Source organism: Brassica napus, chromosome A9, assembly GCF_020379485.1.
Source record: "Brassica napus cultivar Da-Ae chromosome A9, Da-Ae, whole genome shotgun sequence".
Taxonomy (NCBI): Eukaryota; Viridiplantae; Streptophyta; class Magnoliopsida; order Brassicales; family Brassicaceae; genus Brassica; species Brassica napus.
The window spans coordinates 19,736,867-19,808,955 of record NC_063442.1 but is presented as its reverse complement, the minus strand read 5'-3'; the positions used below and the strand labels follow the sequence as shown (position 1 = coordinate 19,808,955).

At 39.2% G+C, this 72,089-nt stretch overlaps 5 protein-coding genes and 1 non-coding gene across 6 annotated transcripts in view; 5 read left to right on the top strand and 1 right to left on the bottom strand.

Annotated features, from left to right (window-relative positions):
- The first annotated feature begins 17,366 nt into the window (after window positions 1-17,366).
- On the top strand, window positions 17,367-20,028 carry LOC125578371 (glutathione S-transferase T3-like). Its single transcript, XM_048740893.1, has 3 exons — window positions 17,367-17,689; window positions 17,802-17,879; window positions 18,911-20,028. Exon 3 carries the CDS (start codon window positions 18,916-18,918, stop codon window positions 19,813-19,815), a length of 900 nt encoding a protein of 299 aa, XP_048596850.1. The 5' UTR covers window positions 17,367-17,689; window positions 17,802-17,879; window positions 18,911-18,915; the 3' UTR covers window positions 19,816-20,028.
- Window positions 20,029-23,259: 3,231 nt separating this feature from the next.
- LOC125578124 lies at window positions 23,260-30,445 on the bottom strand. The gene is made up of 6 exons (XM_048740420.1): window positions 30,392-30,445; window positions 30,078-30,193; window positions 28,788-28,903; window positions 23,869-24,878; window positions 23,397-23,778; window positions 23,260-23,270 (listed from the first exon to the last, which is right to left on the bottom strand). Exons 1-6 carry the CDS (start codon window positions 30,443-30,445, stop codon window positions 23,260-23,262), a joined length of 1,689 nt encoding a protein of 562 aa, XP_048596377.1.
- A 388-nt stretch (window positions 30,446-30,833) lies between these two features.
- LOC125578729 lies at window positions 30,834-30,940 on the top strand. The gene has a single exon (XR_007316812.1). It is a non-coding gene; the product is annotated as a small nucleolar RNA R71 (small nucleolar RNA).
- A 2,777-nt stretch (window positions 30,941-33,717) lies between these two features.
- LOC125578123 (uncharacterized mitochondrial protein AtMg00810-like) lies at window positions 33,718-34,512 on the top strand. Its single transcript, XM_048740419.1, has one exon. It carries the CDS (start codon window positions 33,718-33,720, stop codon window positions 34,510-34,512), a length of 795 nt encoding a protein of 264 aa, XP_048596376.1.
- A 4,747-nt stretch (window positions 34,513-39,259) lies between these two features.
- On the top strand, window positions 39,260-40,939 carry LOC125578122. Its single transcript, XM_048740418.1, has 2 exons — window positions 39,260-39,446; window positions 39,528-40,939. Exons 1-2 carry the CDS (start codon window positions 39,260-39,262, stop codon window positions 40,937-40,939), a joined length of 1,599 nt encoding a protein of 532 aa, XP_048596375.1.
- A 29,398-nt stretch (window positions 40,940-70,337) lies between these two features.
- LOC125578370 overlaps window positions 70,338-72,089 on the top strand; it is a 2,408-nt gene continuing 656 nt past the window's right edge. Inside the window, exons 1-3 of the mRNA XM_048740892.1 lie at window positions 70,338-70,536; window positions 70,617-71,476; window positions 71,548-72,089. The exon at window positions 71,548-72,089 is cut by the window's right edge and continues 656 nt beyond it. Of these exons, the coding sequence (XP_048596849.1) occupies window positions 70,371-70,536; window positions 70,617-71,476; window positions 71,548-72,089 (1,568 nt within the window). The 5' untranslated portion in view covers window positions 70,338-70,370. The remainder of the gene's footprint in view (window positions 70,537-70,616; window positions 71,477-71,547) is intronic.

Sequence of the window (72,089 nt, the reverse complement as noted above, 5' to 3'; positions counted from 1 at the left end):
TTTTTATCGAAAGAAGCCGTAATAAACGCTTCGAGCCAAAAGATGGCCCAAAGGGACCAAGGACGTGACTCGAAGCCATTTATGATTTCTTAACCAAAAGCCCGTAAACCGTAGGACGGTTTATGCTTGGTTCGCAAGGAAAGATAAATGTCAAGTTTCTGCGGATAAATACGAAGTTTTGGAAGATAATTACGAAGATCGGGAAAAATGGAATATCTCCATTTTTAGGCTATGACGGCTTAACGGCAGAAGGGGAAAAGTGTAAACCGACTGTGGGAACCGAAATTCGCACTGTCGATTTCCGTTTAAATAAGGAAACTAGGAAAACCCTAATTTCCCAGAGGACCCGGATATCTGTTAATTACCACACGTCAAGCAATCAGAACACGAGAACAACAACGATAAAAATAAGAAAACGAAAAGAGAGCAAAGAAGATCTTATTCCGAATCTGCGTATGAGCGTTTACAACAAGGTATAAGCCTGGGCTCGAGAGCTGTAGGCGAGATTCCTAGTTCTAGCAACCCTAAGACGGCTAAACCTAATTGAGTCGTAGCTCGAAATAACAAAAACGGAAAATTGCCTAAATTGCTCTAAGTGCTAAGTTTGCTCTGAAAAAGTTCTCCCCTCTGCTCCTCGCCTAGGACTCCTTATATACTAGCTCCAAGGTCGATTTACGCTTTTACTCTTCTGCCCTTAAGCCGTCATAGCATAAAAATGGAGATATTCCATTTTTCCCGATCTTCACAATTATCTTCAAAACTTCCGTATTTATCCGCGGAAACTTGACATTCATCCTTCCTCGTGGGCCAAGCGTGAACCATGCTGTGGTTCACGGGCTTTTGGTTAAGAAAAATCGTAGGATGGGCCTCGAGTCGTGTTTTAGGTCCCTTTGGGCCGTCTTCCGACTCGACACGTTTACTACTAGTTTTCCGCGGTTTCTAATCCGCGAAGTTTGATCGATGAATTAGAATAGCGGGAAACATGGACTGAGCTTGCTACGGTCTTCGGGAGATATCATTCGAAGGTTTGACGAGAATGCAAGGACTGGTGTCGTATCGATGTTCGGAAAGGTTCAATCGCTACACAGCGACCGAACTTTGGCTCGAGCCCGGTTGCTACGTAGCGACCGAGCGAGACGAGTGCTCGGTCGCTACGTAGCGACCGAGCTTTGGCTCGAGCTCGGTCGCTACGTAGCGACCGAGCTTTGGCTCGAGCTCGGTCGCTACGTAGCGACTGAGCGGGACGATCGCTCGGTCGCTACTTAGCGACCGAGCTTTGGCTCGAGCTCGGTCGCTACGTAGCGACCGAGCTTTGGCTCGAGCTCGGTCGCTACGTAGCGACCGAGCGGGACGAGCGCCCGGTCGCTACGTAGCGACCGAGCTTGGCTCCGGTTTGGTTGCTGCATAGCGATCGGACGGAGTGTATGCGCGGTGACCGAGTTTGGTTTGTTCGGTTTGAATCCCAAAGGATACTTCTTCGTAAAAACTTCGTATTGGTTATTTTTACGAAAATTACATCTCTCCTTTTACTATCTCTTTCGGAAATACGATCTCCGAGGATTTCCGGGTGATAATTCCGTCGTAACCGTTTTTGACCCCAACACCGACCTAGGAGCGAGTATATAAGGAGTCCTAGGCGAGAGGCATGGAGAGAACTTTTTTGAGAGAAAACTTAGCACTTAGAGCAATTAGGCAACTTTCCGTATTTGTTATTTCGAGCTGCGACTCAACTAGGTTTTGCAGTCTTAGGTTGTTAGAACTAGGAATCTTGCCGACAGCTATCATAGCCGAGGCTTCTACCTTGTTGTAACGCTCATACGCGAATTCGGAATAAGACACCTTTTGCTCTTTTTACGACTTCTTATATTTTTTCATCGTTGTTATCTCGTGTTCTGATTGCTTGGCGTGTGGTACTAGCAGATATCCGGGACCTTTGGGAAACTAGGGTTCTCCTACTTTCCTAATTTAAATGGAAATCGACAGTGCGAGTTTCGGTTCCCACATAAATCCATCACTAGCCTTGCAAGACTAGTCCGTGTAGCGGTTGAGTACTTTCTCCCTTCAATGAATCCAATGAAGATGGCAAGGTATCCAAGCCGCATGCGATCATCCCGAAACCACTCCTCGCATCTCCCAAATGCTGCTTTTATCTGTTCAGTAGTTGGCCCAGCATCAGCATCAACATCAACACCCATAATCTCCCAGAAAGCAGCCATCTCCTTCGTAACCTCAACCCTTGGATTTTCCAGGTCCTCGATGTAATCGCAGTTCAGACCAGTGAGGTGTTCAAACTCTAACAGTGAAAAGCTCACCGGTTGTGGACCAACGTGACTCCGGAGCTCATACTTCTTCTTGATGTTAAGATGGAAATCGAGCACATAATGAAGCAGCCTTGAAGCCCAACCAAAATTCAGCTCCTTGAACTTGATGAACACTCCCAAGTTCGACTCCTTCAGCTCCTCATATTCGTCAGCGTTTAGAGCTCGCCTTAGAGCATTAAATAAAGTCGAGTCATCAGTGTGATACGAAATGCTTTTATGTGCAGGGGGCTCTTCCCCTAATGTATATATCCTTTGTGGGAGTGCTGGTAAATCCATTTTCTGGCCTGCAAAACAATCAAAAACAAGTATCTCAAACACATAAGACTACTAAGAAGACTTGCATGTAAGTTTTAGTGAGAAGACTACTGAGACGGCTTCCATGAAGTCTTCTACAAAATCTTACACTCTGGAAGACTTCCAACGAAAACTTAGGTCGTCTGAAAGACTTCCAAGAAGTCTTCTACAAAGTCTTACACTCTGGAAGACTTCCAGGAAGTCTTCTACGAAGTCTTAGACTATGGAAGACTTCCAGGAAGTCGCCTGAGTAGTCTTTCTGAATAAATACAAAAACTGTTTCTTTAAAAGATGGATAACTTACAGTCGGAGAAGATATGGTCTCCAACGGTTACAGGTCTGCAAAAATCGACGGGAAAAGAAGAGTCAAGACTACAAATTTTAGGGTTTTACGGCGGCTAAACGCCTTAAGACAAGAGAAATAACTTACCGGCGGCGGAGTTCAACGAGATTCGGTTTTAGATATGAAACAAAGGAAGTGGATGGTCAGTTTAAACTACTAAATACTATATGCCATGAAGGAGAAACAAGATTCGTTGTAAGAGGAGAGATTACCGGCGGTGAAAACGACGGAATACGAGAGATTACCAGTGGTGAGAAATCCGAGCGTATCGCCTTCGTAATCGCCTCTGGAGAGAAACAGCGCTAGGGTTTTGGCAAGTTGTGAAAAAGTGGAAAAAAATGTATTTATATGTCTGGTAAATGATAGCCTAGTCCTTTTTATAGGGAGGCGCTGGTGATAAGAAGATAAGAGAGAGAGAGAGAGTCGAAACTAGGGCAAACTTCCAGAATAGGAAGTTTCCTTAATGATCGGGAGCAGTCAAATGTTTGATCTCTTCGGGAGCAACCCTTGGGTTGTTCTAAATGACTGTTCCACGTTGAATCCTTCAAAATGGTATCCGACTTCCTGAATCTCTCTTCTTTACTCTTTCACCTGCTCCCCACCTGGAATGATGTAAATTAAGCACGAATTAGGACTGAGAATTAGCTCAAAGTACACATATATTGGTATTAAAAACACCACATATCAGTAACAAGTAAAGTAACCCTCCGGAGGACTACTAGCACACTCTCCTTGACGAAGAACCCAGAATTCCACCGTATCCGGAATTCGGTAGAACGACCACACGGTCTGAAGAAAGTCGCTAGTGCTCCTACTCGGTGCACCTTCTTCGACCAAACGACGGTTCATGACAGGGAACGACTTCTCGTTGGGAGGTGTGATCGAACCATACCTCGCAACCCACCATGCCTCGTTCTCAGCCGGATCTACCGAATGAGGCACAAACTCGATCTTCGGCACGAGGAGCTCTTCGTGGACATCTGCGGACGAGGTACCTTTCTGCGAAGTCTTTTTCTTACTCGACATTTCGTAATTTCAAGTGAAAACAAGAAGAAGAAGATGGAGAGGAGGGAGAAATTCTTTCAAAGAACTCCTTACGTAAACAAGCAAGTGAAAACTTATGAAGAAGTTACCCCCTTCTTATAGGCATGGGAAATTACTATTTACCTGCAGAATTTTGAATATGAACTTCGCCCAAATACGCCAATCTCGTCCAAACTCGCCATACCGCACGCTCGAATCTCATCGGAAATCCACGATTCTAACGGGCTGGGGGGCTAACTGTTGGGATCGAAAACGGTTACGACGAAGTTAACGTCCAAACCTCCGCAAAAATAAACCAGCCACGGATAAGTTCGAGTATGGCGATCGGAACACGGACAAGCCAAGCATGGTTGCTACACAGCGACCAAGCATGCACACTGCTCGGTCGCTACGTAGCGACCGAGTTCGAGCCAAGCTCGGTCGCTACGTAGCACGGGTCCCGCTCGGTCGCTACGTAGAGATCGAGCTCGAGCCAAGCTCGGTCGCTACGTAGCGACCGAGTACGTGCACGTTTTGATCGTTACGAAGCGACTGAGCTTTCCAGAAACGTCGATACGACACGAATCCATGCATTCCTGAGATTTCCCGAAACGTCGATACGACACGAATCCATGCATTCTCGTCTACTCTTTGATGCTATCTCCCGAAGACTGTATCAAACCCATTTCATGTTTCTCGACATTTGAAATTGTCGATCAAACTTAACGATAAAAACCGCGGAAAGATCGTTTTTATCGAAAGAAGCCGTAATAAACGCTTCGAGCCAAAAGACGGCCCAAAGGGACCTAGGACGTGACTCGAAGCCATTTATGATTTCTTAACCAAAAGCCCGTAAACCGTAGGACGGTTTATGCTTGGTTCGCAAGGAAAGATAAATGTCAAGTTTCTGCGGATAAATACGAAGTTTTGGAAGATAATTACGAAGATCGGAAAAAATGGAATATCTCCATTTTTAGGCTATGACGGCTTAACGGCAGAAGGGAAAAAGTGTAAACCGACCTAGGAGCGAGTATATATGGAGTCCTAGGCGAGAGGCATGGAGAGAACTTTTTTGAGAGAAAACTTAGCACTTAGAGCAATTAGGCAACTTTCCGTATTTGTTATTTCGAGCTGCGACTCAACTAGGTTTTGCAGTCTTAGGTTGTTAGAACTAGGAATCTCGCCGACAGCTATCATAGCCGCGGCTTCTACCTTGTTGTAACGCTCATACGCGAATTCGGAATAAGACACCTTTTGCTCTTTTTACGACTTCTTATATTTTTTCATCGTTGTTATCTCGTGTTCTGATTGCTTGGCGTGTGGTACTAGCAGATATCCGGGACCTTTGGGAAACTAGGTTTCTCCTACTTTCCTAATTTAAACGGAAATCGACAGTGCGAGTTTTGGTTCCCACATAAATCCATCACTAGCCTTGCAAGACTAGTCCGTGTAGCGGTTGAGTACTTTCTCCCTTCAATAAATCCAGTGAAGATGGCAAGGTATCCGAGCCGTATGCGATCATCCCAAGACCACTCCTCGCATCTTCCAAATGCTGCTTTTATCTGTTCACTAGTTGGCCCAGCATCAACATCAACACCCATCATCTCCCACAAATCAGCCATCTCCTTCGTAACCTCAACCCTTGGATTTTCCAGGTCCTCGATGTAATCGCAGTTCAGACCAGTGAGGTGTTCAAACTCTAACAGTGAAAAGCTCACCGGTTTTGGACCAACGAGACTCCAGAGCTCATACTTCTTCTTGATGTTAAGATGGAAACCAAGCATATAATGAAGCAGCCTGGACGCCCAACCAAAATTCAGTTCCTTGAACTTGATGAACACTCCCAAGTTCGACTCCTTCAGCTCCTCATATTCGTCAGCGTTTAGAGCTCGCCTTAGAGCATTAAATAAAGTCGAGTCATCAGTGTGATAGGAAATGCTTTTATGTGCAGGGGACTCTTCCCCTAATGTATATATCCTCTACGGGAGTGCTGGTAAATCCATTTTCTGGCCTGCAAAACAATCAAAAACAAGTATCTCAAACACATAAGACTACTGAGAAGACTTGCATGTAAATTTTAGTGAGAAGACTACTGAGACGGCTTCCAGGAAGTCTTCTACAAAATCTTACACCCTGGAAGACTTCCAACGAAAACTTAGGTCGTCTGAAAGACTTCCAAGAAGTGTTCTACGAAGTCTTACACTCTGGAATACTTCCAGGAAATCTTCTACGAAGTCTTAGACTATGGAAGACTTCCAGGAAGTCGCCTGAGTAGTCTTTCTGAATAAATACAAAAATTGTTTCTTTAAAAGATGGATAACTTACAGTCGGAGAAGATATGGTCTCCAACGGTTACAGGTCTGCAAAAATCGACGGGAAAAGAAGAGTCAAGACTACAAATTTTAGGGTTTTACGGCGGCTAAACGCCTTAAGACAAGAGAAATAACTTACCGGCGGTGGAGTTCAACGAGACGCGGTTTTAGATATGAACAAAGGAAGTGGATGGTCAGTTTAAACTACTAAATACTATACGCCATGAAGGAGAAACAAGATTCGTTGTAAGAGGAGAGATTACCGGCGGTGAAAACGGCGGAATACGAGAGATTACCCACTACAAGAAAACAGAGGGATTCTGATGGCCAAAATCGTCGGAAATTCGTCGGAAAAGGCCTATTCCGACGAATTTCTGACGAAGGAGTTCGTCGGTATCATTTCGTCGGAAAAAAATAATTCGTCGGAATTTCGTCAGAACTTCCGACGACTTTCTGACGAATACCGAGAAATGACATTCTGACGAACTTCCGACAATATTCCGATGCGGACACACGAGACCAGAGTTCATCGGAAAAACTATATACCGACGGAGACGGATCCTCCGAAGATTCCGACGAACTAAGTCCTCGGTAAATACCGACGGACTAAGATTCGTCGGTAAATACCGACGGACTATTATTCGTCGGTAAATACCGACGGACTATGTACCGACGGACTCTTATTCGTCGGAAAATACCGAGGACTTTGTTCGTCGGAAAATGTCAATTTTAATACGAATTAATTTTGCATTTTTATATATATTTTTTATATGAAAAATTAATTAATAAATAAAAAAATCTGAAATTTAAAACTAATAATATTATAGAATTTAAATTCATACAAACCGAAATAGAAAAAAAACATTCAGAAAATTTAAAATTCATGCAAAACGAAAAAAAAAAAACATTCAGACAGTTTTAAAAAGCTGAAAAAAACTAAGAACTCGAAGACATCAAACGATCTAGCTTCTGCATTATCTCGGCGTTGAACTTCTTCTGGGATGCCAGCTCAGCAAGGATAGTGGCATTCTCTGAACGGATAGTGGCATTCTCCGAAAGGATAGTGGTGTTCTGCTCCTCCAATGCCCCAATCCGTTCATCTTTGTCATGTAGCTCCTCGAGAATCATGGGATCGGCATACGGAGCTTGCGAAGAAGACGCCGGATACGAAGAAGCACGGCGGGCCAACCCAACTAAACGGCCTCCTTTCCTTTTAGGAACCGCCTACAAAAATATTTAAAGTTAGTAAATATAGACAAATTAGTAATCGACATTATAAAAAAAATATATTAATAAAAAAAATTACCTTTTCAACCATCTCATTTATTTGCAATAGGGACAAGTTGGTTGAAGCTCCCGTAGAATCGCCATCATCAGAGAGAGGCTGAGATTGAGTTGCTATTTCAGCTTCCACCAAATCAACGACACCTTTGATCACGGGATCCTGAATTTGACCCGTCTTCTTGTTAGTGTGAGCCACCTTAATGAGTTGGAGACGATCAACGGGATTACCGTCATTTTTTTCGATCTAAAAGACCGCCATTATTAGCCAAGGAATATATAAAATATTTATTTAAAAAATATAAAGATAAATAATTAAAAAAAACTTACAAGTTCATCTTCCTTAGTAGACATAGAGCAAGCGCCGAGGTTGTGCACATACATACCTTTCCCGCCACGATCGCTCTTCCGGTTCTTGGAGTTCCTAGAAGACGTCTCTGCAGTTTCTTCCTTCTCCCAATGAGCTATCAACTGCTCCCACACCGTCCCGTTGATGAACCGTGGCCTCTTGTTCTTCTGCCAAACTGTCTTCCACGCGTTTATCTGCTTCGTATAAGAGTCCATGGCTTTTTCGTTGAATTTCTTACGGACTGTTTCCGTGAGATCGGAGTGCCAGTTGAACTCTTGCTACAAAACAAACATAATTTAATAAGTAAATATATTTTAAAAAATGTAAATACTTTAAAAAAATGAAGAGTTTACCGCAAACTGACGAAACCACAACTCTCGTTCTTCGAAAGGAATCACACTCCACTTTGAATATCCAAAACGAAGCATGGAGTACATCATCTGGTTGATGCTCCTGCTAATGCCATTTTTCGACTTGGTGAACCTTTAAAAAAAATACAAGTTAGTTAACAAGTTAATTAATGGAAAAAAAAATAATACTACAAATTAAAAAAAATACTAACCAAGTGCTATGTCCTCGTCGTGGGTTGGGATGGAGAACCGGGAGATGCTCTCGACCTGGTTGTTGAACCAGTAGATCAACTGGCATGACCCCCGGATCCTGTTGAGCAGCAGCGGGAGGGGCAGCGGGAGCTGGAGCGGGAATATATGCGGGAACCGAGTTTTGTTCGTGAGACGATCCCGATGCACGGGAACTGCTCACCGAACTACGTCGAAGACGGGCTGCGGGGCGGGGTACATCCTCGGACCTAAAAAAAAAATTAATACATCAAAAATCTTTTCAAATCATTTCTATTTTTAATGTTTTCATTTATATATTTACAAAAGGTTTTATAAACGTTTAAAAAAAACAATTAAACCTTTTATTATACATAGTTTATTACTGGAAACTTATAAAAAATTATAAAATTTTTATAATTATAGAAAAATGTTGTTAAATATTTTTAAAATTTTTAAAAAACGTTTTATTATACATAGTTTATTACTGGAAATTTGTAAAAAATTATAAAAATTTTAAAATTTTTTATTATACATGATTTATATATATATATATATGTATACAAAATTATAAAAATTTTATAATTATAGAAAAATGTTGTTAAATATTTTTAAAATTTTTAAAAAACGTTTTATTATACATATTTTATTATTGGAAACTTGAAAAACGTTTTTAAAAATCAAAAAACGTTTTAAAAACAGTAAAACGTTTTGAATTTTAACAAAAACACAAAATAATTCCAAAAAAAACATAAACAACAATCCAAACAACAATCCTAACTTATATATCCTAAACTATCCATTCAATCCTAAAATTTTCAATCAAACAACCTAAAATCCGAGATCTAACTTCCAAAACCCTAAAAAATTGGGATAAAACAAGGTTGGGATGATTCTTACATGATTTGGGGTTTGGGGAAGAGATATGAGGGAGAGAAGATGATTCGCCGGTGATGGGGGCTCGAGAACGGCCGGAATCGCCGTGAAAGGGAGAGAAATCGCGGAGAGAATTGAGAGAGAGCCGGAGGCGGAAATAACGAAGAAGGAAGAAGAAGGGTAATTATATTTAACAATTCCGACGGACACGGGTTCGTCAGTATTCCGTCGGTATCATTAAATATATACCAATTGGCGGTTCGCGAAAATTTCACGCGGTTTGGTTTTCCCGGGTAAATTACAATTCCGACGGAATTAAGTTCGTCAGTACATTCCGACGGAATACTGACGACCCTTTCCGACGGAATACCGACGACTTAGTGTTTAAGGGTTGGTTACAAGTTTCTAAAAGCAAAATCCAAATCTTTGATAATATATATAGTATTTGCATAAAGATTTAACAGTAGAAATGTTTTTATAACACGAATTGATACAACAACATTTTTTGTAGTGTAAGATTAGATGAATATGATTGTATAAGTATATGAGTGTTAAGATGAGATGTTATGAAAACATGTGATATGCATACATAAATATTTTAATGAATTGTTATATTTGAACGGTTGCGATCTAATACTATACTAAACACTTATTATGTATTATTTTCATAGTTTTGGCATATAGATTTATAGATTTTTATGTTGGAAATTTTTTAAAAACACATGTCCTCGGTAATTCGTCGCATTATACCGACGACATTCCGACGAACTAACCGAGGTCGTCGGAATGTCGTCGGTATAGTGCGACGAATTACCGAGGACATTTTTAAAAACACATGTCCTCGGTAATTCGTCGCACTATACCGACGACATTCCGACGAATCGGTTAGTTCGTCGGAATGTCGTCGGTATAATGCGACGAATTACCGAGGACATTTCCAGACTTTAATGAAACTCTTTGTCGTCGCTATCTCGTCGGTATTTTGCGATGGATTTCCGACGGACCAATAGAAAAAAAAAAAAAAACTAATCTGAATCTTCTGAATCTTCATCAAACTCCCCAACCTCAGCTTCTGGCTCCGAATGTACAACAGCATCAAGTCCAAACTCAGTCAAATCCTCAACGAGTTCAACATTTGCCAAATCTTCAACTGCCTGGGTGTTGCTGGTAGACTCTGGTTGCAATGGTTCATCATCATCAGAAGTTCCATCCACTCGTCCTCTTGGGTTGATTTGCGTTACAGTGACCCATGGATCATCTCTGTACGTCACCCGAGGGTAACTGATGTAACATACCTATACATATCAATTATACAAATATTAGTAAAATATATAACATTAATTAATTGTATTGGTAAAAAAATATGAATAGATTGACATACCTGATCAGCTTGCGAACCAAGAATGAAGGGATCATAGTATTGAAGTTTCCGCCGCGAATGAACTGATGTAACACCAAACGCATCAATCTTCACTCCTCTATCTGGGGTGGTGTCATACCAATCACAATAGAATACTACACAACGCAATCCAACCATTCCAGGAAATTGGATTTCCAATATTTCTTTTATGTTGCCGTAGTAGACATCGTCACCGGAAGAAGATGAAACACCAGCATCATATGTTGTCTTAGAATGACCTTTCCTTGTGAATGCATATCCTCGCGTACAAAATTTTGGATATGATTTGACCACATAGTTTGGTCCCTGCACAAATTCGCGTATCCAATCATCGAACACAAAACCTCTGGCCAAACCATCATTCACCTACAAATTAAAAACATATATGAGTGAAAAGTTAATTAGTTTATATTAAATTTAAACTACTCATTTGCATAGGGTAATATGATATATGACTCACATAACTACGAAGCCACACAGCAAATCCGTTATCTCTAAGTTGTTGAAGCTCATCTTCTGTTGCATGCCTGTGAGTCATACGCAACTCCGCCATATATACACTATATACAAAAATATTATCAATATGAAATAAATTTATTGAATATTAATCTAACAATGTAAATGAAAAAATATTTTTACCTCTCATATTGTAGAACATCTTCACAGTTGGTGAGCAAATATGTTTGCAAATGAGCGTGCTCAGTGTCCGTAAGTCTGCGCTTCGTGAATTTTCCGCTAAGTCGTCCTATTTCCTTGAACATGCTTGGGACAGTAACATGATATGTTGCTCTCTCCCCTCTGTCATCATGCCGAGCAGGTCTTCGGTGTTTTGTATGCACTTCTGGTGGAAAATAATTTTCAGCAAAGATTGCAGTTTCTTCATTGATCACCTGTGCCACTATAGATCCTTCCACCCTGCTTTGATTTTTGACCATCTTCTTCAGATGATGCATATAACGCTCAAAAATATACATCCATCTGTACTGCACAGGACCACCAAGTTCCAATTCTCTTGCGAGATGAATAGCAAGATGTTCCATTACATCAAAGAATGATGGAGGAAATATCTTCTCAAGGTTGCACATGCTGACTGGTGCGTTTGTCTTCAAATTATTAATACCCTCTTCAGTCACTACTCTGCTGCATAAGTCGCGGAAGAAAACACTTATCCCTGCAATTGCTTCATGAACATTACGTGGCAATAATGCTGAAAAAGCAAACGGGAGGAGGCGCTGCATAATTACATGACAATCATGACTCTTCAAGCCACTAAACTTTCCTTCGCTTCTATCAACGCAGTTCCCCAAATTTGATGCATATCCGTCAGGAAATTTCACTTTATCTGTAATCCAATCAAAGAACTCTTCTTTTCTAGCACCATCCAGCCGATAAATGGGAAAAGGGGCCGTACCGTTCTCATCAACGTGAAGTTCAGAACGATCACAGATATCGACTAAATCCAACCTTGACTTCAAATTATCCTTCGTTTTACCTTGGATGTTAAGGACTGTGTTCATCAGATTGTCGAAGAAGTTCTTCTCAATATGCATGACATCTAAATTATGCCGCAATAGATGAGTCTTCCAATATGGCAGATCCCAGAAAATACTCTTTTTGTGCCAGTTATGTAGCTCTCCAACCGCACTGACTCGAATGTTTTCATGTCCACCTACATCTGGCGTCCTTTCTGCATCAAAATCCCTAAACTGCTTCAACAAATCTTCCCCACTAACTTCCTCAGGTGGACCATCAAACACCTGCTTGTTCTTCGTAAACGAAGTCTTACTCCTGCGGTATGGATGATCAGGTGGAAGAAATCGTCTGTGACAGTCAAACCAACACGTTTTCCTTCCGTTCTTTAGTTGGAAAGCATCTGTGTCATCTTGACAATATGGACATGATAGCCTCCCATGTGTTGTCCATCCAGATAACATACCATATGCTGGAAAGTCACTTATTGTCCACATAAGTACTGCCCGCATCTGAAAGTTTTCTTTGCACGAAACATCGTATGTCTCAAAACCATGCGCCCATAGTTGTTGCAACTCATATATCAGTGGTTGAAGAAACACATCTAGTGATCTTTTAGGATGATCTGGACCGGGGACGAAATTGAGAGAAACAAAAACTCTCGTCGCATGCACAAGCTCGGCGGTAAGTTGTACGGGGTCACGATAACTGGCCATAGAGAATACTGTCTTCCATGCTTTCCAAACGGGCTGAAACCATCAGTAGATAATCCAAGATAAACATTTCTTCTCTCTTCCGCAAATTCTGGATATGTTGACTGGAAATGTTTCCAAGCCTTCGCATCTGAAGGATGTCTAATCTCACCATTTGTGGAATGCTCTGCATGCCATCTCATTGCTTTTGCTGTGCGCTCACACTGATACAACCTCTTCAATCTTTCCGTCAAAGGCAAATACCACATTCTTTTGAACGGGATCGGAACTCTTCCCCTCGTCTCCTGATAACGAGGTTTCCCACAAAATTTGCATACATTTCGTGTCTCATCCGCTCTCCAGTAGATCATGCAGTTGTCAATACATACATCTATCACTTCGTACGGTAGTTGAAGACCGGCTACAAGTTTCTGAACCTCGTAGTATGAACCCGGTGCAAGGTTATCCTCAGGTAGAATACCTTTGACAAAATCAGTAATCGCATCCATACATTCTTCAGCCAAATTATAGTCTGTCTTAATACCCATTAATCTAGTTGCAGATGATAAGACTGAATGACCATCTCTACAATTTTGATACAAAGGTTGTTTTCCTGCATCTAACATATCAAAAAATCTCCTAGATTCGGGATTTGGTTCTTCCCCTCTATAATGATCATGTACCATCTGCTCAGTACCTACACCATAATCTATATCCGTTCTAGGTTCTTCTAACCTAATATCAGGCTGAAGTTCACTAACAGGCTGAGGTTCGCTAGTACTACCATATTCATAACCAGTTTCCCCATGAAGGTACCAAACTTTATAATTACGTGAAAACCCTTTCATATACAAATGAGTCCAAACATCAAATTCTTTTATAACCTTATTATTATTGCAAGTAGAGCAGGGACATCTTAACATACCACTTTTTGCATCCAGTTGCTGTTGAACAAGCCTCATGAATTCTCCAATCCCTTGAACGTATTCTTCCGTAAGAAAATTAGTGTTGGGATCCAAATGAGGTTTATCCATCCACGAACGATAATAAGCTCCTGAAGACATGATTTTCACGGAATTGTTATGACTAAAGAGAAAGAAGAGAGAATGAGGTGTGAATGAGTTGAATGAGGAGGGGTTGCATTTATAGGAAATTGCTTACGGACATCCGACGACTTTCCGACGGAATACCGACAGATATAAAGCATTCCGTCGGAATTCCGTCAGTATTTTCCAATCTCGAACGGCTATAAAACGGTCATATATATTTGTCGGCAACGGTCACTTGGTTCGTCGGAAATTCGTCGGAAAATTCCGACGGAATACCGACGACCGTAACGGTTATATCTTTTCATCGGAATATCGTCGGAAATTTGACGGAATATTCCGACGACTTTTTGACGACTACAACGGTTATATTGTTTATCGGAATGTCGTCGAAAAGTCGTCGGAATATTCCGACGACCCTTGTTTTCTCGGAAATTCGTCGGAATTAGCCGACAGAATTCCGACGACTTCAGATTTTTTGTTTTCGTCGGAAATCGGTCAGATTTCCGTCCAAAATGTCCGACGCCTGTGACGTCCGTCGGAATCTCCGTCGGAATTCGGCGTGTTTTCTTGTAGTGACCGGTGGTGAGAAATCCGAGCGTATCGCCTTCGTAATCGCCTCTGGAGAGAAACGGCGCTAGGGTTTTGGCAAGTTGTGAAAAAGTGGAAAAAATGTATTTATAGTCCGGTAAATGATCCAGTTAGGTTTAAAATTACATTGGTAAAATAAGGGATTCGGTCCAATATGGACGACTTCCCTGGAAGTCGTCCATCTAAAATTATTCACCAGACGACTTCCATGGAAGTTGTCTAGCCCCTAAACATAACCCCTAAACTAAATTAACTAACTAAACACTTCATAAAATCAAAATAAACTTAAAAAGTGTTTACTATACACACAAATAATCACATGTAGGTAAATTTTTAATTTTTCAAAAAAAACATTTAAGCCATCCAAAATCTAACCCTAAGAATACATACAATACTACAACATATGTTACCAAACCCTACACCAAAGAATACCATGATTCACAACTTACACTCATCTATGTTGAAAACAATTCCATTTTGTTATATTTTAATTTATATCACATAAAACTGTTTATAATCACATAATTTTAATTTTTCTCTTATCAAAATATTTTTTACATAATTTTATAAATCATTTTTATGATTAACTATATCAAAAGACTTCCCTGGAAATCGTCTAGAAGACTTATAGTATCTCAGAAGATTCAGACGACTTTTTGGGGCTATTTTCGTAAAAATGAATTCTGTTTTTTTTTTGTTAGGTCACAAAGGACTGGCTATAATTTCACAAGGATTTTTGTTTGGATTTTTTGTTATTTTAGGTCATTTTTGGCAAATTCTCCATATATCTATGTTAATATCATTTAAATTTAATTATAGACCATATAAAATAAAAGGTGTTTGTTTGGATTAATACAATTTATTTTTGTGTTCACATCAATTTGATAATATACGTAATAGTTGTTAAATTTTTATATTTATTATTTCATAATATGTAAAATAATTTATAATATGTAAAAATAATTTATATATAATATTAGAGAGAGAGAGAGAGAGAGAGAGAGAGAGAGAGAGAGAGAGAGAGAGAGAGAGAGAGAGAGAGAGAGAGAGAGAGAGAGAGAGAGAGAGAGAGAGAGAGAGAGAGAGAGAGAGAGAGAGAGAGAGAGAGAGAGAGAGCTCTCGAGAGAGAGAGAGAGAGAGAGAGAGAGAGAGAGAGAGAGAGAGAGAGAGAGAGAGAGAGATGGGCAAGGAGGTCCATTGTTGGCTCTTCTCGACTTCTTTTGTCTTCCGTTGAGATTTTTGTAGACTATTTTGTAAAATGTTGAGTTTTGTTTGATTTTAAGAAAGTTGTTTCGTAAGAACTCCATTGTTTTGTTACGAAGTTGTTTCATAGAACTTTTCCAAAGTTAGATTTACGAAAGATGTTGCATACAACGTTGTCGATAAGTAAGACAATCATGTTAATTCCTTTTATCGATGTTTTCAGAATAATTCTTGTTTGCGCATAAATTGTTTTGGTATATTTTCATGGAAGAGTCATATGAATTTATTCTGATGTATCTTCAATTAAATCTGCGGCGTATACAAAATTAATTTTTCAAATTTTTTGGATTGGTTAAGTAGACGATATATTTTTCTATGTTTAAGAGATTTTAGGTGTTGATATCGCTAGGAGATTTGACCTCAACAGTTAGTCCCAATATGAGAATTACATGTAATTTTGATAAGGTAACGATATGTGTTTAGGTGGGATCAATCACTAGGTATCACTTTTGAGTCTCGGTAGTCTCAGGCGTGGTTTCTTGCAAGGCCGAAGCTTGTGATTCAGATGCCCTTGACCTGATTTAGGCGTGATAGTACAGATCAACGATGGTGTGGACCATTCTTCGACTTCAAAATATGCATGCATTCTTCATTCCAACCAATTGTCACTTTTCAAGAACTCTCTAAATTTTTTTCTCTTACTCTAGCTGAAAACTTGTTTTAATGTTGCCGAATAAGTTGAATCGAAGGGTTACAAGAGATTCTTCACGCCTTGGTCGTGAGTCTTGATATGTGTCGAATGATCTGGTTATTGATCATGTATTTCTTGAAAATTGTAGCGATGTGATTGACAAAGAAGAGAACGGAGGTCCTTGCTCTGATTCCGAGGAGATTGTGGCCTACAGGGAAGAAAATCATTGTGACTCCTCCTCCGTTTATGTCAGTTCCGAGACTAAAATATGTTGGTTATTTCATGAAGGGATGAAGCAGAAGTACACCTCAATTCCTGAAAACGATTTGGGACTTTTTATTTGTTCAGGAAGACAATGTTTTCCATATTCCATGGCCAGAGGATTGTGCCAACGACCCCCTCCGGTTATTTTACATGTTCCAAAGCATATTTTATTCTTCGTTACACGTGGTTTCCAATTTCCCGCATTTATTATCCGCTTCTTCTTGAGAGTCCAGAACCTCGAGTTTGGACAGCTGTCTCCTCGCAGGTTACATCATCTCAATGGAATAGTGGTTTGATATTACGAGTGCAATATTGAGATAGGCGTATTGCACCTTCAGATTTTTTTGAGCATAAACAAGTTGTCGGAGTCGTTTTTATATTCTCTCAGGCATTGAAATTTAATGATAATAATCAAGGGGTTTCCTTCCGATGATAAACATTGGAAGACAATTTTTCCTTAACGTGCACGAGGATAGTAAACTCTGTCGCAGAGGGGTATTTTGATCAACATGACTCCGTGGCTATCCGTTCTTGATTCTCAGCAAGCCTGGATCTAACTGGCAGGTCGATCAACTTTGGTATTTCCATTCCGTACACAGAAACTCTGTACTCAGTGAATCAAGGAAGGGTGCTAGAGAGTTGTTAGGGCATCAGCATCGGTGCATCTAATGACGTATCTTAACAAATAAGAGGCAAAAAAATAAATACAAATTAAGGTAATAATAATGGGACGTTAACAAAATTAGAACTTTTGTTACGCGTCCTTGGGTAGCACGTGTCAAGAGATGATAGGAAGACTGAAGGGGTAGAGGTAGAGGACGTATCGAGCATTCTCGACTTCATTCTTCTCGTCTCCTCTCTCTCTCTCTCTTTCTTCAATCTCGACGGGGAATTCAGTCTCGCAATCTCGCAAGAAAAAATCGACACCGAGCTCTCGTTAAATCGCCATCCTATCCGCCGAATCTAATCTACCGCTGGTACGTGTTCTTCTCTGATCTCCCCGTTGCGATTTTCCCAGATTTAATCACCGATCTTTCTTTTTTTTTGGTTTGTGGGTTTGATTCGATCTTGCATGCTTGGGTATTGTAGTGGGATAATCGAAATCTGTGACGATTCTCAACGTCTCCCACTTCTCTCTCACATCGAAACCTTCTCCTCCGAAACCAGGTGTGTCTTCGTTCTCTCTACTCTGTTTGCTTGTTGTATGCTTAATAGGAAGTGGAATTGACTGATTCATTGTCTTATTAGTGAGTTAATTGACTGATTTGTGAATTCGTTGGAGTAAAAGTTTTCTTCGGATTCGTATGGTTGTTAATTAAACTTGAGTTGTTTTTGTGTTAATCGATTCCTTTAGTAGAGTTGTTAAGAATGGGTTGGTACTTTTCTTGACTTGTTATGTAAATTAAACATGTTTTCTTTTGTTTAATCCATGAGTTGTTTATGTGTTCTTTAGGACAAAGAATGGTTTCGTTATAAAGTTTAGATTTTTAAACTTGAGTTGTTCATCGTTTGCTTTACAATGAGAAAATGAGTTCTGTGAATATAAAGAAAGGATCTTTTTGCCTTAGATCGTTGGGTATGTAAACGTTTTAATGAGGTTAAAGGTTTTAAAAAATAGTAAAAGCATTGGTATGTGTTGATGTGTGATCCAAAATTGAAGTGAATTGTGGTGAAGGACTGCTTACATAGCTGTAGTTGTGTGAAGTGTTATTTGGGTATAGCTTTGTAGTTGTGTGTAGAGTTATTACTTGAATGCTGTAAGAGGAACTTGAATGCTTTGTAGTTGAGTGAACTGTTAGGAGGAATTTAATGAGGATTTCTATTTATGTGAGATGGTTAAAGTTTTCGTTACTATGGTTCGCGCTTTAAAAATGGTTTGGTGTTTTAGTTTGTTTGGTCGTAGTCTAGACAAGTATAATCTGTTTGTTTGTGGCTATATGATTGGATCTTGTTTGTTTCTAACCGCAATGTGTGTAGTAAATAATTTGGCAATATAATTTAGTTACTTGATTGCTTTTTTTGGTTGCTATGAGTGTAGTAACTGATGATTAGACCCTGGTAGTTTATGTTTAGGTCATTACTGACCGTCCTTAACTTTCTCAACTATTTAACAACCACCTTCTTTCACTCTTGTTTTCTAAATCAAACTAGTCTCCGGTTTCTATCGGGTCTCTCTTATATAATCTCTTTTGTTGTAGTCGTTATGGATTCAAGGAATCCATTGAATCCATATGGTCAGTCCCCTAGTTTAGTCGGCCTCCTTAACAGTCAGAACTATCCTTATGAAAGTTACCAAGCGGGTGTCCACTTTGGAGAATCACAACAGTCATCAGAGATCCCTCCTTTTAGTTCACAAGAAACCGAGACACCAGTGGGCTCTAATAAGGAGAGAAAGAAGTGGACACCAGCTGATGACGAGGTTATAATCAGCGCTTGGATAAACACGTCTAAGGACCCGGTTGTAGGAAATTCACAGAAGCTAGGGACTTTCTGGTCCCGAGTTGGTGAATATTATGCTGCATCTCCACATGCAGTACAGAGTGGTGACCCAAGAGAGCATCTCAATATAAAGCAGAGGTGGCACAAGATTAACGATTTCACTAACAAGTTCTGTGCTGCATATGCAGCAGCAGAGAGACAGATCACCTCTGGTCAAAGTGAGAACGATGTTCTCAAGGTCGCGCACGACATCTACTTCGCTGATCACAAGAAGAAATTTACTCTAGAGCATGTGTGGTGTCTTCTGAGGTTTGAACAAAAGTGGCTAAGCCTCAACACTCCTAAACCGAGTGGTGCTTCTAAACGAAAAGGTTGTGAGACTCCTTGTCAGAGTACAAACACGACTGCTGCTGATGATGATGTCCGGCCTGAAGGTATAAAGGCGGCTAAGGCTAAAAGGAACACGGGTAAAGGAAAGTCAGTGGCTGAGTATGCAACAATTATGGATATGAAGAGGGAAGATTGGGAGATGAAGAAGGATGATTTGGATAGGAAGGAGAGACTATCAAAGCTCGCTATTCTAGACACTCTCTTAGCCAAAACAGAACCACTGAATGTGGCTGAAGAAGTTGTCAAGAATAAGCTACTAAACCTGTTGTTCTGAGAAATAGTTCTTCGCTTGTTTTTAAAAATGCTTGGTGTTTGCTTTTCTGCTTTTTTTTTTTTAATATATGTCTCTGTTTTATTAATGTATGTGTTGAAGATCAATGTATGTCTGTTTGTTCTCTGGTTGCAATCTTGGTATAAATGCTTTGTGTTTGTTCCCTGGTTTGTATTTCTATTCTCATCGTTCATTCACCTTGGCCATCTAATTGTTTTTGCAGGTTTAGTATCTATGGGAAGGTACAGCTACAGCCAACCTTCAAGCTCGGATCCGTATGGTGACAGGGCTGACAGTGGGTACAGCGAGACGAAGGAGTTAATCCGTCGTGACCAAGCTGAAATAAGCTTGAATTATGGTGAAGTGGCTCAGTATCCTCCGCAACCCGAGGTGGAGTTCGGTTTGCCACAGACTTGTTACTGTGGTGGTGAACCACGTTTAGCAACATCAAGATCAAGCACCGATCCAGGGAGACTGTACTACACATGCGACCACGTTGATGATGGCGATTGCCATGTATGGAAGTGGTGGGACGTCGCCGTGATGGAGGAGATGAAGGCGAGGGAAAACCAGCTATTTCTATTAGAGGAAAAGGTAGATAATCTTAACTTAATGTCTGACCTTGAGACAGAGGAGAAGGTAGTTAGACTAGAGAAGTTAGTTGAGCAGAAGCTAGTTAGACTAGAGAAGTTAGTTGAGGAGAAATTAGTTAAGAAGAAATCTAGTGTTATCGGTGGGGTTGAAGTAGTTGTTGGTGTAATGCTCATAGTTTTAGTTGTAATAGGTGTGTTGATCGCCTTTAAGTGATGCAAGACGATGGTTGCGAGACTTGGCTATGTTCTGTAATGTCGTATTATCATTATCAACTTTCCTCTACGTGTTATCAGCTTTGTAATTCTTTGTAAGAGCAAAAATGCTATTTTATCAATGCTATTTTGTAACTCGTGTTATAGTACTATTGAATCAATGCTATTTTGTTTCTTTCCTCTACAAATCCCGTGAACTTTATAAAACCCCATACCCGTGACCTTTATAAAACCCCTTACCCGTGAATTATAATCCAAAACATCATTAAAATCCAAAACATCACTCATACCCGTGAATCCACCCCGTGTATAATTTGAAAAGAAACACAACACGGGAAGACATATGCTTCTCTATAAATATGAGAATGGTTCGATCATTATACATATACTCATTTCAATTCTCTAAAGCAATTTCATCTACTCATTTCAATACTAGAATTTTTTTCCCCTAAAAATGGCATCTTCATCTCATTACCATTACCACAAAAATGATGACAATGATGATGAATTTGAATCTGTCTTTGAAGATTTATTAGAAATCCCTGATAGTATTCTGGAACCGAAAGAGCGGAAAGAACGTATATTTATCGAGAGAGACCGGGAAAAAGGCCATCGAAAGCTCTGGAATGATTATTTTTCGGAAACTCCAACATATCCGCCCAATATATTCCGGTGACGGTTTCGAATGAGTAAGCCGTTGTTCATGCGTATTGTCCACCGTCTCTCTACGGAAGTTCACTATTTTGCTCCTACAGAAGATGCACTTGGAAGGTCAAGTCTATCACCGATCCAAAAATGCACGGTAGCAATTCGTCAATTAGCATATGGTGGTGGGGGCGATACGGTAGACGAATATGTTTGACTTGGTGAAACAACAGCTAGGAATTGCTTGCACCAATTTACTGCCGCAATTATCGACTTGTTTGGCGATGAATACCTAGGACGTCCAACACCGGAGGATCTTGAAAGACTACTACATAAGGGAGAACAACGTGGATTTCCCGGGATGATTGGAAGCATCGACTGTATGCACTGGGAGTGGAAGAATTGCCCCACCGCTGGCATGGTATGTATTCACGAGGAACCGATAAACCAACGATTGTCCTCGAGGCCGTAGCTTCTTATGACCTCTGGATATGACATGCATTTTTTGGAGCTCCAGGTACTATGAACGATCTAAATATTCTTGATCGATCACCTGTTTTTGATGACATTATTAACGGAGTAGCTCCGGAAGTCAACTTCCATGTTAACGGAAGGGAGTACAATTTGGCCTACTATCTCACTGATGGTATTTATCCAGAATGGGCGACATTTATTCGATCTATCCGACTACCACAGGGTCCAAAACATTCACTATTTGCTACAGCCCAAGAATCAGTCCGAAAAGACGTTGAGCGTGCCTTTGGAGTCCAACAAGCTAGATTTTCCGTTATTAAAAATCCATCTAGTTTATGGAAAAAATCGAAGATAGCTAATATTATGAGAGCATGTATCATACTCCATAATATGATTGTCGAAGATGAACGACGTACAGACGATCAAGATGAGAAGTTTCAAGATCAGGATGTTTCATTTTGCGTTAAGATGCCTACAGAGATTTTTAGTTCACTTGATCATCGAGCAAGAGTTCGGGGTAGACCAGTCCATCAACAATTGAAACATGATTTGATCGAACATATATGGGGTAGACCAGTCCATCAACTTCGTAATTTTTTTTTCAACTTTGTAATTTTTTTTTTCTACTTTGTAATTTTTTTTTCAACTTTTTAATGTTCATATGTTTAATGTTATTTGTTTTATTATAAAATCCTACCAAACAATTTACAAAAAAAAACAAAATTTAATATTTTGCTAAGAACCTACCAAAACTTTTACCAATAATCTTTACTTTTACTCATGTATCTTACCAAAATCTCTTAACCTAATTATATTATTAAAGTAATACTAAGATATGCAATTGCATATCTAGCAATGCTGATGCCCTTAGACACTAAAAAAACACAATGTCATTAACTATCTACCCCAAACTTGAATAACATTGTCCGCAGGGTTATACAGTCTGAGATTGGCAAAGGAAATAAATAAACTGGAAAGATTTAACAAGGAAAATCGGGTAAATTCAATGCTGATTCAAGGCTTGTATTCCTCGATAAATTGAAATAAAAATACGAAAATTAGTAAAAATGATATTAAAATAAAAATAAAAATTACTAATGGTTTTCTTCTCATTCATCACTTTTTATATTCTTTAGCTTGACGTTTTGGAGTTATGGGCTCCTTTGGAGGCAAATGAAAACTTGTTAGAAAACAAGTCTCAACATCTTTTATTTTTAATATATTAAGATTTTACATAAAATTATTTTTATTATATTATATTTTAATTTTATATTATTATATATATTTATAGATGTTGTATAAATATTTAATTTATGCATCATTTTAATATTTTAATTTCTTTAAAAAAATATTTTTAATCATATATATGGATTTGGATCCAAATACACATGGATAGTAAAATATTTATCTGAATATTTGAAATACGGGTATTCTAAAACTACGGATCCGAATCTGAATACTAAATCTACGGATTCGAAGGATTTGAATCTGAATACCTATTTTTTTTTTTGGATATCCGGGTTCATCCCACACCTATTGAAAAGCATGTTTTCAAATTAAGGGTCTGACTGGTTCAAACGCAGCGGTTGCGGTTGCGGTTGCGGAAGTTTGTAGATGCGGGTGGTTGCGACCAGTCAAAAATCTCGTTCCGCAATTTACCCAACTGGGTTTTCAGTTCAACTCGTATCCACTCTTTCAGCTCTTGCTCCTTATCTGATAAGTTTCCTGGTTCAGCCTGTTTACATATCCCACGACGAGGTCGAATAGGACGCTGAGGCGACTGAGTCGAACTTCCAGGTTCATCACAGGCTTTCCCAAACCGCCTCGACGGCTTTTGACACTTCTTTTTGACACCGACACCTTCAGCCTTTTCAGCTGGCTTCAGAGGTGGAAGCGATGAATCACCTCCTCTAAAGTCAGTTGCTTTGAACTTGTGCCCTTCCCGCATTCGACGAACTAAGTTATCTATTCGGGGATCGATTACTTCTTTCTTCCACTTTGGATCCCCACCTTCATCTGGGATTGAATACGTAACAATAACCTCAAACAAAGAACACAAACATTCATAAGTACACAAAGTTTGAGCGTCTTAACTTCTGTTTTGCAAATAAGATAGACAACAGCATTGTACCTCAGTTTGGGTTTCTACCAAAAGTATGTCTTCAAAATTCAGAAGTGCATTTGTTGAGTCGCATCCTTCTGGTTCTTGCAAGAAAGAAGTGGTTTTATTAGGTTCGGGAATTTTCTCAAGCAATGAGGGGATAGCTTTAAAAGCAAAAAGTTGCAGCGCCAGAGGGAACCCATAACACGCTGTTGACTGCTGTTTCAAACAAAGGCGCATGACCGAAAGGGATTTATCCTTTTTAGAAGGATCAGAAGGTTGAGGTGGTGTCAATCTAGACAGAGTGCTGACGAATGCCTCTCTCCCCCATGGATATTGAAGAAATGATCTGGTGTCTTCCAGCATCTCGACGTAAGCAGGCGTCAAACGAAGAAGTTTGTGACCACAAACCAGGAGCCCATCTACAAGCGCAATGAGAGCTAGTGGCAACCGCTTCCACTCAGGAAGACTAGGCTGTTCAAGCATACGAAGAACATCTGGTACAGTCACGTCTTCATCTTCAGTTTCAAACAACTCTTTCCACATACGTCCAGGTGTGGCATCGCTAGATTCTGACCCGTTTCCAACTTTTTCCCTTTCAGGCTTGCATTTCAGCCCCGTGATGTCTCCAAACTCACGCAGAGAAAAGCGTATTGGCTTGTCTGCAAACAAGAACCAGAGCTCATATAGGCGCATCGTAACCAGCTGACGGCTGAGGAGAGAATGTACAAGCTTCGCAGAGTTTGAGCAGCGCGATACAGGTAAGTGGAACAGAGCTCCAAACTGACTTCCTAGCAGACAATTCATTTCAGGGGAGCCTCTTAGTAACTTCACTAACGATCCAATGATACTCGCCTTTGAATAGATGTTCAGTCGGGGTTTGCCAGGATAGCAATTACGTGCGAACAGTCTTTCCGGGAAAGTCGGCGTGGTGACAATAAATTCCGGCTCGGTGGATGCAGCTTCGTCTTGTTTAGTGGATGCAGCTTCTTCTTGGTCGGTGGATGCAGGTTCCTCTAGTTCGGACTCCGTGCTAATTACTGAAATACAATGACCAAATCCAGACATTTACCAAACGCTTTATTTTTAAAAAAATTTCCCAAAGAATTTCACCGCGAAGCTTAGCGAAAGGAGATACCTAACGAGGCGCAGTTTTGCCTACTCGGGAAAATTTCTTGGGATTTCCTTCTCTATCACTGGCGGATTGACTACGAGTCACCCTCCTCGAGGGCGTTACGCTGGAGGGGGATACCATGGCGATCTGGGTACAGTCGAGGGTGGTTCTTATGTGGGATTCTTCCTATGTTTGGTTCTCAATTGCAGCTGTTTAGAGGTGGTTCCGGTATATTTTGATGGGATGTTTTTGTTTTTCTAATTCTTTTTTATTCTTTTATTAGGTCTTTTTCTGATTTTTTAAATAAAAAATCAAGAGGTGGCACGGTCGTAATATCAAGAACCACGCGCGCCCTCTGTCGACATTTCACAAGTCTGGAAAAGGCGATTTGCCCAATTTGCTAATTTAAACTTGAGGTCACCCAACTCCCTAATATCAAACTTGCAATTTGACCAATTTACCATTTTTTTCTCATATTTTTATCTACTAATAAAATGTTGTCACTTCAAATTTAAAATGGGCCAACAAGACATTTCATTAACGATACATATAATTAAGATTATAAAAGTTGAAACTGTTGACATGCATATCTATCATATAGATTCCTGATTTTTAGCATAACCACTTCCCTTCAATACACTAAGGGCATAGCCTCCGCGCAAGCTGGGTATGTTGTTCATGCGTTGTGTAGTTTTGTGTTAAGCGATTTTGTCTTTTTTTTAAAAACTTTTGTCCGTGTTTTCTATAATAGTGATGAATGGAACATTGGAAGACATAGAACTTGATTAGGTTGATATAAGAATAACTGGCGAATTTATATGTGTTGATATTTTCATATCTTATCTTGGTAATGATTTGATCGACCATTAGCGTTATTAGCGATTTCACGTTCAAAAGCTGAGGTTCATAGGAGTGGTTAGTGTTTACTTAGGTAATTGTTAGTATATAAATAAAAATATTTAAGGAAAAATATATAAAATTAGGTTTTAAAAAAATTTACAAATTATACGAACAATAAATTAATAAAAAAATTTAACCAAAAATAAACTGTTATTAAATAAATTATTAACTCTAGAAATTTGTAAAATTATATAGTTATAAAATTATTTATTTTTAGAGTTTTTATTGGACTTTGTTAAAAATAAGTTGTAGTGTACAAAAAAAATATTCTGAAATAGGTTGACTGATATTACGTGTATACGCACACCAAATAACCTAATGTGCACACTACCACAATCGAATGGTATGTCGATGTAGCACTTTAGGATCGAATCCACAGAGACCAACGGTTACACTTTATCTTTATGGGATCAATACTTAGCTAAAACAATATGGGGGTTTTAAGATTAAGGTTTCGTAACAAGCAAGTAACAAGATTAATTAAAGTATTCAGATAACTAAAATGCTAGCCTAGGGTGGTTTGATCGGGTGTTAAACAAGTGTGAGCCAAACAATTATTCAAGTTCGATTAAAGACCAGTCTAGAACTCGGATCACTCAAGTAGAACAGCCCACTGTCGTGGAACTGCCCCCTATGCTGATCGATCTTGATACCTAAACTCTCGTTTGGATCAAGATGCGACAGCAAGCAATAGAGATCAAGTCCGATATGTTCACAAAACACCCTAATATCTACTTTCGCTGATTAGGGATGCAATGCTCATTCAAGTTATGTCTAGCAACCTATAACACTTTTGATGAATAGATTAAACCTAGAATCAGGCACTAAGTGGTTAACTTGATGCAAGCCTTAAGAACAACAGTGAATGAAGACAATCGATTTATAACTTATTTATGTCAAGCTCACAGATCTAACACCCTAACACCCTAGACTAAGCAAGCTGACTACTCAGCCATGGAGCAAGAAAACACAGAGATAACAGATGAAGAAAACATGTGAATCAATAAAATAAAAGAGATAGGGTTCAGGATTCTTCTCAAGAGTGTAGAGATCCTTCTCCCTTTACAATAAGCAAATCCAACAATGGAGTTTTTGGGTCTGGTTCCTCTCTGTAAACTAGCGTAGTCTGATAAAGAGAAATAGAAAATATGATATATCAAAGCCACAGGCGGCTGGGAGAGAAAATATGGATAATTAGGGCAAATCCCGAAATAGGTTGTTGTTTCCTTAAAAATCTCTGCCGCTGGAACACTCCCTCGGAACAGTCACTCGGGTTGCTCCGCTATCCAGAACAGTCATCAAGACTGTTCTGCGTGAAAACCACCAAATTGCATTGTTTGCTGCCTCTTTTGTTCCAGCTAGTCCATCTCCCATCCAATGCAACTCCAGACCTGTAATGACTCGAAAAGGACTAGAAAGACACGATAAAGACTTGAAAACCAATTTAAAAACATATATACAAGATGTATAAAACACCATATATCAATTCCCCCAGACTTAGATCCTTGTTTGTCCTCAAACAATGTCAAGTATCAAGAACAGGGAGAAAGGTTTGAAAGTGTGGGAACTCTCCTATTCTCAGCAACCATACTTTAACCACGAATCTCTGAACCATACAAGCAGTAAAACTAGGACAACACACCCTTACCGGAACCCCACTGACTGCTGTTCAAAAATCGGCTCCATACTCTTCATCTCAAACCTGAAAAAGCAACACTATCGAGACAGAACTCCCTACATTCATTTAAGAGTAGCGTGAGCTTCTCATCACAGGCATCATTCAGGGTAGACGGTCTAGGTGTGGAACAGGCTATTTAATGGTGGAGTTAAGAGTGTTTAGGGGCTACCATTTCATTGAAGAGGATGCAGGATATCACACAAAATGGCAAGAGAGGATAGATCCATTGATGTCCACAGCCTCTACTCGTTTTTGCTCTATCTGGTGCGACTGTTCTGATGACGGAACAGGCAACTGATTGTTCTGCTTTCTACTTTCCTCTACACACTCTTCAATACTTGGTACCAACTTCTTGCTCGACCTTTCCAGTGGCTCCATGTTTCTTTTCTTTCTTCCCCTTCTCCATCACATTAATCTCGTTTTTTTTTTTTTTTTTTTTTTTTTTTTTTTTTGAAGACTGATATGGTGATGTGACGAAGAAGGAGGTAATACATGATCGTTCTGAGTGCCACTGGTGGTTCTGATTTCGCGACCATTCTGGTTCTCCACCCCTGCTCTTGCGCAGTTCATTGGTTATGGAGCGGTTGCTCCCTTAATCTGCTTGTTCTCCTTTCTGACTGAATTTCTGCAGCAGTAACGAGTAGCAGGCTGCGTTGATCCTTTCCTCTCCGACCTTTTTGCACATATCTGCACATATGACACTGAAAAACAAATGCATGAAGGTGGAATAAAGGCTAAGGTGCAGGGTGGGAACTAGCTAAAGATGAGCTAGCCACTCAGGATCAGCAAGATGGATAAAAAGGATAAGAAGTCCTGAGTGTGTTCTCGTTTCCCTGATCTAATGCCCATAACAAGAAGAATTTCAGTCAAGATTAGGTTCAAGTAAGGTGGAGTTAAGTCTACCCAGTGTAACCTGATCGGCTGAGAACTTCTGGAGAATCAAGTGAGATATGTCAGGGTGTTCCAGGTCCACATGTGTGTCTTTCGCCACTGCTAAGGTCACTGAATAAGATAACTAAAGCACGAGGTGGTCAGTGATCAACACAGAATAAGGTCCTAATTCCCACAAAGTTTTGACTGACTCAATAAAAACGGACTCAAATTGACCCAAAAGAAAAAAAAACAAAAGAAAGAAACGAGTTAGTAAACGACGAAAACCCTCCCCCAGACTTACTTCACAACGTCCCTGGTGTGAAAATAAATCAGAGAGAAGGTGAAATCAAGAATAAACATTTTTTTTTTGTTCGAGATACTTACCTGGCGCGGAGCAGCCTGACAGAGCAAGACGCGGTTGCTCTGGTAAAGGATGCTCTGGAATAAGAGCAGCCAGCTGCTTGCTCCAGTCAAGGGTCTCGGATTTTCTGATTTGTGACCTGAGACTCAACAAACTAAAAACAAAAATAAGTGAAAAAGAAAATCCTAATGTTAATGACACTTACCAGTGGGTTGCCTCCCACCAAGCGCTTGGTTTAAGTCTCTAGCTTGACTTGGTGACTGGGATCAGTCGGGTTGAGCAGGAGGGCTTGTTCCAAAACAAGCTCCACAATCAGACATGTTCAGCTCCAGAACTCTGCTCAACAACCCTTTCACAGCAGCTTTCCCTTTCTCCTTCAGCTCATGTGTGAGAATAGCTCTGACTTTAGAGAAAGGTTTAGAGGTACCCTTGCACTTTACCTCATACTCAATGGAGTTCTCATCACACTTGAGAGGTATCAAAGTCATTGTAGGATCTCCCTTGATCCTTTTCTTCTGGACTTTCTGTTTCACCCTTGAATTCCCTCTGAATTTAGTAGGATCAGTGCTAGGATCTTCATCAGAGAACAGCCTGCTCTCACCCTTATCACCATGCTCCTTCTCTGGAACAACCTTCAGCTTTTCTACATCAAACACTGAGATGCGAGAGGCGTGTGATGAGGAAGATCTGGTGGGTACAGCCTTGTAGAAAACTTTCTTGTTGATGTTGGAGAAGCAGACTCTCTTGTTGGGCATATCGATGGTTGCTCCAACAGTAGCCATGAATGTCCTTCCAAATATCAAAGGCATCTCATGATCCTTGTTCATCTCAACAACTTGAAACTCAGCAGGAACAATGCATTCCCCTACTTGAACATGAAGGCTGCGGATGGTTCCATATGGGACTGCTCTGGAAGAGTTTGCAAAGGTCAGGGTCAGCTGAGAACGCTCAACATCAGCAATACCCAAATCGTCTACAATAGCCTTTGAGACGAGATTCACACAAGAACCAGAGTCACAAAGAGCATCCTTGAAGGTTGTTCCTGCGATGGAGCATGGGAAAACAAACTTTCCAGGATCATCAACCTTAGGCAATACCTTCAATGCTGGTGTAGACAGTGCTTTGATATAGAGGACCTTGATCTCCTCTTGAGTCTCTCTACAGTGTTTAAAGAACTGGAGCAATGGACGAATCTGCAGAGCATCTTCGAATGCAAGTTCTTTAGGAAGCCTTCTCACCATCTTGTTAAAACCTATCAGCTGCTCTTCACTAATGGGATCCATCAGATGTCTAGGTGGAATTGGATAGGGAACCTTAGGAACATAGACTCGGATGGTGGAGTTTCAGCAGGTTCGCTAGGAGCAGTCACTTCAGAGCTAGCAGACTGCTCTGTGTTCTCTTCTGCGACTAGAATAGTCTCAGCAAACGGCTGCTCTATTGCATTACAGTGCTCAGTCCTAGGATTTTTATCAGTTCTTCCAGGGAGCGTCTCTTGTTGCCTCTTGACACTCTCAGCTGTTTGAGCAAGCTGAACATCGATCTTTCTTATATGGATCGCAAGATTGTCATACTTGTTATTCAGCTCAGTGAACATGTTGCCCATCCTGGTGTCTATTTCCGTGGTTACCTGATTCAACGCCTTGGCCTGAACCTGCTGACCCTGCAACAGCTGTTGCATCATCATACCCAGACCCTTCAGCTCATCTGGTTGACTGTTCCCGGTAGCTGGAACAGCATGCGGATTGCTCTGCGGTTGTCGCTGGTTCTGGTTCTGAATATGCCCGGCCGTAGGTTGTTCCATGCTGAAAACGTGCCCTTGGTTGTTTTTCAGTAGCTGATCAACCTTGGCAGTCAGCTCATCTATTTTCTGGGCGTCAGAACTGTTTCCTTTCTTGGAGCAATCACTCTCCTCTTTCTTATTAGCTGAGCTAGCAGCCATGTTCTCAATCAGCTTAAACGCTCCAGCAGTGGTTTGAGTCATGAAGTCTCCATTGCTCGCAGAGTTTAGAGCACCTTGGTATTTCCAGTCCACTCCATCATAGAAAATGTCCAGGATATAATCATCATCAAATCCATGGTGAGGACATTCTCTGCGATAGTCATTGAAGCGCTCCCATGCGTCGCAGAAAAGCTCATCAGTGAGCTGTCTGAAGGAGGTGATCTTGTTCCTCAATGCAGCTGTTCTCGCCTTAGAGTAGAAATGGCTGAGGAACGCTGATCGGACCTGTTCCCATGAAGTGAGAGAGCCGGTAGGGAGAGAGTTCAACCACCGTGCAGCTTTTCCATCAAGAGAGAATGGGAATAACATGCACGTGATGTAGTCTGGTGGAACACCATTCACGCGAGTGAAACTGCAGACTTTTTCGAAGCTCTCAATATGCTCCATTGGAATTTCTGTAGAGAGACCAGAGAACACCTTTCTCTGTACTAGACCGATCAAAGCAGGCTTGATCTCGAAGTCCTGCCTGGTGCAGAGTGGAGGAACAATGGCAGAGCGCGTAGTAGGGATGTTACGCGGAAGGTTTCTCTGCCCGATTGGAACAGTCTGCGCCTGTTGTTCCTGCTGCGCGAGAGCAGCCTGTTCAGCAGCATCCTGCTGAGCTTGGATGGTCTGCTGCATTTGTTGCATCTGCTGCTGCATGAGTGCCATAGCCGCAGCGAGATCATCCTGATTGGCGTGATCACCCATAGTGGTGTCAGTTTGCCTTGGCTGTTGACGATTTGTTCTTTCTAACCTTGCTAGCTCCTGGTTGGTAAATGTAACTAACTCTCCTTGTGCGTTTCTCCGAGTATGTCTACTGGTCATGCACCTGGAACATTAGCTGCAACAAAAAGGATAAGGCAAGTTAGAGGTCTTAGACTAAATAAATAACCGAAAAATAAAGGTAAAAAGATGGTCCCCGGCAACGGCGCCAATTTGATATTACGTGTATACGCACACCAAATAACCTAATGTGCACACTACCACAATCGAATGGTATGTCGATGTAGCACTTTAGGATCGAATCCACAGAGACCAACGGTTACACTTTATCTTTATGGGATCAATACTTAGCTAAAACAATATGGGGGTTTTAAGATTAAGGTTTCGTAACAAGCAAGTAACAAGATTAATTAAAGTATTCAGATAACTAAAATGCTAGCCTAGGGTGGTTTGATCGGGTGTTAAACAAGTGTGAGCCAAACAATTATTCAAGTTCGATTAAAGACCAGTCTAGAACTCGGATCACTCAAGTAGAACAGCCCACTGTCGTGGAACTGCCCCCTATGCTGATCGATCTTGATACCTAAACTCTCGTTTGGATCAAGATGCGACAGCAAGCAATAGAGATCAAGTCCGATATGTTCACAAAACACCCTAATATCTACTTTCGCTGATTAGGGATGCAATGCTCATTCAAGTTATGTCTAGCAACCTATAACACTTTTGATGAATAGATTAAACCTAGAATCAGGCACTAAGTGGTTAACTTGATGCAAGCCTTAAGAACAACAGTGAATGAAGACAATCGATTTATAACTTATTTATGTCAAGCTCACAGATCTAACACCCTAACACCCTAGACTAAGCAAGCTGACTACTCAGCCATGGAGCAAGAAAACACAGAGATAACAGATGAAGAAAACATGTTGAATCAATAAAATAAAAGAGATAGGGTTCAGGATTCTTCTCAAGAGTGTAGAGATCCTTCTCCCTTTACAATAAGCAAATCCAACAATGGAGTTTTTGGGTCTGGTTCCTCTCTGTAAACTAGCGTAGTCTGATAAAGAGAAACAGAAAATATGATATATCAAAGCCACAGGCGGCTGGGAGAGAAAATATGGATAATTAGGGCAAATCCCGAAATAGGTTGTTGTTTCCTTAAAAATCTCTGCCGCTGGAACACTCCCTCGGAACAGTCACTCGGGTTGCTCCGCTATCCAGAACAGTCATCAAGACTGTTCTGCGTGAAAACCACCAAATTGCATTGTTTGCTGCCTCTTTTGTTCCAGCTAGTCCATCTCCCATCCAATGCAACTCCAGACCTGTAATGACTCGAAAAGGACTAGAAAGACACGATAAAGACTTGAAAACCAATTTAAAAGCATATATACAAGATGTATAAAACACCATATATCAATGACCAAAAATAGAATTTGGTATAGTTTATGACATAATATAATGATTAAGTAAAAACTGGGTTATGTATGTAGTTACTCAATCTATGAAATAGTAAACCCTATTAGTAATGTTGTTGTTAAACTTGTTTTGATAATGATTAAAGTTGTTATATTGCTAATATATCTCTGGAGATATGTTTTTGGAATGATTGAACTTATTTAAATGCCAACAATTAGTAGAATCTTTTTTCACAATTATAAGAATCTTACCATATGAGTTATTGGAAGTTATGCTCAAACAAATGTATATCATCAATTACAATAGGTCGACTAATTTTTTGTTTGACATAGTTTTTAATCATGCTTTATAAAGAAAGTAGTTGATTATCAAAAAAAAAAAAAGTAGTTTAAGCCGGTGGTGATCTTTTTAATTATCATGTTACTTGTTTAATGTATAAGGTGATGGTGGTTGTGATAATTAAAAAAAAGTGATGGTGGTCTTAAAATTTGGTGAGTTTTAGCCTATCTCATTGCATTTAATTTTTCCTCCGGAACATTTAACCGGCTATCGTAATGGGCCAGTTCGAGACTTTGAACTATGGATTAAACTTACACGTAGGTTTTTAAGTATGTTATCGGAGGCTGATTTGTTATCGGAGGCCGATTAATGAGTGGCCCTAAATACTCTGGTACTCGGTAGTAAATTTTACTTCCTGAAGCCTATTAGATACCTAGAATATGCTATATATTCTGTATCAGTACGTTAGAGTAAATATAGGGAGATCCCTCAAATATTGTAACCAATCTCTGTGTATATTGACATGATCAGAGGAGATAATTGAGCGAGCTGGAATGAAAGAATGCAAGCCATGTGCTACTCTTGTTGGCTTGAAGGCTAAGCTAAGTGATAAAGAAGGCAAAGCTGTCGACAATCCAACCGAGTATAGGAGCATGGCAGGAGCTCTCCAATATCTCACATTCACACGCCCTGACATCTCCTACGCAGTTCAGCAGATATGCCTTTTCATGCATGACTCGCGCGAACCTCATCTTGTTGCTCTGAAGCGAGTGCTACGGTACCTTCAAGGAACAAAACAACTTGGTCTTCAGCTTTTGAAACACCAGAAGATGTCAATGACGGTGTACTCGGACGCCGATTGGGCAGGCTGTCCATCAACAAGAAGATCAACATCAGGCTTTTGTATCTATCTTGGTGACAACCTCATCTCCTGGTCTGCAAAACGTCAGCCAACGGTGTCACGATCAAGCGCTGAAGCAGATTACAAGGGTGTAGCAAACGCGGTGGCAGATGCTTGTTGGCTTTGTAACCTTCTTCTCGAAATGGACTTTCACATTCCTCAAGCCACAATCGTATACTGCGACAACATTAGTGCGGTATACTTGTCGTCTATTCTGGTGCAACATCAACGTACCAAGCACATCGAGATAGATATCCATTTCGTCAGAGAGAAGGTCCAATGGGTCAAGTACGTGTGCTACACGTTCCATCTGAGCTCCAATATGCCGATATTTTTACAAAAGGCCTTCCCACAACACTCTTCAACAACTTTCGCTCAAGTCTTGGCGTGGCTGCGGGGGAATATTAGATACCTAGAATATGCTATATATTCTGTATCAGTACGTTAAAGTAAATATAGGGAGATCTCTCAAATATTGTAACCAATCTCTGTATATATTGACATGATCAATAGAACATAGATTCAAGGGAAATACTTTGTCTAACAAAGTCACTGGCTTATGTAAAATAGAGGCGACAATTTTTAATGAATACTATTGTTTCTGGAATTCTGCGGTGCCAGACAATTGTTTGCAAAGATCTAAATTCATAGAGCTTCCCTTTATTAATCGATATAACACTGCTCCCAGTTCAAGCAAAAAAAAAGTTTAAAAAGCCAAACATGAAAAAACAAAACCAAAGGAAAATAATATAGCATGTGATGTAGGGAGATAAGTTGGCGGGAACGATGGCTTGCTCCACTTCTGACATTCAAGCATGGTGGCGTTTGCAGATTTGTTGCCTATCCAAAGCTCGAGAGTGTCAGTTGATCAAACTCCATCACTTTTGTCCCCGCACATGGGTGTTGCAACTAAAGAAAGTTCTGAAACCTCTCAGCAAGTAGTCCAGCAGAAACAACAGTTGCACTATATAATTTAGCAGTGGTAATAGCCAGATCAATGTTTAACTGCGATATATGGCAACTGGTTAGATCACAGAATCGAAGAGAGGATCTTAGTTTACAGTGAAAACACCACAGTAGATTCCCCGTAGTTTTGTCTTTCCGTGCTCTTCCTATATGAAAAATGCACTTGTACTTGTTATTAATATTAATGAAAAGTTAGGCATGATGGAAGAGTCCACACCCGTAAACCATTCTTGGAATAAGATTACGCCCTGAAACTGGATCAACAATAGGATCAAACCAATCCTACCAGAAAAAGAGCACTTGCAAGATCTTAGGGATGATGGTAGCGTTCAGCAAATTCCTATTGACCAGAGCCAAATTTATAAAGGACAAACGATTGCCAGATAAATGATTCTATGACATAATACAAAGGAATATAAAGGTAGTGTGGTGGAGATCGTCAACAATTACCTGGAGGATTCACCAAGGCGGAGATCGTCAAAGGGGCAGCAAGTTGAGCGGAATTTGCAACGGAGCCTGACATTTTGGAAGGAGTGATCTATGGATCGATGGAAGAAATCCAGACTCAAACGTCACCAATTTATACAGGATTCCATTGTCGGTTTTATTTTATACGTTTAAGATTTTGCTAATAAGAGAGGGAGACGGAGAGACTCAAGAGCAACTCCATTGGTAGGAGTAGGCATGGGCATTCGGGGTTCCAATCAGGTTTCGGTTTTGTCCAATCGGGTCTCGGTTTTTCGGGTTTATCAAAATCAGCCCCATTCGGATTATATAAAAATTCGGTTCGGGACCGGTTCGGATTTTATCGGGTTCGGATCGGGATTAGTAAATCTTCAAAGAACCGGTACAACCCGGTGTACTTTCGGGTTTTGGGTTCCAACCGGTTCTTCGGTTTTAAAGTACTTGATTTATACCTATTTTGTAACCAAAACATAAGTAAAATCGGTTCTTCGGATTTAAAGTACTTGATTTGTACCTATTTTGTAACCAAAACATAAGTAAAATTGATTCAGAAATAAGAAAAAAACATCAAACATGATTATTCAAAGTCAAACGAAAGGTATACATTGTTATTGATAGAAAGAAAACCAATAAATAAAATCATAAAACGAAAAATAAAGTTTTCATGAAATGAAAAAAATTATTCAATGAAAATAAAACCAAAATCTAAAAATTTCAAGCCTCAACCGCCACTTTCAACCATCAACCTTCATGTAGTAGATAGTTATTGTAGATGTTTAATAATATCTTAGTGTATTTTGGCTACATATCAGAAATTGAGATCATGTTTGGTACAAGTTCTTTTTTGGCATTTTGAATGTTTCGGGTTCTATCGTATATCCATTTAATTTCGGATTCGGTTTGGATAATACCCATAACCCGAGATACCATAAAACAAGATCCATTCGGTATTTATGTCGGGTTCGGATCGGTTCGAATTCATTTTTATCGGATCGGGTTCAGTTCAGATTTTTGGGTTCGGTTTATTTGTCCAGCCCTAGGTTGGAGCCCATTAAGGGTTCTAACGATTAAAATAGTAGTTAATTTTGTGATTTGAAAATTTTAGAACCCTTGTTAGTGTAATTAATTTTTTCATGGTCCAATGAAAGAATCTCTTTGAGGTTCTTAAAATTTTTTTTTTTTTTAGAAATCAAATGATTGGATTTCATAACAGGGAAGAAAATCATACATAAAAATTTAAATAAAAATGATATAAAAACATATTAAAAATACAAATACAAATCATAAACGAAAAAAAAAACGATTAGTTAAAATCTTGATTTGAAACAAAATATTTTAGGTGAAATGGTAACTCATCACTTGTGCTTCACTCGGAAATGGTAAGAGAAATGGTAACTCATCACTTGTGAAATGGTAAGAGAAATGGTTAAAAAAATAATCTTATAAAGAAAAAAAAGCTTATAAAGCGTGTAAAGAAAAAAAATGCTTCACTCAAAAGAGAAATGGTTTTCTTTGCATCTAACTCATATTGGAAAGCTTATAAAGAGAAATGGTTTTCAACCGTTGTAGGAGATGGATTACATCCCTCCACAAGGCCCATCGAATAACAGGCCTTAGCCCGGCGAGTTTAGCTAGTTTAGTCGGCTTAGCGGCTAAAGACGTCGGTTCGACCCCAGAGTACTTTTAGCCGAATAACTGAGCCAATTAGATATACTCGGCTTAGAGAGAATAGTGTTGAGGCCCGCATACTCGGTCTTGCACGTCAGGGCGCAAAGGACGACGCTATTAGGGCATCATGGACAAGCGACCTATAAAAGGAGGATGAGGAGACAACAAGAGAGGACTTCTGGACAACTTACACAGTAAGCGGCTAGATCTAGGGTTTCTCGACCATCTCTTTGATCTTGTTGCTTTAACCTTTGAGCTTGTTTCCTTACTTCCTGGTCACTCTTGTAACCCCTTTTGCTTGATTCTAATAAAAACGTCTTAGTCACCCCATTTCTGAGTTTATCATTCTAATCGACTGAATCCTGTACAAACAATTGGCGCCCACCGTGGAGTGGTGTCTACCTCATCCCTTCTACTGAGCAACGTCCTTGGTCTCCTCCAGTCGGGTATCAGTGCGTATACAAATCCTATTTCAAGGATCAGACTAAGCTCTGGTTCCCGATCCCTCGGTTGATTACGTCGTATGCGTTCCGTAGGGATATTGCTATTTCTCAGCTGCTGAATGGGTCGTTGCGCATAGCCGTTATGTTAATGGTCATGGCGGCGGAGATGGACATCTTGATGAGCGTGAGAGTGTTTGAAGAGCTGACCTTCACGAAGGCGGAACCGAATGGGATTTTCTCGGTGAAAATGCGCGCGAACTACAACGTTCTGACTGGTCATCCAAACAAGACGCAGGACTGGCAACATGCGTATTTCTATGTCAAGTCCGACGAGCATGCTTTCGAGGAACCTCCTGGGGACGACTTCCGCGTTTTGTGGAATAAAGAACTTGGTAGAAATTTCTAAGTTTGTCTGATCTTTACTCGACATTCCTGACTGTTTTTATTCTTTTATGCAGTTCGTCACCCGAACACGATCGCCTACCCTGAGAAGTTCTTTGAAAGTGCTCAAGCGATCGCGACGCACAGCCACCTTCGACGCAGTAATCCAGAAGGAAGCCGAGGAAGCACTTCAAAGACCCCGCGGGATCTGCTTTGGGTTGGCCTCAATTCCTCGTTGTGTGACTATGTAGCCGAGGAACTCGCCTGAAGAAACTCCGAACGTGCACTTTGCTGGGTTCAGTTTCATGCCGTATTTGTTGAGAGTTTCGAAGCATTCTTGCAGATGACGGAGGTGATCACTGGCATGGAGCGACTTAACCAGCATGTCGTCGATGTATACTTCTATGGTGATGCCCAGCTTATCTGCAAACATCTTGTTCACAAGCCGTTGGTAGGTTGCTCCGGCGTTCTTTAATCCAAACGGCATGACCTTGTAGCAGTAGGTTCCCCTATCTGTGATGAAGGCCGTCTTCTCGCGATCATCCGGGTGCATCATTATTTGATTGTATCCAGAGAAGGCGTCCATGAAGGTTAGCATCTCGTTTCCAGCTGTAGACTCGACTAAACGGTCGATGTTAGGAAGAGGATAACTATCCTTTGGACAGGCTTTATTCAAATCGGTGAAGTCGACGCAGACGCGCCACTTTCCATTCTTCTTTTTGACGACTACTGGATTTGCCAACCACTCGGGGTAGCGAACCTCAGCAATCGAGCCTGCGCCGAGTAGCCTGTCAACCTCTTCGTTTACGGCATTCGACCTGTCGGGGCCAAGTTTGCGTCGCTTCTGGCGGATAGGTTTGAATGTTGGGTCGACGTTTAGTTCATGAGTCGTTATAGCCGGGTCAAAGCCTTTCATGTATGCCATAGACCAAGCGAATGTGGACACGTTCTTGATGAGGAAATCAAGAACTGCCTGCTGCATTTCCTCAGAAAGGTACGCACCAATCCGTGCGGTCCGACTCGGATCAGCGTCGTCAATAGGTAACTCAAGAATCTCGCTTTCCTGGGAACAAGAGGTTTATTTGGGATGAGAAATGTGAGGAGGCATTTACTCAACTCAAACAATACCTGACAACACCTCCAGTACTCGCCAAGTCGGATGTCGGTGATGTTCTATCTCTCTAGGTCGCAGTGTCACAAGCTGCAGTCAGCAGCGTATTGATAAAAGAGGATTGCAGCGAACAAAAGCCAATCTTCTACACGAGCAGGCGCATGACCGGACCAGAAACGCGATACCCAACTCTAGAGAAGATGGCTTTAGCAGTCGTCGAAGCAGCAAGAAAGCTTCGACCATACTTCCAGTCACATTCAGTGGAAGTACTGACTGATCAGCCTCTCCGAACGATACTCCAAAACACTAACAGGTCCGGCAGACTCACGAAGTGGGCCATCGAACTCGGCGAGCTTGATATCACCTAAAAGAACCGCACAGCGGCAAAGTCTCAAGTCCTTGCGGACTTCCTAGTTGAATTGGGCCCAGAATTGGAGCAAGACCTCGCACTCCCGAGCCCAAACTGGACACTGCACGTCGACGGATCCTCGACTAACAAGGGAGCAGGTGCCGGAGTCCAACTACAGTCCCCGACCGGAGAGCTAATCAGGCAATCTTTCAGCTTCGGCTTCCCTGCATCAAACAACGAAGCGGAGTACGAGTCTTTAATCGCTGGACTCCGCTTAGCAAAAGTCGTAAAGGCTAAACGCCTAAGCGCCTATTGCGACTCTCAGTTAGTCGCCAGTCAGTTCAGCGGCGACTACGATGCCCGTAACGATCGGATGGACGCCTACCTCAAGATAGAGCAAAGCTTAGCAGCAGAGTTCAAATTCTTCGAACTCGTCAAAGTTCCCAGAGGTAAAAACGTATGCGCCGACGCCCTCGCGGCCCTCGGCAGCAAGCTTCGGGATCAGGTGAAACGAACCATCCCGATACACCGCATCGAGAAACCGAGCATCGATATCTTAACCGACCAAACCCTCGTTATAGCCCCGGTCACCGAACCCGCTACTCTAGACGACGACGGATTTGGTCCTGACTGGAGAACCGAGTTCATCGACTACCTCTCAAAGGGAGAACTCCCAAAGGAGAAATGGGCATCCCGCCGACTAAAAACACGCAGTGCCCATTATGTCATTCTCGACGACGAACTACATCGATGGACCGCGAGTAAAGTACTCCTCAAATGCATTCATGGCGACAAGACAGCAAGGGTTATGGCAGAGACGCACGAAGGCGCCGGCGGAAATCATTCGGGCGGACGTGCACTAGCGATCAAAGTAAGAAGCTTAGGCTTCTTTTGGCCGACGATGAACGCAGATTGCGAGTCTTACGCGAGATGCTGTGACAAGTGCCAACGGCACGCACCTAGCATCCATTGTCCGACTGAAATGTTACGAACAACGACCGCTCCATACCCGTTTATGCGATGGGCAATGGATATCATAGGACCCCTTCCCTGCTCCCGCCAAAGACGCTTCATTCTCGACCTCACCGACTACTTCATCAAATGGATCGAAGCCGAAGCCTACGCCCAAGTCACAGACAGAGAAGTCCGCGGCTTTGTCTGGAAGAACATTATCTGCCGCCACGGTTTACCTTATGAAATCGTTACTGATAATGGATCACAGTTCATGTCGGGCAACTTCAAGGAGTTCTGCAGCAAATGGAACATCCGACTAAGCCCTTCCACTCCTCGCTACCCGCAAGGTAATGGCCAAGCAGAATCCTCCGACAAACTCATCATCGACGGCATTAAGAAACGTTTGGACCTGAAAAAGGGTCATTGGGCCAACGAACTCGACGGAGTCCTATGGAGCCATCGCACAACAACAAGAGGATCGACTAAATCGACACATTTTGTCCCTCGCCTACGGCGTAGAGGCCATGGCTCCCGCTGAAGTTAATGTTTCAAGCCTCCGACGTTCTAAGATGCCTCAGTATGTTGAACTCAACAAGGAGATGCTACTCGACGCCCTCGATGAGATAGAAGAACGACGAGAGCAAGCTCTGCTGCGCATCCAAAACTATCAACATCAGATAGAGAGTCACTACAACAAAAAGATCCGCGCCCGACCTTTGGAACTCGGTGACCTTGTCATGCGCAAAGTGTTTGAGAACACTAAGGAGCTGAACGCCGGTAAACTCGGCGCCAGGTGGGAGGGACCTTACAAAATCATCAAAGTCGTCAAACCTAGCGTTTACCGACTTCAAACATCGCGCGGCAAAGAAGTTCCTCGAGCATGGAACTCAATGCATCTACGACGTTTCTACTCGTAGGCGTATTATCCCAAAAAAAAAAAAAAAAAAAAAAAAAAAAAAAAAAAAAAAACCCGAGTAGATGCACCCCCGTGGTCACTTCTACTCGACCGAGTAAATGCGCTACTGACGGCCACTTTTACTCGGGAAACACGAACTATGAATGGCTTGATCCTCAACCGAGGTACGTAGGCAGCCTTAACAGGTCCAGCTGTAACATGTTCTTTGCTTCGAACAGCTCTCGTACCTCCAGCAGGAGGTATGCAGACACTCACGTTCCATTGTCTAGCAATGTCCTGATCAGACACTTGGCTTAAGGACCCAACGGCCGCGAGTCACCTATGCTAAAAGAGCATTGATCGACCAAACAGAGTGAATCTTCGCCTTTTCTCGACTAACGGGTAACAGATTAGCTACCCAATTACTCGATAGTCATTGAGGAAACGGACGGAAGAACCTTCCACTCTTAGACTCAGTTCCTTGTTTTTGAATTTGAATGATGTACTTAGACATAACCTCGATTGAAATACAACGAGAACTGGACAAAGCCCCTTAGCGGGTTGTTTCGTTATATATTTGCAGATGTTAAAGAAAAATTGCAAGTACGGATAAAGAACGCAATAAAACACAAATCTATTTAAGTCTGCTTAAAATAGCGACTAGCCGACAAAAGAAAAGTGTGTTTAACCATACAACAACAAGGTCTGTCAAAGACCACATGCGCAAAGGGAAAAGTTTAAAAAGAATACAACATAAGAAGAAAATCAAGTTGCAGAGTCTTGGTCACCTTCACTCCGAGAAGCTGGAGGGTCGACTGGAGCAACCGGGTCCTCCACCTGGGTAGGAAAGTTTTCCTCCTCAACTTCCTCGACCGTCTCTACCTCGTTAGGCGGCGGCGGCGACGTTTCTTCAGCTCTATCACCTTCCTCCTCCTCGCCGTCTTGTCCTCCAGAGGAAGAATCTGAGACAAGGACAGGATCTTCAGTGCCCGCGTTCTCAGTCCCCTTTTCCTGAACCAGGGTATCGTCTGTCTCGGGAACATCCTTTTCAGGGATCTGATCCAGGTTCTCTTTCTCTGGACATTCCTCGGGAGCATCCTTCTCTAAAACCTCGACATGTTCAGTCGGGGCTGATGTGACATCAACTAAGGGTTCTTCGGACGGATCCTCGACGACTTCGCGCGAAGTGATGAGCTGAGAAGTCGTCTCTGGCCTGATCAAATTAACGTTTGACCCGTAAGGATCAAACGACGCTCTAAACCTGTCCTCGACAAAGCGAGAAGGAAGGACCAGGGGAGAAAGAGTGAGGTTGCTATCAGACAGCGGACCTACGTGAAGCTTGGTAGCCTCAGCCTCATGGAATTTTTCCTGCTCTTTGAAGACGTCGATCATCTCTTGCGGGATCTCAGTACCGCTGTCCCTTATCATTTCAAAGCATTTTCTCGTTCCTGAAGCCTGCCCATACAAGTTCTTCGCCTTCCCAAAAGCTGAATGGATCCCACAATTTTCCTATGTGGACATGTTTAGGAGAGAGTAAAAACTCTCCTATTATAATATAGATTTTGTTAGAAGATAAAGATCAAAACAAGATAATTATCCATCCTGGACACTTGTCTCATTCTTGGAGATTATGTATTAGTCATCATCCAGATGTCATTCTAATCGTTTTGCCTTATCTTTAATGTTTATAAAATCACCGACTTGTATCAACTATAAATAGGAGTGATGACACTTTGTTATAGACAATCTGAAATAAAAAGAAAGACATTAGTTTTTCACTCTCTCTCACTCATACAACACAAACACACCACCACATATAATAACATAATTATTTACAATACGTTATCAGCATGAAGCACTGACCAACTGAGATTTATTATTTTGAAAGTTTTTAAACCAGCCGAGGCTATGCCTTCACGATCAGATGATCACATGGTAGGATTTGCCTCCGTGAATTGAAAAAAAAGGATCACGTGGTAGGCTTCGCCTCCGTGAATTGAAAAAAAAAGGGTCACGTGGTAGGCTTTACCTCCGTGAATTGAAAAAAAAATAAGGTTACGTGGAAGGCTTTGCCTCTGTGAATAAAAAGAAAAGGTAAAAAATGGTAGACCAAGTCTCCTCGGACCTTGAAATAAGCAAAAGTCAAAATGGTAGACCATGTCTCCTCGGACTTTGAAAAAAAAAGATCAATATGGCAGTCTTTGACTCCTCGGATCATGTGGTAGGCTGAGCCTCCCGATTTTATTTATGCTATTTAAATTTTTGCAATTTAATTTATGCATTTATTTTATGCTTTTAATTTCTGCATTTAAATTCTCATCTTTATTATAATATTATTCTATGAATAATGTTATCATGTGAGTTTTGACAAAGCTCAAAATAGATGCCCTTGGTATTACGAGAAATAATTATAAGACTTGGGCAGTGGATGCAAAGATGCGCCTGAGAGAAAATGAGCTTTGAGAAATCATCGATAAGTTGAAACGATATCGGATGAGAAAAGAATAAATCCACGATAATTTACACCACTTCAATGATGGTTTATAAGATGAGGTGTATCATGAGAAAAGATCTAGAAGATCTTTGAATAATTAAATCTTTGAAAGAAAGGATTCAATAAATAGTTGGAGTTGATGAAAATCCTCCTTGAATACTGAAAAAAAAAGGAAAATGAAATCATGATACTAAACCATCAAGTCGGTCCTATTAGAAAAGTACAAGGGTGTAGATGCGGTTGAAACCCCCTATCGTGGTCGTGGAAGTGGACGAGGAAGAATATTCCGTCCATGCGAAATAATTAGAACTTCCACGAAAATAAAATTGGTCGGGTGATAAAAGGCAAACATAAAAGGTTTGCTATAGATACGGCTAGAAAGAAAATTGGGTATGTAGTTGTCGTATGCCAAATATTTAGCCGATCTATATCGAGAATTAAAAAGAAAAAGAGAAAGGAAGTATATTAAACTTTTTCTCTTATGAGCCCGAACCATCTTTCATAGCTTGAATACTCATGTTGATGTGATAGACTTTCTGGGTGAACCAGAGAGTATCAGTGATATAATGATTATCTTCCTGAAGAAGATTTTGAGATTCAGGATGGAGATAGAAATACTTGGCAGATATTGGATCATCGTACATGACTAATAAAGGTAACAAATATTTTCTTTTTTCTCAAAATAAATAAGTATAGTATCTAGTAATATAAAAATTACTATTGCTCTAGAGGAGCTTATGATGAAAAGATATGCATAAGAAAAAGATGGCAAAATTATAAATGAATGGTAAACCTGGAGTTTACTGACATTATTGTGAAATGTTGAAAAAGCAGAAGTTTTTCACATATAGCATGTCAAGAAAATAAAGGAAACCATCATGGTGATGAATCATCAAACAAGTTCACAATATGTGATTTCTTTAAGCAGACCCCAAATTAAGATCTCACTCTAAAGGATTTGAAACATTATTCATCCCAAATGGGAAAACTGAATATGTTATTGGTTCTAGAGTGAGATTCAGTGCAAGATTTTAGACATGGAATGTCATCATCTCGAGGGAGAGAATTAAAGAATCATAGTGAGTGGAACATTGAGAAATTATGTTCGCACATGAAAAAGAACTTGATAAAATAAATTCAAGTAAGATGATCCCCATGATCGGGTGTAAACATGCAGTTGTGCATGTAATAAAGACATATACAATCCAGAGGGATAAGGATAAGGATAATTAGAAATATGCTCGCAAGTTTGCTAGAAGCATATGATAAGCTGATGAAATGAGATATATGAAATGGATTACAATGAAAAGTAGGATAATCCATTTCCAAAATGCCTGCCAGACGTTTTGATGAAATAATTAAATCTCATATTCCAGCTGAAAATTCTCCAATAAGAAAATAGTGTCCTAAACGAACGATATATGAGTCTATGGCACGCTAGAGACATGATAGACCACTTTGGTTCAAAGAGTCCTCGAAAAGGAGCAAAAATATAAATAGAGGATGAATCTCATGATGAGACCGTTGATATGGTTAATATTACAGTCAGGTACCTGGCTAAATCATCGATGATGATAAAGAGATCTCGATTAACCATATCAGTACGGATAAAAAGATGGAACCAAAGAGAAAATAGATTGTCGACAATAAAATGAAAAAGCGCTATATAAATAAGGATTATAAATCTACCTCTATGTATGAGGGTAGAGTGAATTGATTGGCCATCAATTCGATATAAAGCTCGTTAGAAAAACAAGAGATTTTTGGACAAAAAGTCCAAAGTATAGTTCTCCAGAGAATGAAATGAAAGATGACCTTGAGGTATGAAAAACGGCTTGTTCCGAGGTCACTGGAGAAAATTTAAAATAGATGCAATATATTGAAATGTCTGGCAGGAGAAAAATGACTTGAGTTGCATCTTGATATTTAGTAGTCCCTGGAGAGTTAAAGATGTTCTCGGGAATGTATAAAACTCTGGAAGAGTTAGAGCAAGTCGTATATAAGGTATCTTGAACCGGTAACTTGTGATATGTTTATGGCACAGTTTGATGATTGCCATAAGGATGAGTTCCCAGTGTTAGGGGGAGGAATTAGAGAAATTCCTAAAGAGATTATATGGTGTATACAGTTGTTGTTACACTTTGGCTCCCCTACGAATCAAAGAGAGCTGAAAGTTCAGAAAATTGTACATTTGCAAACCAGTTACCAAATGTGTTCACAAATACGACATGATATACCCGCTGAAAATGTTCCATCAAGACTTGATGTTCCTAAAGAACAAACTGATGGTAACAAAATAAATGAACCTTGGGTTCAGTTAAAGAGGGAGACTAGCGGGTTCTAGAGATAATAACTCCCAAAAGAAATTGGTTAAGAAAATTTGCAAGGTTCCTGAAGAACCTGATACTGAAAATATCTGAAAGAAGACATAAGTCGAAAGGTTCAAAGAGAACCTGATACTGAAAGATGTCTGAAAGAAGACATAAATGGTAAGGTTCCAGAAGAACCTCATATTATAAAATGTCTGAAAGAAGGCATAAGTGCAAAGGTTCCAAAAGAACCTGGTATTAAAAAATGTCTGAAAGAAGGCATAGACGAAAATGGTCAAGATGAACCAAATAAAGATGATCCAGATGACGAAAAGAGAACAGAAAAGTATGAGATTTCCATCAACTACACCCTTGATGAAAAGTTATAAGATAAAAGATGTTGATGGAATGTTCTCCTTTTCTGTCCAAAGAGATCGATCATAAAAGTGATGATCCCGATCCAAGGTCCATTTTGGAATGTTAAAAAGACATGATTGGGAGGAGTGGCAGAAGGCCATTCAAATTGAATTATTCTCCCTAAATAAAAAGAATGTCTTTGGACCTATAGTCATAACGCCTGAGAATATAAATCTTGTTGGGTATAAGTGGGTATTCGTGAGAAACATAACACGATATAAAACCTGATTAGTTGCCCAAAGATTTTCTCAAAGACCGGGAATTTATTTTGAGGAAACGTATTCCCCAGTAATGGATGCAATTACGTTTAGATTTTTGATGAGTCCAACGGCGTTTAAAAATCTTGAGATGCATCTCATGGACGTTGTGACTACATATTTGTATGGATCGCTGGATAACGATATATATATATGAAACTCCCTGAGGGATTGAAAATGTCAAGGGCATTGAAAGAAAAATCCAGGGAGATTTGTTCGGTCAAGTTACAGCGATCACTTTATGGATTATTGCAATCCGGACGCATGTGATGACCCGAACATAATTAGAACTCAAAAGGAGGTTGATGATGCTCGAACTCATATGAAAGAGGAGTTCAAAATGAAAGATCTCGGCAAGAAAATTTTTTGTCTTGGGCTCCAGATTGAGCATCTCCGAGAAGAAATAATTGTGCATCAATCAAACTATACGAAAAGGTTATTGAAACGCTTTGGTATGAATAAAGAGACTCCTTTGAGTACTCCAATGGTAAATAGATCTCTCGATGTTGAAAGAGATGTTTAAAAGATCCAGGTAAGATTTTATATATATACGTACTTTGGAGATGCTAATGGTAATAAAGCATATGTGAGCTTATATATCTTGCGAGTTGTATTTGATTAAATATACGTTTAGACACTAATGTCTTTGCAAGATACATCTCATTTCCTATTTATGGAAATTAGAATGGCGTCGAGAACATGTCAGTTCTCTCCAAGGTACGTATTGATTCAGAATTGGTTTATCCTAGAAACTTCGAGTTTGGTATGGTTTTGCAGATACATGCAATTTATAAAGTCGAGCGCAAACCGGATATGGTTTTACAACTGGTGGAACCGCAATCTCCTGGCGGTCCCAGAAACAAACTCTGGTTGCAACATCTTCGAATCATGCAGAGACTATTGTGCTTCACGAAACATGTCGAGAATGTGTGTGGCTTCGGTCAATGAGTCACCACATACAAGAATCAAACAGATAGTCAACGAGAAAAAGCCGACGAAAATATTTGAAGACAATTCGGCTTGTGTTGCTCAACTCAAATAATGCTACATTAAGAGTGACAGAACAATGCACATCCTTCCAAGATTTTTCTCGTACATAAGGGAGCTTGAGAAAAATAAAGAAGTGGACATCGAGTATGTACGGTCATGCGACAATCCGACTGACTTGTTAACAAAAGCCCTTCCCACTACAACATTCTGAAAACAAGTTTATGGTATCGGAATGCGTCATATGCGTGACCTGTAACAAGAAAGCTTGGTCCACTATTCTCAGGGGGAGATTACAACAGTATACTCTTTTTTCCTTGTCATGGTTTTTGTCCCAATGAGTTTTTTCATGACTAGGTTTTTAACGAGGCATTACGTAAATACCAGATGGATAATCAAGGGGGAGTGTTAGAAGATAAAGATCAAAACAAGATGATTATCTATCCTGGACACTTGTCTCATTCTTGGAGATTATGTATTATTCATCATCCAGATGTCATTCTAATCGTTTTGTCTTATCTTTAATGTTCATAAAATCACCGACTTGTATCAACTATAAACAGGAGTGATGACACTTTGTTATAGACAATCTGAAATAAAAAGAAAGACATTAGTTTTTCACTCTCTCTCACTCGTACAACACAAACACACCACCACATATAATAACTTAATTATTTACAACAGATTTTGATTTGAAAGTATAATATGTAACATAAATAATTTCAAAGGAGTTAGCTCATTAATCTATATTGGAGTAAACAAAGTCGGAAGACAACCTGTTCATTGGAGTTTGAGATGAAGGAGTTGAGATCCTCTATTGAGACAAGCTCTTTCTTCTTGATTCCTTGGAGAGTGTCAACACAAGTATAAGCTTGAGCTGTTGTAGCTCCAACACTGCATATAGCATGTTATTACGATTAAAAAACGGTGAAATTAAGTTATTACTTGAGTATGATGTTCTTACCTGCTGACAAACTTTGTTATTTCAGGGATGTTGGTGTTAAAGAAGAACCTAGTTCCTTGTGTGGAGTTTAAATACATATTCCCTGATCAGGAAAAAAACACTTGTGAGCTAAAACTGCATATAAGGAATTTTTGTATAAAATTATATGTGAACATCCGAGTAATTGAGGAAGCAGATGACCCTTACCTCCAAACAGTTTAGGATTAACTGTGATCACCAACATTACAGACTGGGGTTTATCCCCTGCTTTCAAGAAGCCTCTAAAGTTTGATGCAGCCTCATCCCTCAAAGACAAGTAGACAGTTACATCCCTGTCGTAGAAACAATTAGAATACGGTTTCAGCTGATCATAGAAGCAAAACCAAACCGTGAACTAATGAACTATAAGCAGTAGGTTGGGGTCATGTTACACGCTAAAAGAGTTTCATTATCGACCAAACATGCAACACAACTTTGGATCATAACAAAAGTTTGAAAGGAAGTCTAGCATAACGTACGGTTCGATTAAGAGGCGGACCACAACCTTGCTTGTGGCTGCATTGTTCTTGAGGTCGGATCCCTGCACAGAGCGTATTTCACCCACAATATTTGCGAGTCCGAAACTACTTTAGCGATGGAGTACAATGATAAAACCTAAACTGCGATGAGCAATAAAACACACCGGGAAGCTCTAGGTTGGTGTTCGCAAGCACTTGAAGGTGGTCGTAACACCGCACCATGAACGTTTCGAACTTGATCACAGGAGCGTCCGTTTGGACCTCAACAATACGCGTTGAAGGGATGAAACCGATCACGAACTGATTCTCCGTGATCTTGTACATGTGAGCGACCCGTGTAACTTCAAAACGGTTCAATCTCACAATAGAACCGGTTTTAAAAGATGGCCGATACTGGCTGGCCCGATTAGCTGGAATGAAACCGTGAATCACTGAGTCCTGTAAGAAAATAAAAGAAGATCATTAGTAGCTCATAAATAAAACTCATAGACAAAACTAAAAAACAAGAAGAAACGTTTTCATATCTGAACAAAGGGGAAGCTCTGTTATAGTTTAAGATAAAAAAACAAAAGAAATAGGTTTGAAATAATCCTCACCAATTCATCCAGGAGGAGAATGGTTATGCCCATGAAGTCGCCATTTTTGTTGATTTTCCGGGAATCCGAGAACCGGATGAGGCGACCAACAACTGCATGAACTGTCTTCCGAGGCGAAGAGATTCGAACGTGGAGTAGGCGACGGCGACGACGGCGTTATCGACGGGAGCTGCAGATGAAGCCATTTTTGTAATAGAGTTTAGACTTACATGAACGTTAAAAGTTGAGAAGAAACGTTTGAGACTATAATGGAATAAAACCTCAACTATTGACACATACATAATTAAACTCTCATGTATTTTTATAATGAAATAAGTCCTTAAGTAAATTCTGTTAGAAAAGTCGATCCTATGTCTTAACTGATGTTTAAACCCAAACATTTTTTTTGCCTAAAAAACGACGAAGCTTAGCACATAAGCAACAAGTTTTTATTTAAAGCACACATAGTCTAGGTTCTAACAATATTTTTACACCCGACATGGCAAACTCATCAGTTATCCAATAAGTAATCCAGTTTGAGTTTTAAGATATATCTATTAATTTAAGATTTGATAAAATCTGTCAAAACCATTTAAACCCCGCAACTCTGCTATTGGTTAAACCACCAGACAAACTAGTAAATATTTTTTTTTCTTATATTATTAATTTATACTAGATTTTGACCCGTGCAACCCACGGGTGTTTGTTTTCACTTTTCTATACATAAATTATTGTTTTAGAACATAAGTGGTATATATTTTTAATGTTAATCATATACTTAAATATTTATATAACTATTTCAAATACAATAATTTTATAATTTACATGTTATAATTAATTAATTGTTTAAACCTTATGTATTTGCTACTTCTTATTATATGTTTATCTTATTGTATTTGCATTTAGTTATTAAGCAAATAAATATTCATGAAAAAATATATTTAAAAAATATTTTGTATTTAATTTATGCTAAATTCTGATCCGTATTTCAAAACTGGATTTCTTTTTACCAAAATTTTTATGCTTATTCATTTTAGATAATTTATTATTGTATATATAAAAGTGTAAGATATGTTAATTTTTAGACATGTATTATATAGTTTGTTAATTTTAGGGAAATTAGGGCACATGCACATAACAAAAAAAAGAAATAAAGTGTATGTCCATAACAACAATTAGGTTAGAGTATTCTGTGTATTTTATGTAATATTACTTATTTTACCCTTTGAACAATCTCAACCATTGATTTTTATTTTTCTTTTGTTTTTTTTCATTTTCTTTTTTTCTTTGTCTTTTTATTCTTTTCTCCCTTCAAATTTTATTGATGTATATCTTTTAAAGAAAATATAATTAAACCAAATTATTATGTTACTAAAAATATACATATTTTTTTACATATGGCATAACTTAAAATTTTTAAAACAGATTTTTAAACAATATCGGACAAAAATTATACTATACTATTTATTAAAATAAAATAGTACATTTAATTGTGTTACTAATATTTATAGTAGTATATTATTCTATTTACGTAAATAGTATAATTTTTTGGAGCTCCCCCCTCTTTTTATACTTCCTTCTTTCTTCGGTTCTCTCTCCACCTCCTCCCTCCTCTTCTTCTTCTTCATCCATCCTCCTCTTCTTCTTCTTCTTCCTCTCTCCTGCCCTTGCTCTTACTTCTCATCCCTCCTTCTTCCTTCACCTCCTCCTCCTCTTCCTCTCCTCTTCTTCCCTTGTTGCTCCTCCTTTTCAAATGCATGCTACTTTTGAATATTTTTCTATACTATTTACTTAATATACATAATACGGTATAATATGTTTATTACGTTAGATGTACGTGACACACGCTCGTAAGGAGAATAAAGTCAAAAATATGTCAAATTGACCCATCAAATAGTGATTACTGTAGTATAGCTATATTCTTTATTTTATGTTCTCTTATGTATATACACCAAATTCTCCCTTAATTTTAAGTTGTTCTATCATCATATTATATTTTAAATAAATAGTTTATATTTATGAAAATAAAATTTATAAATTTATCAATTGAATATAATTTTATCATATTTATTTTAGTATAATAATTATATTTTAACATGATCATGACTATAAAAGTAGAAAAAATATGATATAATTTATTTATTTTCATTTCTAAACGATAACTTAAAATACATTAAGTTATTGTTTAAATATTACACAGATTTATTAGAATTTTTAAAATATAATATATAAATATATATTATATTTAAAATGAAAATATATTATGATTAAAGTAGTTACAAAGATTTTATATTATTAACTTTAAAGAAATACATGTTAATTTTTATACATGTATTATATAGTTTGATAATGTTAACCCATCTTACCAACATATTAGATTTTATTTTTGAGTATAAATATTTTATAATTACGAAAATAAAATATATAAATATATAAATTTAATACAATTTTATTATATTTAGCTCAATATAATAATTTATTATATTTAGCTCAATATAATAATTTTAATTTAATATGATTGATTATGATTATATAATAACTAAAATATTATAGATTTTTTTATTTTTCAATTTATATAACTGAATATATTAATGTATAATAATATTTTAAACTAATTTCGAAATTAGTGAAAATATTTAAATATAATTTCGAAAATGAAGATCTTGTAAAAATCTTTTTAAACAGATTTGTTAGAATTTTAAAATAAATATATTTATATTTAAAATGAAAATATATCAAAAGATACTATGATTAAAATATTTTAAAAATTATATTTATTATTAGTATGAATTAAAATATAGTATGAATTTCTATGAATAGGTCCATTAGGTCCATTTTTAAAAAAATCACACATGAATCAAGGTTGTGACTTCTGTTTTAATATATAAGATTACTAAAATCTGTGTTGTATTCGAAACCAAAAAGTAGGTTGTTTTACTCTTCCTCTGCTCCGCAGATTTCCTTTTCATTAGATGATGTGATTTTGTATCATTTTTTTTTGTTATAGACAACCTATTAAATTTTTATTTTTATTTTCGTTTATTTTAGATCAAATCTAATTTATTTTACAAATTGTAGATTAAATTATTTTTAAATAATTTTTATGAGAAATTAAAATAAAATTAAAATAAAGAAAACCAATATTTTGTAGTTTTTAATAAAATTCTTGCCAGTATATAATTTAGTAGATGCATAATTGTTTTTTTTTATTTTTAATAAATTATTATTTTATTTCATTTAAATGGTATAAAGAGGAAAAATGGTAGGGTTAAACAGATTTTTGTAGGATTCACAAGGGCTGGGCATAAAATCCGTAACCCGAAATCTGAACCAAACCCGAACCAAAAAACCCGATCCGAAATGTAAAAAATACCTCAATAGATCTTGTAGGGTGTTATAAAACATATCCGAACCCGAAGTGTTATTAACCAAACCCGCACGGATAACCCAAAAACCCAAAAAACCCGAAAACCCAAAAAAATATCCGAAGAAACAGATCCGAATGTCTAAATTAATATACAATATAAATATTTGAAACATAAATATGTACTTTAAATATTCAATTTCATATTTATTTGGGCAAATAAACCGAACCCGAAAATCGAACCGAATCCGATCCGATAAAAATGAATCTGAACCGATCCGAACCCGACATAAATACCGAATGAATCTTTTTTATGGTATTTCAGGTTATGGGTATTATCCGAACCGAACCCGAAATTAAATGGATATCCGATAGAACCCGAAACATTCAAAATGCCAAAAAAGAACTTGTACCAAACATGATTTCAATTCCTGATATGTAGCCAAAATACACTAAGATATTATTAAACATCTACAATAACTATCTACTACATGAAGGTTGATGGTTGAAAGTGGCGGCTGAGGCTTGAAATTTTTAGATTTTGGTTTTATTTTCATTGAATAATTTTTTTCATTTCATGAGAACTTAATTTTTCGTTTTAGGATTTCATTTATTGGTTTTCTTTCTATCAATAACAACGTATACCTTTCGTTTGACTTTGAATGATCATGTTTGATGTTTTTTTCTTATTTCTGAATCGATTTTGCTTATGTTTTGGTTACAAAATACGTTATATTTTTGTTTTCTTGATCAATAAAATAATATATTTGATAAACTATTCTTGATTTATTGTATTACTTTATATTTTTGTTGTATCAAGAATAATGTTAGATGATTTTATCCTAACAAATAGCAAGAACTGTAAAAACTTACAAAATCATTGGGAAACCATATTAATATTATGTAAAAGAATTAAAATATTTATAAAGCTTTATAAATTGGTTATAAAGTAATGTATTAAAATTTATAAATTAGTTTTAAAGGTTTATATCAATTTAAAATGATGTATAAATGATAATAAATATTTTAAAACATTTAATATCTTTTAGTGATAAAACTCCTCAACTATTTTTGAATCGTAAAAAACCCTTCAACTAAGTTTTCAATATTATAATCCTTTAACTTATAAACCGTTAACATATGTTAATGAAATTAAAGTTGAGGGTTTATTTCACAGGATTTTTAGTTGAGTCTTTTTTTTACGATTCATCTTTAGTTGAGGGGTTTAATTACTAAAAACCCTTTATTTCACAAGATTTTTAGTTGAGGGCTTTTATTACGATTCATCTTTAGTTGGGGGGTTTAATTACTAAAAAAGTTCTATTACAAAAATACTTGAGGGTCTAAATATGAATGGACAAATAGTTGAGGGTTTATTCCATTAAATTCTCTATTGTTTTTTATAGAAACCAATGCCTATCCAATTTTATTAACTTAATGAGCCCTATATAAGTGGTTATCATGCAAACTGGTTAACCATACACTATATACTAAGTAGTAATCCGCGCTATGGATGAAGTGAAATAATTTATTGTATGGTATACTAAGAGATTTGTTGTAAAGATTTTTTTGGGGTTGGACATTCATATATTTGTTAAAATATTTACAAATTTTGGTATGGATTCAAGTTCAGGGTACCCATTTTAGTTATGTATTTGTTAACAAAAATTCAAATATATTTAAATCCTCAAAATCCAAAAATAAAATAATATAAAACATAAAAATTGGAACAATTTAAGACTAAATATTTAAATTTGCATAAAAATGAGTTCAATTTAAATATTTGGATGGAGAACAAATAAATATTCTCAGTATTTTGAACATTTTATGTAATCTTCAGATATGTACAGAGATAATTTCAATTCACTAACACAAAGGTTAAAAATGCAAGAACTAAAACAGAGCTGATTAAAAAAATAGTGTGAACACATTTAATTGTATATTGTGGAGAAAAAAAATTAGTATGTGAACGCATTAATTGTTAAATGATTGTGAAACCAACACATCAGCATACTTAAATTGAAATTGATGTGAGACTAACACGTAGCGAATATAGTGTGAGCTAGATTTTGATCCGCGCTTTCAAAGAGCGGATTTATTTTTCTCGTAATTTTTTTTTCTAAAACTGAAAAATATTTGTGAAAATTATTATATTCATATATATTTTATTATATTTTATGGTAAGATTAAAATTATCATATTCCTTTTTTTTTATTTTATAAATGAGTATTTATGTTTACAAAGTGGTATTCCTCTAATCAATTAATTTTTTTATGTATTGAATTTTTTTCCTAAAGTTATTTTTTACAGATTTAACTTGATAATAAACTATTATATTACTCTTTTAATAAATATTTACATATTTCATTATAAATATTTCAATATTTTATGAAAGTTTAAATTATATTGATAAAAAGAAAAATCTAATAATCATGTGTTTAATTTTTATAGAATGAACGAAAAAAAGATTTTTTAGTAGTTATTATTGTATTCTTCATGGCCAAGCTAAACGACATAATGCATTGTCAAGGATTTTAAAGAATACCCAAATATTAGTTTTTAGGAGAATTTGCCAAAACTAACCCACAACTTGACTTTAACCCCAAACTTATACCCAAACTTGAATCAAATGTAAAACTAACCTAAAAGCCTTATGAAATTACAGCCCAGCCCCTTGTGACCAAACAAAAAAACAGAAGCTATTTTTACGAATATAGCCCTAGTAAGTCGTCTGAGTCGTCTGAGATGTTGGAAGTCGTCTGGACAACTTCAAAGTAAGTCTTCTGGTGTAGCTGATCTTAAAAGAAAAATTTATAAATTTCTTAAAAAATATTTTGATAAGCGAAAAATTAAAATCATGTAATTATAAACAGTTTTAAGTGATATAAATTACAATATAACAAAATTGAATTGTTTTCAACATAGATGAGTGTAGGTAGTGAATCATGGTATTCTTTGGTCTAGGGTTTGGCAACATATGTTGTAGTATTGTATGTATTCTTAGGGTTAGATTTTGGAAAGCTTAAATATTTTTTTGAAAAATTAATTTTTTACCTATACGTGTTTATTTTTGTTTATAGTAAACACTTTTGAAGTTTAATTTGATTTTATGAAGTGTTTAGTTAGTTAATTACGTTTAGGGATTATGTTTAGGGTCTAGACGACTTACATTCCAGTCGTCTGGTGAAGAAATTAAAACAGACGACTTACATGTAAGTCGTCCAAATATTCCCGCCAAAAATTTAAAAAAAAATTATTCTCCCGCTTAAATAATTTAAACCAGACGACTTACTTGTCTGGAAAGTCTTATATTTTAGTTTCCCGCTAAAAATATTTTAATTTCCCGCTAAAAATATTGAACTCTTCTGGACGACTTACAAGTAAGTCGTCTGAATCAAAAATATTTAACCTAATTGGATTTTTTGTCTCCCTATATAAAGAAAAATTTACACATTTTCTCTCCTCCTCTCAAATGGCTGCAACAAAAATGTAATGTTCATCATTCTAAAACTCTTCAACCTCTCTCTAATCTCTTTGACTTGAAAACACCAAACTTTATATGAATTTTTCAGTTTTGTCTCATGTATTTCTTACTAATCTATCTCTTTTACAGGTTTTTAATCAGATGGTACTCATCTTCCACTAATTTAAAGGTAGATCTATTAATTTTAGATATGTATTTTTGTGTGTTCTATAAAGGTAGATTTATCTAATCTTCCACTCAGTTTCTCTATTTTTAAGTCATTTCAACGTTTTTGGATATGCAGGTTTTTCAGATCTGGATTTGAAGTCCAGATGACTTCCATGAAGTCCAGACGACTTCGAGGAAGTCTTCCAGACAACTTCCTGGAAGTCGTCTGGAGTCATCTTGACTTCATGGAAGTCTTCTGATGAAGTCTCCCTTTCATAATAGATCTGAGTGTTTTGATAAGTTTTTATGTCTGATTTTTCTTCATTTGGTAACTTCTTGCTGTATAAAGTTCTTACATTTTTCCCAAACTAAAACTCTCCAAACCCACTCTAATCTCTTTGACTTGAAAACACCAAACTTTATATGAATTTTTCAGTTTTGTCTCATAACTTTCTTACTAATCTATCTTTTTTGCAGATTTTAAATCAGATGGTACTCATCTTCCACTCATTTAAAGGTAGATCTATTAATTTTAGATATGTATTTTTGTGTGTTCTACAAAAGTAGATTTATCTAATCTTCCACTCATTTTTTTCTGTTTTTAAGCCATTTGAACGTTTTTGGATATGCAGGTTTTTCAGATCTGGATTTGATTTGCAGGTTTTTCAGATTTGGAAGACTTCTGGGACGACTTACCTATTAGTCGTCTAAAATATAATGCACTAGAAAACTTCCAGGAAGTCTTCCAGACTACTTCCACTTCAGTCGTCTGGACTTCCTGAAAGTCGTCTGGACTTCCTGAAAGTCGTCTGGACTACCTGAAAGTCGTCTGGACTTCCTGGAAGTCGTCCGGAAGTCGTCTGGACTTCCTAAAAGTCGTCTGGATTTCCTGGAAGTCTTCTGACAAAGTCTTATTCCATATCAAGTGGAGTCCAAGCTTGTCTTTTTAGAGGAATGATCTATAATAGTTTTGTTTGTGGTATGTTTTGTGAATTGCATGTCTACTCTTTTAGTTATGAATGTTTTGTAAAATCAGTAATAATGTTTCCTAAGATGTAATACATGTGCTAACAATATGTTTACACATTTACAAATCAATGAAATAATAGACTTCATTAGCCTTTTTCTTATCTTTGGATCTCTCGTATACAAGAATGTTGGTAGCTTCATATTGATACAATATTTTAAGAAGCATTTTAACCCTTCTTCCAACTCATAACAATAATCATCATTATTGTTTGTAACAATAATACTTAAGAGATGGAAACAAACAATAGTAACTAGTCAAAGCATATCATATTTTTTATAAGTTTGCATATCATAATTTTTACTTAGTCAAATTTAGTAAAACTAAGGTAGAGAATATATTTTGTAAATATGAGTTTTACATATCTTGAAGTTACTTATCACTCTTAAAAATACAAGTTATTCAAAAACTAACGTAGAAGACTTAAAAACTAGCGGAGAAGACTTCAACTGAAGTCTTCTCGGATCAGTTAGAAACTTTAATTAACGTGAAAGTTGGTAACCTCATAAATACCACCAATTAAGTTATAAATTTCATTCAGTAGCCCAAATATTCATTAATAAACATGAATTAACAAGAAAATGTTAAAAAATCTTTATAGTTTTAGAGAAAATGCAAGTTTATTAAACGTTGACGCAGACGACATCCACGGAGGTCATCTAGTAGACTTCCAGAGAGTCATCCATTTAGGTCGACGCGGACGACTTCAATCTAAGTATTCAAGATGACTAAAATATAAGTCGTCTGGTCAACGCAGAGGTTATTTTTGCAATTGACTTTGAAATCTGTTATTTGACACGACAGAAAAATAAGTCGTCTACTTTTGTTTGGTTAAAAAAAAAACTCAGAAAAAGCTAGACGACTTATATTTCAGTCGTCATAGGTTAGTTTTGCATTTGACTGGATTATTTCAGAAGTTTGACTTTCATGGACGACTTACATTTCAGTCGTCTCATGAAAATTAAAATTTCAATATTTTTTTTAAACTAGACGACTTACAATTAAGTCGTCATAGGTTAGTTTTGCAATTGAAAAAAAAACTTCAATATTTAATTATATATAGACGACTTACAATTCAGTCGTCCGTCAGACGACTTACTTGTAAGTCATCCAGGATTTACGAGGTTTGACCAGAGTCTCGGAATAAAATCATGGACGACTTATATGTAAGTCGTCTGGGTATAATTAAATATTGAAGTTTTTTTTTCAATTGCAAAACTAACCTATAACGACTTAATTGTAAGTCGTATAGTGTTAATAAAATATTGATATTTCAATTTTCACCAGACGACTGAAATGTAAGCCGTCCGGGAAAGTCAAACTTCTGAAATAATCCAGTCAAATGCAAAACTAACCTATGACCACTGAAATGTAAGTCGTCTAGGTTCTTTGGAGATTTTTTTGTAACCAAACAAAATCAGACGACTTAACTTTCAGTCGTCTCAGAAAACAGATTTCAAAGTCAATTGCAAAAATAACCTCTGCGTTGACCAGACGACTTTCATCTACTACCAGACAACTTTCCATGTAAGTCGTCTGACGAACAGATCTGGAAAAAAATTTGATTTCATACCTTAAATTAGTGAGATAACTTCCTTAGCACACATAAGGCTTCTCCAAGCACACATAATCTTAAACGAAAGTGACCCACCCATAATCGTTAGCTTCTATGACTTTATGAACCATAAAAAATGTAAAATCAAAATCTTGGGTTTTTTTAGCTCAATGTGGAGAGAAAGTGAGAGATATGTTGTGTTTAGTTCATGAGAATGGAAAAAAGAAGAAGAGTAACTCGATTTTGGGAGCATTAAGAGCATTAAATTGGTTATTCATGGTGGTTAGGGTATTGATGACAATGGCAATCTTGTAATTACTTGAAGATGATGAGGGTGAGAGAGTAAAAATGTCATTTTCGAAAGAAAAAAAAATTGATGGCATTTTCGTGAATTATATGAACTTGTGGGGTGAATAAGGCAAAACCAATTTCCAAAAAAAAGGAGGTTAGTTTTGTGTTTGACTTTAAGTTGTAGGTCAATTCTGCAAAAAATCCTAGTTTTTATGCGTAACAAATTTGGAATATACTATTGGAATCGAATGTTTAAATTATCCATGAGTTCTTAGTCAAAAACTTTTTTTTTGTCATCAACTTTACAGACTCATATTGACTCTGTGAACCACACTGGGAGATCTTGATCCATGTGAACTACAAAAGATGTTTTCTTCTTAGCACTGCGGGCTAAGCTATCTGCCTTCTTGTTTTGCCTTCTTGGTACATAAATAATCCCTGCTCGGAAAAAACTCTCTTTCAGGCTGTTTATATTTTCCAAATAACTTGCAAACGCTGGCCATTCTTCTGGTTCTGAAACCATCTTCACCAATTGAGAACAATCTATTGCAAACGTAACCTGAAATTGTCGTAAGTTTTTCATGCATTCCATTGCCCATAGTAACGCTTCCATCTCTGCATGAAGAGGAGAGAGGGAAGCCCGAACATTCCTTTCCCCCATCAAGCCCTCAAATCCTTCTAAGGTATTGTACCATCCTTGACCTGAAAAAAAATCATTATCTTCCCAGGAACCATCCGTAAAACACCATCTTCCTGGAATTGATGGAAGAATCATAGCCTCTACCTGTGGAGTCCTCTTTTGGTCATTCAATATTTGTGCCTCAACCCAGAGTTTTGATTCCGTTTCTGCCAATTTAAGGGTATCCAGAGATCCATATCCAGATTACTAAAGACTTTATTATTTCTTCCTTTCCAGATGTACCATAGTATCCATGCAAATTGATGATATTCCATCTGTGGAACAACTCTCCAAAAGAGATGATATGTTCACAAAGAGAGAGCTTGTTGGGAACATAGCTGAATTTGTTGGAATCTTTGAAAGAGCCCATACCTGAAGTGCAGGAGGGCATTCAAAAAAACATGGTTGATCGATTCCTCCTCAGCTCCACATCTTGCACAACAGATATCTCCGGGTATCCCTCGCATATGCAAATTCTTCTTAACTGCTATGCACCCTGTCACCAATTGCCATAGAAAATGCTTAATTTTTGGTACACCGTATTTTCCAACAATATGCCTTCAAAATATCCACCGTGGGTCCAAACGCTAATGGTGGTTTTTTATCTTGGTATATTCTTTCAACCAGATATCCAGATTTAACCTTACATTTTCCATTATTTGTGAAATGTCATCCTTCTTGATCTGCCATCCGAGTTTTACTCAGTGATATACTTTCTATCAATTTCACATCTTGTGGGTCCACCAAAGCTCGAAGCGCCAGCGAATTCCATCTTCGCAAATGAGGATCAATAAGAGAATCCACTGTAAGGTCTGCGTAAAGATTGTGTTGATTATTATTAGCTGATCTCGGACGAGTGGTTGGGAGCCAAGGATCATTCCATACGGATATAGAGGATCATGTTCCCACCCTTTTGATTAGTCCTTTGCTTACTAGAGATCTAGCAGATACAATACTCCGCCAGCCATATGACAGAGAATATGAACGAATAGGATCCAGAGGTGCATTCCTGTAATACCGACCTTTAAAAACTCGATAAAATAAAGTATTTGGCTTCTCTATCAGCTGCCATAATTGTTTACCAAGCATCGCTGCGTTGAAATCAGTGATATCTTTAAACCCTAAACCTCCATCGTCCTTACTAATACATACTTTATCCCATGATTTCCAATGCATTCCTCTTATATTACCGCCAGGGCTCCACCAAAATTGTGCTACCGCACTCGTCAGTTTTTTTTTGCAGTAGCCTTGGGTAAATGATAGCAAGACATCACATGATTTGGCAAAGCCGTAATCACTGATTTGATGATCACTTCCTTTTCTCCTTTCGTAAAGAACTTAAAAGTCCAACCATTGACCCTATTATTTAGCCGATCTTGTACGAAAACAAAAACTTTTATTTTAGAACCCCCAAAACTTTCCGGCAGGCCTAGATAAGTCAAAAACATTTAAAATATGTATTTAAATGTTTTCTAATTTAAATACTATATGAATTTTGGAATATACTATAAGAATAAGATATTATCAAATTTATCAAAAATATTATTGATAGCATTTTCGCGAATCATTTTCTAATTGGTAAATTATAAAAAACAATTTAGGGTTTAGGGGTTGGATTGTTGGGGTTTAGAGTTAGGGAGGCAAACAGTAAAAATGGATTTACGTTAAACATATTATATAGCAAGACATTTAATATGTCCACGGGCCTACATTAAATAACCCATTAAAAAATTCAATAAAGAGATAATATAAAAGGAAAAAATCGAGAAGTATAAAATAACTGAAATGCCGTTAGTGAAGTTGGTGATTTGATTTTTATTAAAAATGAGTGGCATTTGTAGTAAATAAAAAGATAGTGTAGGGATTTTTTTTTTTTTTTTTGACATCGAACGGCCATTCTATTACTCAAGTTTGAGGTGGTCTGGGTAACCAGACCGGAATAGAACAACCAATGAAAAGTAACTCCCTATGGAAGGATCTAGCATTCTTAGCTAAAAAATCTGAAAACTGATTTCTCGCTCGTGGAACATGAGTGATGCTAAACTCCGGGAAGCATATCCGTAGCGTCTCTATCCTCTCCAATTCTGTCGCAAAGCTAGGCCACGCATGAGGATCATCTAACATTGCGATCAGCTCCTTACAATCCGTCCCAAAGCGCTGGCATGTCGAGTGCTGTAGCATATTTTCCATTGCCCACCGTAGCGCTTCTACTTCCGAATGCAAGGCTGATTCTCGTCGAGGAAGATTCTTCATCCCCATGAGCTGAGTATTTCCCGTATTGTCCATCCAAACCCATCCAAGTCCACTGAAGTTGGCAGATGTTGTCCAAGATCCATCCAGCAAGCAAATATTACCCAAGCTTATGACTTGAGGGTTCGCTATATTAGTCTCTTGTACCATAGGTTGTGCCACATCGTTCGCATCAAACCAGGCCTGACATTCACTCTCTGCATAGCGGACTAACTCCAAAGGATCTCTATCTATCCCCTTGAATAGTTTATCATTCCTAGCTTTCCAGATATACCAAATTATCCAGGGAAAAGGATCTCTGTCTTGTTCCGGCTCAATAATAGAGTTTTTTCTCCAGAATAGGTAGTCCATATTGGCGTAGACACTTGGTAATGGAAATACCTCTGGGCTTGTTGGGGTTACCGATAAGGTCCAAGCTTGTAGCGCTGGCGGGCATTCAAAGATAGCATGTGTGACAGATTCTTCCAATTCTCCGCATCTTGGGCAGTAGTTATCACATCGCATATTACGTCTTACTAAATTCCTTGTTACTGCAACATGCCCAGTCAATAACTGCCAAATAAGATGACATATTTTCGTAGGCGCTTTTAACTTCCAAGCAAAGGCTTGAAGCTTGGTAATACTCGGTTCCAATATCTCCTGTGCTTCCGCCGTCTTCAATAAATTCTGGGCCACCCAATATCCAGATTTAACCGAGTATTGGCCATTCCTTGTGTAGCTCCAGCAAAAAGTATCGCGCCGGTGAGATGAACTTATGGCCAAACTCCTTATAAGCGGTATGTCCTCGGGATTTACATAATTCTACAATAATCCCACATCCCACTCCTTCCCTATCTGATCAATGAGATCGCTTACTCTCATGTTAGGATGCATTACTGGTGCCACAGGGACAGCCGGCCTCGCTGGGATCGTTGGGATCCACGGATCCTCCCACACCTTTACTTCATAACCTGAGTGTATCTTCTGTCTGATTCCCAGCAATAACAGCTTCCTTGCAGCAGAAATGCTAGTCCACACATAAGATGGGCAGCTAGCAGAGTTTACTCTCAGCGGTGAGGTTAATCTGTAGTATCTCCCCTTCAAGACCCGAGCGACCAATGAGTCTGGGAATTGAACCAACCTCCATAGTTGTTTTGCCAACAATGCCAGATTGAACTCATGGATCATACGAAACCCAATCCCTCCTTCCTCCCTTGGTAGGCAAACTTTTTCCCATTTCGCCCAGTGAATTCCTCTCTTTGGTGGGTTTGAACTTCACCAGAACCGTGCGATGGCACTAGCTAGGTTTTCACCAGAAAGTAGACTTCGATAAGTCGTCCTTATCAGAACTTCCTTCCCTCCTTTTGAAAGCCACCTACCCGTCCATCCATTTACCCTGTGCATTAACTTGTCCTTGAGGAATGCAAACAATTTGCATTTGGATCCACTTATATCTTCTGGGATACCTAAGTAGGTTCCCATCCCTCCTTCGTTTTGTATACCCATTGCATCTTTGATCTCTTGCCTGGTATTTGCATTGATCCGCTTACCAAGAGTAAGGACGACTTATCGAAGTTGATACATTGGCCAAAAGCTTTACCATATTTCCTGACTACTTTCATTACTTCTTCACATTCACGGGGCTCCGCCTTACAGAAGAAAAGGCTATCATCAGCAAAGAGAAGGTGAGATACCGAAGGGCATGCGCGTGTGACACGCATCCCCGTTATCTTCCCTTGATTCTCTGCATGATTAAGAAGGCTAGCGAGCGCTTCCGTGCATAGAATAAAGATGAAAGGAGACAAAGGATCTCCTTGTCTTAAGCCTCTACCAGGAACGATATTTCCTCTTGGTTGACCATTCATAAGCACCTTATACTTTACCGACGTAATGCATCGCATTATCCAGGTTATCCACGTCTCTGAGAAACCCATTTTGCGCATGACGGCTTCAATGAATGACCACTCCATTCTGTCATATGCTTTGCTCATGTCCGTCTTAATAGCCATCCTTTTACTGCAACCACTTGGTTTAGTCCTCAGCGCATGGAACATTTCTTGGGCAATCATAATATTGTCTGAAATCTGTCTCCCAGCAACAAAGGCTGACTGGGTCTCTGAAATCAAGCCTGGTAGCACTTTCTTTAATCTCTGGCATAAGACCTTCGAAATTATTTTATAGCTTACATTACACAAGCTTATTGGCCGGAATTGAGCCATATCATTCGGCTTGGCCGTCTTCGGGATGAGACATATATTTGTATCATTTAATCCATTCACCACCGTTCCCTCGATAAGGAAGTTATTAACCATAAGAGTTAAATCATCCTTTACAATATCCCAGAATTTCTGATAGAATAGCGCAGTCATCCCATCTGGTCCTGGAGCCTTCTCTGGATGCATAGCAAAAAGAGCCAATTTGACCTCCCATTCCGTTACCGGAGCTGTAAGGTTCTCATTCATTGCCCCAGTGATTGTCATAGGAACTTGAGCTAACGCCTCTTCAATGTCCTCAGGGTTAGACGATTCAAAGATCTGTCTAAAGTAACTAGTAGCAATGGCTACTAAACCCTCTTCATCCTCAACTATATTTCCATTCACATCTTGGAGCTGCGTAATTTTATTCCTGGCTCTTCTCTGTTTTGTTAGTGCATGAAAAAACTTTGTATTTCTATCCCCCTCTCTTAGCCAGAACACTCGACTCTTCTGTTTCCAGAATATTTCTTCTGCTTTAAGAGCATTAGAGAGGTCCTTCAATGCTGAGGCAATTTCTTCAGTGGTAGCATTGCCATCCGCATACATGCCCTCCACTTTCTCTTTCAATTCCTCCACCAGTCTCGCAGAGTTGACATTATGCTGCCTCCTCCATTCCCCTAAAGCTTTTCGACAGCTAGAGATATGTTCCATAATAGTCGCTTCTGGAGGTAAATCAGGAGATTTCCATCCCTCCAGGATGACCTGCCTTAGCTCCTCGTTGTTTAACCATCTTTTATCAAACTTAAATTTTTTTGATCTCCTCATTGGTTTTACGAGTATATCTGCGAGAACCTGACGATGATCCGATCCCCACAATCTCATATACTTGACACTCGAGTGAGGAAACTTCTCATGCCAATCTGCATTTCCTACTGCCCTGTCTAAGCGACATCTAACGGTCATTCCACCTGCTCTTTTACCTACCCATGAAAGCATATCTCCCGTGAAAGGGAACTCTAGCATTCCACAATCACTAAGCATCTGCTTAAAAGGCAGGAAAGAACTATCAGCCCGTTGTCTTCCTCCTACTTTTTCATCATGACCCGTAATTTCATTGAAATCCCCTATCATAAACCAAGGTCCAGATCTTGTTGTTGAGAAACGCGTAAGACGTTCCCAAACTTGATCACGTCTTTCTAATACAGGATCCCCATAAACAAATGTCATATAGACTTTTATTCCATCAATGACTGCCTCAATGTCAATCATACGGTTATTCGAAAATAAAACATTAACTTGAAATTCATCCATAAAAAATAAAGCTAAACCTCCGCTGAGACCAAGTGGCTCAACAGTAAACAAATGATCAAACCCTAAGTCGGCCTGAATGTTTTGCAACATCAGCCTCCTGTTCTTTGTTTCAGAAAGGAACACAAGTCCTGGGCGATGCTTCTGACACATCTCCGTAAGGCGTCGAACTGTGAGGTCGTTCCCAATCCCCCGACAGTTCCAACTGATTGTCTTCATTGTTGGCGTCGCGATGAGTATTTGGAACTCATCAAACCATCATGTTTTGACGCCTTCTCTTTGTCCTTACTAGAGCCATTATGACGTTGTGGCTTTTCACCACCCTCAGCTACATGAGAGACTGTGGCCGTTGATCGTTTGCTTGGAGATCCCCTACGAAGGATCTCGAACTTCCTGTTATTAATGCCCAAAGGGGCACTACGTTTCGCACCCAGCTTCTTAGTCCGTGATGACCTCGAGCTGCTACGCCGTCCCATGTCCTGAAGAGACCGCAGTTGAGGTTGTCTATCCTCCAACTCCATAAGATCTAAGCCTAGCAGGTCCTCGCCATCATCTCCATCAGCCATCAGTGTACCATCAGACTGTTCCATTATCTCCATATCACTCAGCGCCCCAATGATAAGGTCATCGGCATGACTCGGCTCGCCATTAGGGGAGAACGCGAGAGCTCTAGCCTCACCCCTATCACGTAAAGTAACGTTTTCCTCCATAGGATGATCTGCACGCACCGGAGTCACAATGGTGCTTGCTAACTTTCTGTTGCTTGTTTTTGCACCACTCCTTATCGCAGCCGAATCAACTATGGAACGTGATTTGTGCTCAGGAGATTGTTCATAAGGAACTATCTCACCGGACGTAGCTCCTCGAATCATTGCATCCTCATCAACAGCAGACTGACCCCTTCCCACTTCATGCGTCTTCGGTTTCACTTTCCATGCCTTCTCGTTTGGACGCGCATAGGGACCAGGATTAACCCGTGCCCTACCATACCTGTTCCTCCCTAAATGATCGTCTCTGCTACGGATAATCCTATCCGAGTGACGACCCCGACTGCTGTCGTTCTCCCAGTAGCGAGGCCCCTGTCCTCGCGTACTCTTATCATCATACCTTACCGGCTTAGACGTATAATATCGTGAAGATTGCAGCTCCCGGTTCTGCAGCGACGACTGCTGGGAGGGTCAAGCATTTACCAGGGCATCACGACTCATTTATCCTGAGCCCGCTGCACTCGGGAAAAAATAGATACATTAGTGACAAATGATTCTCTTTTAATACATAAGGATTAGTTAAACTCAGCCACAAACCATTAAACAAATTGTATCAACGTTAAATTATCAATTTACCTTTTCCAGCATATTTTGTAAAGAATTTTATAACTTGAAGAATGCAAATATGATCATATATAAAACCAATTAATCACATACAAACCAGGTTATCATAAACTAAATAAGAAACCTAATTTTTTTCTTTTTGTCAACAAGTAAGAAATCTAAATAATTTTTTTTTTTTTAATCTAAATAATCTTACTTATCATATATATTATATATATTGAAATAATATCACTGAATTTACTTTAATCAACTAAAAAAATTTCATAGATTACTTATCAAATATGATCATATATCAAATCTAAATAATGTTCAACAATTAAATTATTAATATTACACAATATACGACATCAAATATTAAAATAAAATAAAAGTTAATTTATATATGATTAAATAAAATGGTTGTTATTGATAAAAATGAGTAAACAAAAAAAAAACATAACTATCAAATATTCAAAAAAAAAAGAAAAGGAAGAAAATAGCTAACTAAACATTTTATCAAATAAATTAGTACAACACAATAAACATTTGTTGTTGCGTTTACAGCACATCTCTGACTCTCTCACGTAACTCTCTCCTCTCCAGTCTTCAATATATAAAGCCACTTCATCTTCTCTTTTCTCGAAACATAACTTTTACCTCTCGTCTCTCTCTCCTTCTTGTCGTAATCTCAAAGTACGAATCTATGGCCTCAAAATCCATCGTCGTTTTCCTCCTCCTCGCTCTCATAGCTTCATCAGTAATAGCTCAGGCTCCGGGACCATCTCCAACAAGATCTCCTCTTCCCGCCACTCCTCCAATATCACAGCCTCCAAGAACCGCCGCACCAACTCCATCACGCGTCACTCCCACGGCAGCTCCCACCTCCCCTCCGGTTGGTTCACCCACCTCCACCGTCGCTTCACTGTTTGTACGAGATTCAGCTGATTAGAAAGATGAACTTCAAGATGGGGTGACTAAAGACGTTTTTATTAGAATCAGACAAGAGATTACAAGATTGTCGGAAAATAAGGAGACAAGATTAGAGGTCTAAACAACAAGATCAGAGTGATCGATAGGAAACCCTAAATCTAGCCGCTTAGTGTGTAGGTTGTCCAAAGTCCTCTCTTCGTTGCCTCTTCCTTCCTTTTTATAGTCCCCTTGTCTGTGATGCCCTAATCGTACTGTCCTTTGGGCCCTGTCACCAAAGGCCGAGTATGCGGCCCTTGGTACTGTTCCCTCTAAGCCGAGTATAATTGATCAGCTTGGCCGATCAGCTTAAAGTACTCTAGAGTCGAGCCGACATCTTTAGCCGCTAAGCCGACTAAACTCAGCCGAGCTTGCCGGGTTAGGGCCTGTTATTTGATGGGCCTTGTGGAAGGATGTAATCCATCTCCTACAATAAGTCCCCCCCAGTTCACTTGTGAGCGGCTTGTCAGTCTCAGTGAATTTGTGGGTCAGGTTCGTTCATATAACAGGTCCTAGTGCCAGTGACAGCTCGCTTCGCCAGTATGTGGTTTTAGTCGCGCGGTATATCTAGTCGCTCCAAGCCGCGACTTCCACGATGCATCGTGTTTTACTCGGGAGGCAAACTTCTCGAACTAAGAGCTCGGGGATCGACACAAACCGGTTAACTTCGGCAAGCCGGTTCAGATCGCAAACCGGGTATTGGTTTTGGTTGAATTTCTCAATTGGAACCGGTTCGAGCGAGAAACTGAACCGTCGCGAGTAAGATTTTGGGCATTTAGGCGGCCTTTGAAGCCCATTTAGGCCTTTGTAGACCTAATGATTACACTTCGGAGAGTGTGCCTTCGTTTTTGCTATAAATAGGCGCCTCTCCTTTGCTTTCTCTCATTCTTCTCTGCAGACTCAGGTATTCCACTTTCTCTCCCTTCTCTCTACTTTTATTTTCTCTCTCTAGATAAGCCTTCTGTAGCGTAGGGTTTTCCGCTTAGGATCTAGCTGGTTTAGTCGTCCCCCCGAGTAGAAAGGATATGGCTTCAGGGAATCGGTTATCGCGTGAGGAAAAAGGAAAAGATATAGCTACTTCGCCGAGCCCGGCTAGGGATGCGGACGGGGGTCCGTTGGACGATTTTGACATAATCCATCGTGACGCTCTGCGGGATACGGAGAACATGAGCCTTTCCCAGCGTCTTTTGGTCGCTGACGCCCATAGGCAGTTTCGCGAAGAAATCGAAGAAAACGCTGAGGACGAGGATAGAGAGGCGAGTGGTTCTGAAGCGCCTAGCCTAGTCGTAAGACCCAGGAGACGGGCTCATCGGAGGGCTCGTTTCGACCAGTCAGACCGTCTTCCCGCACCGAGAAGTGTTCCGTTCGACGAAGTAGACTGCCGCCTGTGATATACCACCCCGGTGGGATTTTCGAAGAACTACCTTCGCTGCCTCCCGAAGCGTTACGCGACCCGCGAGTTCAATCGTGGGGAAACGTTTTCAGTTCCTGTTCTTCCAACGAGGCCGTGAAGAATTTGCTAAGGGAGAATGGTGGCGCTGGAGTCACCTTCCTTTTTCCGTCAACCGAGCAGCGGCCGTGGTCGCCACCAGTTGGTTACCAATGCGTGTACGAATCTTACTTCAAGGATCAGACGAAGCTCTGGTTCCCAATCCCCAGATTGATCACGTCTTACGCGTTTCGTCGGGACATCGCCATTTCTCAGCTGCTGAACAGGTCGCTGCGCATAGCCGTCATGTTGATGGTTATGGCAGCGGAGATGGATGTTTCGATGAGCGTGAGGGTGTTCGAGGAGCTGACTTTCACGAAGGCGGAGCCAAACGGGTTCTTTTCAATAAAGATGCGAGCGAGTTACAACGTTTTGACGGGTCATCCCAACAAGACGCAGGATTGGCAACGCGCATACTTCTACATTAAGTCCGACGAGCATGCCTTCGAGGAGCTGCCGGGGGACGATTATCGCGTTTTATGGAATCAGCAACTTGGTAGAGATTTGTCTGTTTACTCGTATTCCGGTTGATGGTTCTAATGCTCCCTTTTTCTTTTGCAGTTCGTCATCCCAATACGATTGCCTATCCCGAGAAATTCTTCGAAACTGCCCAACTGATCGCGACGCATAGTCATCTCAGGTGGCCGGATCTTAGTCGGGAGTGGATACGTCGGCAGCAAGCTAGGATCGCTAGAGGTAAAGTTGCTGTTCACCTTAGGGAGATGCTCTTGAACCTTTTTCGTAGCTTTCGTGTCTGATTTCTTTTGCTTTTACAGTTGACTGGGAATCAAGACTTCCTTGTGTACTCGGTCCCCGCAAATCATGTCTCTCCCTGTTTACTCGGAAACAACAAAAGCCCCTCAACAAAGCTAGAAAGATGGAGGGAGTTCCCGACTTGAGTGCCCTGTTGAAAGGGAAGCTTCAAATGCTCTCAACGAAGTCGTCTTCTGCCGGTGCCTCAGAGGTCAGGCCTGTTCCCGCAGATGGAGATGCGAACTCTGAGCCGCCAGCTCAGAGTTCCCCAAAGAAGAAGGCCAATAAGGCCAAGAAAAGGAGTGTCCCTTTGGAGGAGGCATCATCCTCTGCTGATGCCTCTGAAGTCGCGGCTAAGAAGAAGAAGAAGAAAAAGGAGAGCAAGAAAAGGTCTCGTGAGGAGGCTTCTGTTGAGGTTTTGGAGACCTCAACTGCCGCGGGGGATGATGATGCGGAAAGAAACGATCCAACCGATTCTACTCGGGGATCATCTGAGGAACGTCCCAAGAAGAGATCGAAGAAAACGACCGCGGAAGACGATGGGACTTCTGCTCCCGGGATCCCTTCTAGAAGTGGGGGACCGGCTACCGAAACCGGAGATGACTCACGGGATGAATCTCCGTTGAGTAGGGGAGCCCCTTCTTCTTCTGCGAGGAAGACGGGTGTTGAAAGCGGAGGTTCGCTTCTGCAGAAGGCGGGAGGAGGAAGAGGATTTCCGGATCGCGTAGAGTTCCTTTACGACGAGGCGACTCCGTTGGTTCTGAATCCACTTCAATGTGATGAACTGACCCGTCAGATCCGTGGCGGGACCAAAGAGTTGCCGCCGATCGACGGCTTGTACTTCAAAAAGGAGTACATTGACGCGGCTATGGCGAGCAAACGGGTAAACTCGCTTTCCCTTATTTCCCTTTTTCTTTCTTAAAAATTTCCTAAGTCTTTTATTGCTTTACGCAGAGCGATGGGAGTATGAACTATCTTGTTGAGAAGTACGATAGTACCCTCAAGCAGACGATGGTTCAGCTAGGCGCGTCGGAAAAACTTGCGCGGACCCGGCTAGGCGTGATAGAGAGGTTACGCGCTGAGAACAAGAAGGCTAGCGACAAGGCGGCCAAGGAGAAGGAAGTCCTCCGGGTCAAATTTGCAGAGCTAGAAGACAAGTTAAAGTCTGATCGTTTTGCAAAAAAGGATGCTTTACGCGAGAAGGCTCGTCTGGAGCGGTTGGTTGCTTCTCTTGAGAAGGAGAAAACTGAGTTAGAGGGGGAGAGGGATGCCGTTGTTGGAACGTTGGTCAAGGAGAGGGAACGCTTGAGGAACTCTAGGATTCAGGAGGTTACTCGTGAAAGAATCAGAGTCCAGACCGCTATGACAGACAAATCTACTCGCTCTTTTGGCCGAGTAAAGGGCTATCTGGACCATCTTAACGCGTTGGAGAGGGCCAAGAGTTTATACGGGCAAGCTTCGGGAACCAAGAAGTGTCTTGAGATGATAAGAGATAG

What these genes read in the sequence shown, in the direction of transcription:
- LOC125578122 (XM_048740418.1), top strand. Translation starts at nt 39,260, where the DNA reads ATGACCGGACCAGAAACGCGATACCCAACTCTAGAGAAGATGGCTTTA. An exon ending in GAAGTGGGCCATCGAACTCG is followed by an intron (nt 39,447 to 39,527) that starts GCGAGCTTGATA and finishes AATTGGGCCCAG; the next exon opens with AATTGGAGCAAGACCTCGCA.
- LOC125578371 (XM_048740893.1), top strand. Translation starts at nt 18,916, where the DNA reads ATGGATTCAAGGAATCCATTGAATCCATATGGTCAGTCCCCTAGTTTA.
- LOC125578123 (XM_048740419.1), top strand. Translation starts at nt 33,718, where the DNA reads ATGAAAGAATGCAAGCCATGTGCTACTCTTGTTGGCTTGAAGGCTAAG.
- LOC125578124 (XM_048740420.1), bottom strand. Translation starts at nt 30,445, where the DNA reads ATGATGCAACAGCTGTTGCAGGGTCAGCAGGTTCAGGCCAAGGCGTTG. An exon ending in AGGCCAAGGCGTTGAATCAG is followed by an intron (nt 30,194 to 30,391) that starts GTAACCACGGAA and finishes GCAATAGAGCAG; the next exon opens with CCGTTTGCTGAGACTATTCT. An exon ending in TCCGAGTCTATGTTCCTAAG is followed by an intron (nt 28,904 to 30,077) that starts GTTCCCTATCCA and finishes GTTGAGTCTCAG; the next exon opens with GTCACAAATCAGAAAATCCG.